Below are 72,089 nucleotides of genomic sequence, written 5' to 3'. Positions count from 1 at the left end.
TGAGTAAGGAAGACCGAGGAAGAGTCGACTCCTTTGAACTGTGGTGTTGGTGAAGAATATTGAATACACCATGGACTGCCAAAAGAATGAACAAATCTGTCTTGGAAGAAGTGCAACCAGAATTCTCCTTAGAAGCAAGGATGGCAAGACTGCGTCTTACATACTTTGGACATGTTGTCAGAGGCATCAGTCCCTGGAGAAGGACACATCATGCTTGGCAGAGTACAGGGTCAGTGGAAAAGAGGAAGACCCTCAACGAGGTGGATTGACACAGTGGCTGCAACAATGAGCCGAAGCATAACAACGATTGTAAGGATAGCGCAGGACTGGGCAGTGTTTCGTTCTGTTGTGCATAGGGTCGCTATGAGTCAGAACCGACTCGACAGCACCTAACGACAACAACAACAACAAACATGGTGTTGATGAAGAGTATTGAATGTATCATGGACTTCCAAAAGAATGCACAAATCTGTCTTGCATGACATATAGCCAGAATGCTCCTTAGAAGCAAGAACGGAGAGACTTTGTCTCACATATTTGGAGATGTTATCAGGATTGATCAGTCCCTGGTGGAGGACATCATGCTTTGTAAAGTGGAGGGACAGTGAAAAAGAGGAAGACCCTCAAATAGATGGATTGACATAGAGGCTGCAACAATGGGCTCAAGCATAACAAAGATCATGAGGATGGCACAGGACGGATGTCGTTCTCTTGTACATAGGGTTGCTATGAGTCTGAATCGACTTGTGGTCACTGAAAGAGAACAACAGCATAGAGGAAAACATGCTACCCCAAATATTGTAACATTTTTTATGCTTATTTTGTATTTTCATAGATTTTTTTCTTAAGCGTCTATTTTTTTATTTTAACATTTTTTATAATACACACAGTTATATAATCATTCATATATATGTACACACACACATATATATGTATATATACAGTTTTTTTTGATATATATAGTTTTATTAGTTGACATCTGGTCAACTCCTACTCTTGGCAACTTTATTAGTATAACAGAATGAAATGATCTTCATATTGATTAGCATGTTTGAGACCAATGTTGTGGCTATTGTGTCAATTCATCTCATTGAGTGTTCCCTTACTTTTCACTGACGCTCTACCAAACTTGATGCACTTTTCTAACGATTGGTCTTTCCTGATAACGTGTCCAGAGTAAGCAAGACAAAGGTTCCTCACCCTTGCTTCTAAGAAGCATTCTACTTGCATTTCTTCCTACACTGTTTTGTTTGAAGTCCACTGGATGTTCAATAAAATGTTCAATAGGCCTCACCAAAACCACAACTCAAACACATCAACATTTCTTCTTTCTTTCTTTTTCATTATCCAGCTTTCTCATGCACGTGAGGCAATTGAAAAGACCATGGATAGGTTCAGGCATACGTTAGTTACCAAAATAATATTTTTGCTTTTTACTACTTTAAAAAGATCTTTTGTGACTGATTTGCCCATCTCAATACATCATTGATTTCTTGACTGCTGCCGCCATGGAGCTCCTGGGTGGCACAAATTGTTAAACTTTTGACTATTTTTAAAAATAATCAAAATGCACTGAAATTTGAACATAAGGTTTATTCTGAGCTGTTGTTGTTCGATGCCATCAAGTCAGTTCCAACTCATAGACATGCTATGTCCAACAGAAGGAAACACTGCCTGGATCATTGCCATCCTCACAGTCGTTGCTATGACTGAGCCAACTGTTGCAGCTATTCTATCAATCCATCTCATGGAGGTCCTTCCTCTTTCACTGACCTTCTGCTTTACAAAGCATGATGTCCTTCTGCAGGCAGTCTTCCCTCCTGATGATATGTCCAATATATGTGAGAGGAAGTCTTGCCATCCTCTCTTCCATGAAGCACTCTAACCGTACTTCTTCCAAGACAGTCTTGTTCCTTCTTCTGGCAGTCCATTTTATATTCTTCCCAAACACCATAATTCAAAGGCATCCATTCTTCAGTCTTCCTTATTCATCGTCCAGCTTTTGCAGGCACATGTGGATGTTGAAACACCATGTCTTGGGTCAGGTGCACCTTACTCCTCAAAATGGAATCTTTGCTTTTTAACACTTTACAGAGGTCTTTTGTAGCAAATTTGCCCAATGTAATATGCTGTTTGGTTTCTCAACTGCTGCTTTGTGAGTGTTGGTTACGGATCCAAGTATAATGAAATCCTTGACAACTGTAACCTTTTTTTTTCCTTTTATCATGATGTTGCTTATTGGTCCAGTTGTGAGGATCTTTGTTTTATTTATGTTAACATGTAATCCATACTGAAGGCTATAGTCTTTAATCTTCATCAGTAGGTGCTTCAAATTATCTTCACTTTTAGCAAGTAAAGTAATGTCATCTGCATATCACAGGTTGGTAATGAGTATTCACCAATCCTGAAACCATGATTTTCTTCGTATAGTCCATTTTCTCCAATTATTTGCTCAGCATAAAGTTTGAATAGGTATGGTGAAAGAATACAACCCTGACACACACCTTTCCTGACTCTAAACCATGCAGTATCACCTTGTTTTCTTAGAACAACTGCCTCTTGGTCTATGTGTAGATTGCACATGAATACTATTAAGTGTTCTGGAATTCCCATTCTTCCAAATGCTATCCATAATTTGTTTTGATCCACACAGTTGGATGCCTTTGCATAGTCAATAAAACACAGGTAAACATCTTTCTGGTATTCTCCGTTTTCAGTCAATATCCATCTGACAACAGCATGATATTCCTAGTTTCATGTCATCTTCTGGAACCGGCTTGAGTTTCTTGCAGTTCCCTGTGGAGGTATTGCTGCAACCACTTTTGAATGATCTTCAGCAAAATTTTACTTGCATGTTGCATTAATGATAAAAAAAAAAAAAAAACTAGCATTAATGATATTACTCAATTATTTCCACATTCTACTGGATCAGTTTTCTTTGGAATGGACAGAAATACGTATCTCTTCCTTTCAGTTGTCTAGGAGCGCCTCCAGCATTTCATCTCTTTGTTGAAACATATCAATTGGTATTCTGTCAATTCCTGAAGCCTTGTTTTTCCCCATTCCCTTCAGTGCACCTTAGAATTCTTCCTTCAGTACCATGGGATCTTGATCATATGCTGCCTTCTGCAATGTTTGAACATCTATCAATTCTTTTTGGTACAGCTACTCTGTGTTCCCTCCATCTTCTTTTGATGCTTCCTGGGTCATTCAATATTTAGTCTATAGAATCCTTCAAAATTGCAACATGAGGCTTGAATTTTTTCTTCAGTTTTTTTTCAGCTTGACAAATGCTAAGCATGTTCTTCCCTTGTGTTTTTCTAAATCTAGGTCTTTGCAAATTCCATTATAATATTTTATTTTGTTTTTTTGAGTCACCCTTTGGAATCTTCTGTTCAGCTCTTTTACGTCATTATTTTTTCCATTTGCTTTAAAAAAAAAAAAAACTACTGTAAATTCAAGTGCAAGTTTCAGAGTCTTCTTTTGGCATCCATTTGGTCTTTTCTTTCTTTCCTGATTTTTTAATGACCTTTTTCTTTCTTCTTGTATAATGTCTTTGTTGCCACCTTACAAATCCCCTGGCCTTCGGTAGTTAGTGTTCAATGGGTCAAATCTATTCTTGAGATGGGTTCCAAATTCACGTGGGATGTATTCAAGGAAATATTTTGGCTCTTGTGGACTTGCTTTAATTTCCTTCAGATTCAACTTGAACTTGCATGTGAACAATCGATTGTTCCACAGTCAGCCTCTGTCCTTGTTCTGACTGATGATGTTGAGTTTCTCCATTGTCTCTTTCCAGATGTAGTCGATTTGATTCCTGTGTATTCCACCTGCAAGATCTACATGTATAAGTGCCACTTATGTTGTTCATAAAAGGTATTTGCAATAAAGAAGTTGTTTTTGCAAAATTCTATCACGAGATTTCTGGCATTATTTCTAGCATCAAGACTATATTTTCCAACAATAGAACCTTCTTCTTTGTTTCCAACTTGTGCATTCCCATCAACTGTAGTTATCGATGCATCTTGATTGCATGTTTGATCAATTTCAGACTGTAGAAGTTGGCAAAATCTTCAATTTTCTCATCTTTGACATTAGTGGTTGGTGAATAAACTTGAATAACAGTTGTATTAACTGCAATTCTTTGTAGAAGTATGGATAATATCCTATCACTGACAGCTTTATACTTCAGGATAGATCTTGAAATGTTCTTTTTGATGATGAATGCAATGCCCTTCCTCTTCAAGTTGTCATTCCCAGCATAGTAGACCCTAAGATTGTCTGATTCAAAAAAGCCAATACTCATCATTTCAATTCACTAATTCCTAAGGTATCGATATTTATGTGTGTTTCTTTTCATTTTTGATGACTTCCAAATTTCCTAGACTCATACTTCATATATTCCATGTTCTGATTATAAATGGATACTTTCAGCTGTTTCTTCTTAATTTGAGTTGTCCCACATCAGAAAACAATGTTACAAAAGCTTTACTCCATCCACTTCATTAAGGTTTACTCTACTTTGAGTAGATAGCTCTTCAAAAGTCGTATTTTGAGTGCCTTCCAACCAGAGGGGCGCATCTTCTGACACTATACCAATGTTCCACTGCTATTTATAAGGTTTTAACTCGTCAGTTTTTTCATAAATAGACCTCCAGATTCTTCTTCCTAGCCTGTCATAGCCTGGAAACTCTGCTGAAATCTGTCTCCCATGGGTAACCCTGTCTTCCACTTCTACTTAGATCAACTGATATCAGTTTAATTCTGCCTAGTTGCTAATAATTTCACTTTCTACCCACCTGCAGCCAAGAGATATATTGAGGTTTATATCAGAAGGTAACAGTTTGTTGACTATTCCTTTCTAGCAGGATAAGACAAATTTACATTGCTGTAGAGCAATTTCTGGCAGGCTTTTTTATGGTAAATATGTAGTTTCATGGATAACAAAAACCTTGAAATCAAAGTAAAATGTCTGTTATTAATTTTCCTCTTCAACACTACCAATGGAAATTTTGGCGATTGAACCCACCCAGAGACCCGTTGAAACACAAGCCTAGTGATCTGCTTCTGAAAGCTCATAGCCTTGAAAATTTTATGGACCATAATTCTATTCAGCAATCCTTCAGTTCCCCAAGAGTCAGAAACGACTTAGTAACAACAAGTTTGGCGTTTGATTTTGGCTTCCATGTACACTGATTTTTCATCCAAGGAGACTGAAATCATTGACAAGTTCAATTTCTTCCTTATTTATCACAATACTGTTTATCAATCCAGTTGTATTTTTGCTTTCTTCATATTCATGTGTTTATGTATACAGAGTCATGTTATCATTCTGGTATATTTCCTTCCAATCGTTTTCTCTATATTTAAACAATGGCTGCAATCACCCCTTTCTACAAGTATTTCCTACCCTATGCTCTCAAACTTCTATAAAACCTAAAACTAAAATTCTTTCATGAGAATCTGCTTTCTAGGGACAGTTCTGATACCAGGTATCTTAACCTGGGTTTCCTAGAAAACAGAGACTGAGAAAAACTTTATTGGCTACAAGTCATGACTGAGGTAAAATGGAAATAAGGCAGGGAAAATAAGAATATGAATTATCTAAGTGGTCACCGGCATCAAAAACTAGTATTTCTTCCATGCACTGGATTATCTTCCCAGAAAGCCGTATGAAATATTGTGTGTCAGACTTTCCAATTTGAAAGAGGGAGAGAGAATTCCCCACTGGTTCCAGTTTCCATTGGCCAGCATTGTAACCACAGCCCTAAACCCTCTCACATCTGCGTTACACATCCGAGGAACTGAACAGAGCACCTTGTGTGTGTTAACAGAGATGCAATGCACAACAGGTGAGGTGCTGGGATTTTTTTTTTAAAGTGAGATGAAATTCAATTAACAAAACTAACCATATTACCATGCAAATTAGATGTATTTAGTATATTCACCAGTGCTGTGCAACTATACGTTTATTTGTATTTCATATTTATTATATATTTATTTGTTATTTTTCCTTTCTTCTTTCCTCTTGTTTTTATTTCATGTATTTTTTTGCTGTTGTTGTTTGGTATAAATTTTACAATCTAATCTTTGTGTTACAGAGTATTCAGATCAGATCATAAACTGAACTCAACTGACATCGAAGTTGACTGGGTCTCGACATCTCCGCGAAGGCTGCTGAGACTCTGTGCCTTTCTCTAGAGCGGAGAGGACGGGGACACCTTTGTTTGCAGAAGCATCTTTTCCAGGGAAAGCAGAAAGCTGTCCCTGCTTTAGTTTCTGTTCACTTTAAGTGTATTCAATTATGTTCACGAAGGCTGAGTGATTAAGGTCTTAAGTGTTTACTAATTTACCTGTTGGACTCAACGGAAAAATCTACCCTCCTATCCTCTGCTCTGTGATGGTGGAATGGCAGTATGAAAAATATATTTTTCCTCCAGCAGGTAGCTCCTGCTTTCTGTCAATAAGGGCTTGCTAGGATGAGATTATTTTATTCTTTCTCATTCTAAGAAGAAGAGAAACTTATTCTATAAAGATTAAAGCCTTGGTGGCTCAGTGGTTAAGAGAGTGGCTGCTAACCAAAAGGTCGGCATTTGGAATCCACCAGCTGTCTTGGAAACCCTATGTGGTACTTCTACAATATCTTTTAACGTCACTGCAACAGGTACAGTACAGTAAAGTGAGATGAAAAATCAAGAGAAAGGGTGAAGGGTCTTCATTATAACATAAAATAAAATGTCAAAGATGGAGAACCTGAGGCAGGCATATGAGGAGAATAGAGTAAAAATGAGTGCAAAAAATATATCAAAATTTTCCAAACAGGAGGAGGTCTGGGAACATGCTAAAGATATTGAGCTCTGACCTATGGTTGTCTTTTGCATGCTTTTGTGTACATTCTGTATATCATTCTACATCAATTTTAAGAGTCGTTATTGACCTCTAAAGTGAAATTCAAAATGCCTTTCACATAAACTACTTTCGTTCCAAAAACAATTGATAGTACCACATCTTCTTCATGACATTCTTCATCTCCGTATTTCTCAGCATGTAGATCAGAGGGTTGAACATGGGAGCAATGATGGTATAGAAAAGGGCAAGCACTTTCTCTTCTGGAAAAGTTACAGCTGGTCTAATGTAAATGAAGAGGATAGGCACAAAGAACAGGACTACAACTGTTATGTGAGAACTGCAAGTTGAAAGAGCTTTGGTACAGCTTTCAGCAGGGTAAGCCCTGATGGTATATAATATCGGAACATAAGACACCATCAAAATCATGAAGGTCACCAAAGCAATCAGACCTGAATTGACGATTACCAGTAGACTGATTTTGTGTGTATTGGTGCAAGCCAGTTTCAGCAAAGGATACACATCACAGAAATAGTGATCTATCTCATTGGGGCCACAGAAGGGTAAGTAGACAGTGAGAAGAAACTGACTGGCAGAGTGTATAAATCCCCCAGTACAACAAGTTATGGCAATTGTGTTACACCTCTGCCTGCTCATGATGATAGTATAGTGCAGGGGCTTACAGATGGCCACATAGTGGTCATAGGCCATCGTTGTGAGAATGAAGGTCTCAATACCTGCAAAGAAATGTGTGGTAAAGAGCTGTGTCATGCAGCTGTTACAAGAAATGGTCTTCCTTTCTGTCAGCAAGTCAGTCATCAGTTCGGGTATCACTGTAGATGTGTAGCAAAGGTCGGAGAGAGAAAGGAAATTAAGAAAGAAATACATAGGTTGGTCAATTAGCTGACTGCACGTGACAGAAATCATTATGAGTAAGTTTCCTATCCAAATAGCAATGTAACAAAATTAGAATAATACAAAGCAGAAAATTGCAATGCTCTTGTTTTGGGAAAGGCCCAACAAAATAAACACGGTGACGTTATTCCTCTTTTCCATGGTCCAATGCAGTTAAAATGCATAGCAGTCACCTGAAAAGACATAATTATTAAGTGTCAGAAATATTTATGAATAATATTTATGATAATACACATATTATAAAAAGTATGTTTAATTGAACTGATTCCAGTGTTTCAGAAATTGAAAATTTGTTATTTAATAAGAATATTTTTTCTGGTTAATGTCGTGAGGATTTTCTTAAGTACTTCAGGACATTAAAAAATTATGTTATTTATATTAATAGAAATGAATGCATTCAATCAGTCAATCCAAATAAAATAAAAATGCTAGGTACTTCTCATTTCCAAATTCCAATGGAATATACAATGAAGTTTTAAAAAAGATGTAACGCTGAAGATTTGTAAAAAATGCAAGTTTTTTTTTTTTTTAATGGCATAGAAGCAAATATAAAGTTTTAACAGTGCTCCCTAGTCAACAGTTCTGTTCTTATTAGCTGCCATTGAGTCAGGTCTGACTCATGGAGACCCCACTGCACAACAGAACAAAACGCTGCCTAGTTGTGTGTCATCTCCAGGATCGGATGGGGGATCGATTCCATTGTGATCCATAAGGTTTTCATGGGTTAATTTTTGGAATTAGGTAGTCAGGCCTTTCTCCTTAGCCCATCTTAGCCTGGAAGCTCCACTGAAACCTTTTCAGCATCATAGCAACACAGACATCTCCACTGTGAGACAGTCAGTAGCTGTGTATGAGAAGCATTGGTTGGAAATCAAATCCAAGTCTCCTGTATAGAAAGCGAGGATTCTGCCACTGACCCACACCAATGCTCCACAATGGAATACATGTTCCCTTAAAATTATTTTAAAATGAGGCATAAAATAAAATGAAAGATTAATATGATGATAAATAAGTATTTAAAAAGTAGAAGATAAAAGTTCCCTGTGAGACCCCCATGTAATTGGTTAACTTTTTGATTGCTTGTTTAGTGTTTTCATGATTTGTGACAGTAAAATGCTGAGATTTTGTATCATAAGTGTATTTATTTCTACAAGTCACTGTTGTTTTTGTCAGTTGCCCTGGAGTTGATTCCTACTCATTTGACCCCATGCGTGCAGAGTAGACCTGTTCATAAGGTTTTTGATGGCTGTGACCTTTCAGAAGCAGATTGCCAGGTTTGTATTTTGAGGCACTTCTGTTATTTTGTGCTGTTAAGCTGATTCTGACGCATAGCAACCCTACAGGACAGAGTAGAATCACCCCATATGATTTTCTAGGCTGTAATCTTTATGTGAGCAGATTGTGAGATCTTTTCTCCAGCAAAGCTGCTGGTGGGTTTGATCCACTAAATTTCTGATTTGCAGCTGATCACTAAACCATTGCCCCAGAAGGGCTACAAGGCATTTCTGGGTGGGTTCAAACCATCAAACTTTAGTAGTCCAGCACTTAACCATTTACGCCTTTCAGGAACTCCTATTTCTATAGATTAAAAAAAAAAAAAAACATAGCCATTCTGTTGATTCTGACTCATTGCAGCCCTACAGGACAGAGTAGAACTGCCCCATAGAGTTTACAAGGAGAGCCCAGTGGATTTGAATTACTGACCTCTTGGTTAGCAGCCCTGGCACTTAACTATTATGCCACCAGGGTTTCTATAGGTAGTTCAATTAAAATTATGTACTTAAATGAATAACAGAATAAAGTAATAGTTTAAAGAGGGGGCAGAAGTCAGTTTTACTTTGATGTTCTTTCTCTTGACTCAGTGTATCATTTTTTCAAGTCAATTTTCCTCACATTGTTTTGAATTGGAGATTGCATTTCTGTTTCTATGTTTTTACAATTTAACTATTTTGCCATAAAACCATAAAGAATTCTAACACTGCCTAATTCAGAGAAAAATTTTATAGGAAGTTTTTGAGAAAGATTTATGGGAAGACAAATAGTTGGTACCTGGACTCTATTACTCAGTTATACCATGGTGTCTGTGATTTCATTTTACTTGTATCCACAATCAACAGCCGTGGAGGCAGCAGTCAAAAAAACAAAAGACTCATTGCATTGAGCAAATCTGCCTCAAAAGACCTCTTTAAAGCATTGAAAAGCAAAGATGTCACCTTGATGACTAAGGTGTACCTGACCCAAGCCATGGAGTTTCCAATCACCTCATATGCATGTGAAAAGGGGGCAATGAATAATGAAGACCAAAGAATTGATGCCTTTGAATTGTGGTGTTGGAGAAGAACATTGGCTATACCATGGACTGCCAAAAGAATGAACGTATCTGTCTTGGCAGAAGTACAACCAGAATGCATATTGTTAGGAGGAATCAGTCCCTGGAGAAGAACATCTTGCTTGACAAGGTGGAGGGTCATCAAAAAAGAGGAAGACCCTTAATAAGAGAGATTGACACAGTGGCTGCAACAGTGAGCTTAAGGATAGCAACGATTGTGAGGATGGCAAAGGACTGGGTAATGTTCTGTTATGCATAAAGCTGCTATGAGTCAGAACCAACAATAACAAAGACGTGGTATGGGAATTTGGATACTACTCACTTTATGTCTCTGGACTTAAGCTATCTCACCTGTAAAGTGAGGTAACCTGACCAGGTTGTGAAACTCAAACAAATCAACAAATGCCCATTGTTACATAAGCTATGGAAGAATTACTGTTTGAGTTTATTATCTAAATGTTACCGTTACTAAATTAATATTCTAAGAGTTGTCAATAGCCCAGCCCAGTAAAATTAACTATCATACAGAAAATAAAATTGCATGATCTTAAAACCATTTTGACTAGGAAGTAAACTTTGACATCTCCTAGTCAAATCCCTTCATTTTAAATAGAATCCATTTAAATCAAAATTCGCATGTAGAATAAAAAAATGCAATTTAAATCTCTTCATCAATCAGGAAATATATTAATCTAACAGGATCAAATTTATGACAATTTAGCCAACGCAGTTGTTGTTGACCAGAGCTTCTGATAATTTGGAAAAATAACATTGCTAACCATATCATCTAATTGTCTTTATATAATTTTAGGTCCCAAAGTTCATCATTAAATCTTATCCCCTTTCCTCGAAAGTTGTAATATATCTTCTGTCCTAATTTTGTAGCTATATTTTCTTATCAATTTAAATTCTCTCCTTATCCCTGCATTTTCTAAATTAACTGTTTTCCTCCAAATTAAAGAAATCTATTTGCACTGAAAATGGAACCATAAAACTGTTAAATACATATATCCTTACAAGGCTAATTTTGTAGAGTTTATCTGGTTTCAGAGAGTATCTTCGGATGGCAGCACATCTCCCAGCAAAAACTAGGAGGTACTTCCCTGAACAAAAGCAACTGGGAGTTTTTACAGAAAACAAAGGAGAGGAAACAGAAAAAAAAAAAAAAAAAAAGGAGCAGAACAAACCACTCTTCATATGTTTTGACATACCATTGGATCATGCAGAACAAAATGTAAAGACCCTGAACATTTACATTTATCAATTCAGCAAACTCTGTTTAATGTCTGAACCAAAACTTCTGAGCAAGCAGACAAATCAAAACATGTATGCCAGCAGAAATGTTTTGTGCATACCAGTGAAAACAGAGGTGATAAGATTTTAAAAAGAAGGGCTCGAGGTGGAAGCATCCAAGCCTAATGCCTTCAATTGTTACATAGCCTTTTTGATTCCAGCAAGTCTAGAGGATAAAATACAAATTTAACAAACCAAATGAATCTATTTCTATGGTGTAATTTTATGATTTAGAATTAGCTATAGGTAAGCATTGAGAAGTAAGGCTTCTTAGCATACCTCCAATTATACTATATAAATATTTCCTCATTGATTGATAAATAAAAAATCTACTTTTAATTTTTAAAATGATAATTAAAATATTGCTTTGAACAGCTATTAAAGTAATGGTTTATCCATTTGAATGAACATAAAACCATTATTTTAATCATGTGCAGAGAAATTAAAAAAAAAAAAAAAACCTGCATTTTTTTCTTCCTAGACCTCCCCTGGAAAACCTAGTGGCATAGTGGCTAAGAGCTATGGCTGCTAGCCAAAAGGTTGGCAGTTCAAATCCACTAGGCACTCCTTGGAAACTCTGTGGAGAAGCTCTACCTTGTCCTATAGGGTCACTATGAGTTGGAATTGACTTGACAGCAAGATGCATACCTTCCCTGATAATAAAACAAGAGAATTATGGCTCACGCATGACATTAAACCTCTGAAGAAACTAAGGTTGCTAGAATACTCAGACAAAGCCAATCATTCATTGTAATTATTGATAGAAATTTAATATCCCTACTAATTAAATGCATTCTAGCCAAACAATTTTGCTGAATGTGTGTATTAATCTCCAATTTTCTCCATTTCCAAAACAACAAATGAGGCTTTATTTCCCTTTTTGGCAATTCTTCCTTTTCATGTCACCTTCCCCACAGACCAATGAATAATTCACCTTTTGTAAAATTCTGCCTGTATTTCTAGGTCCTTAGTAAAAACAAAAATTTTAGAATAAGGAGCCCTGGCCACATAATGGTTAAGCACTTGACTGCTAATTGAAAGCTTGGTGGTTCAAACCAATCAGCAACTCCACAAGAGAAAAAAAACTGGTGATCTGCTCCTGTAGAGATTATAGCCAGGAAAGAAACCTTATGGATACTAGTTTGTGCTATAGGGTCGCTATGAGTCAGAATCAACTCAACTGCATACAATCACAACAACAAATTTAGACTGATTTCTAATCTTAACTCAGTCATCAATTTTAGGTGTGAACTCTACAAGTGACTCCATTTCCTTCAACAATATTTCTTCATCTATAATGGAGAGATATAATTCTCCCTTAACTAAATCAGTAAATGAATTCTGAATTTCACATTTAAAAAGAGATAAAGGCGAACATCAAAACAATAAAATGAGGTACAGGTATGCTATTATGTTCAGTTTGATGCACGTATAAGAATATAATACCTTAAGAATTCATCACCTCTTAGTTGATTCCAACTCCTGTAGATCTTATACAACAGAGTAGAACTGCCCGAAGGGTTTCCCAGGCTGTCATCTTATGGAAGCCAACTGCCACATCTTTCTTCCACAGGGCAGCTGGGGGTTCAAACCTTTCAGTTAGCAGCTGAGTGATTAACCACTACACCACAAGGGATCCTTACTAATTAATACCTTAACAACTCGTTGCCATGGAGTCAATTCTGACTCAGAGCAAGCCTACCGGACAGGGTAGAACTGTCCCATAGGGTTCCCAAGGAGCACCTGGTGGATTCGAATTGCCAACCTTTTGATTAACACTGTAGCTCTTAACCACCAAGGCTCCACTAACACCTTAGAGAGGTAAACATTTGTTGAGGCACTCCTGGGTTAAGTGTATGTAGAATACCTAAATGCACTCCCACTTTTTCATAATTACCTAATTCTTTCATGCAAAATCAGATGGCCTCCTGGATTGTTAGCATTAAACCATTTCAGCCATTCTAATTTTAATACGTAGGTGGTAACTGGATAATAAGTCAAACTCAAACTTTAAGTCTATGAAAATGATAGATTATACTCAAACTACAAACTCCTCCTGTTTCTCTCTCCTACACACGTAGCCCACCTATAAAGAGTAAGAAAGTTCCAGCTCACATATCTGAACAAAGAGTGCTGAATCTCCTCATTCTGTCAAACACGAGGGATGCAAGTGCAGCTACAAAAAAACTGGTTGCCTTAGAACTGTCTCCAACTCACAGGGACTCCGTATGTGTCAGAGTAGAACGGCGCTCCACGGGGTTTTCAGTGGCTGATTTCTTGGAAATACATAGCCAGGGCTTTCTTTCAGCAGCCTCTGGGTGGACTCAGACCTTCAAACTTTGGGTAGCAGCCAAAAGCTTTAACTATTTGCAACACCCAGGAGCTCCACAGTAATCTTATGAAGTATATATTATTAGTAAACTCATTTTGCTAAAGAGGACACTGAGCACATAGAATTTAAGTAACCAGTCCACATGCCCTAGAGCTAATAAATGGTAGAATAGTGATTTAAAGCATATAATGCATTCTCTAAGACCACATGTTACTGAAGTGTACATTAGGGATAATGATATCTATGCTCCAGCGTTCTTGTGAGACTCAAACTAGATAAAGTATATGAAAGTGTCACCCACTACATGGTAGGGGTCCGACAAGTAACTATTTCCGTTTCTTTGACCTCTGTTCTATCCCTTGTGACATGCATGCTACCATTAATTTAACCAATAATCAATAAATATTTGTTGAATGAGGAAAGAAAGTTTAAAGTTTAAAAACAGTATACATTACACTTAAGATATTAAACAAGTAAAACCATTATCACCATAATCATTACACACAGGAAACAAGGATGGGAAACAAAGTAAACAGAGATAAGGTAAACATAGATTCTAGCTTTGAGACACTTCCATTGGATTTTTAGTGCCCTACTTGGGGTTTTTGGTTGTTTTATTTGATGTTTTGTTGGGGGGCGGGGAAGTGTGATAATGGTAGTGGTTATTGCCAGAAGATTATTTGTCATTTCAGTTTGGGTTTTCCCACTTTCTTGGTAGCCTGTCAATCACTTTTTTCTTACTCAATAGTTTGTTGACTTTCTACAAAAAGGGCTAAAAATATTTTCTTCTTTTTGAAAATCACTACCCAGCTAAGAATCTTTTCCCTGTCATTGACTGAGTGCTTGTCCTTTAAAAACATCACATTACTTCCTCAATGGACAGCTCCCTGAATTTATAGCTGTCTTAATCTCAAAACAAATTAGTCTTTAAAATTCAGAGAGAGGGATGCCTATATTTAACTTTAATTGCCAATCTGTTATTTAAAATATGGAGTCAAAATTACTTTGAACAGATATCAGACATTTTGGCAGGATAAACGTAAGGGAGGAGAAATAATTCACCCCAGGTTATTCTGCTTTATTTGTTGTGGCTCTGTTCCTAAACTCTCTTTCCCTTGCTATCTCCCTTTCCTCGGTGAAATGCTGGTCATTCTACTATGGTGCAGGTTATTTTATTTAAGCTTCTTGATTTCACTTTTCCCTCAACATAGTCCTTTCAATATCCTTGGGGGGAGGAGGGGTACTTGTACCTTTATAGGGACCACTGACACATGTTATTCAACCATTGTTCCCACAAACAATGAGAAGTCATATATTCAGAGCAACACTTCAAAGGCAAGCAGAAAATCTGCACATCCAAACAAGTGAAATCACAATCTCTATTTGCATCCTAAAACTATTCCTGGAGGTACCCAGGCTCACGTGATTCACTAAATACTAGTTAAAAAAAAAAAAAAAACCTGTTGGGGTTGAGTCGATTCTGACTCACAGTGACCCCATAGGACAGAGTAGAACTGCCCCATAGGGTTTCCATGGAGTGCCTGGTGGCTTTGAACTGCTGATCTTTTACTTAGCAGCCATAGGTCTTAACCACTACGCCACCAGGGTTTCCACTACATACTAAGTAATGTGTAAATTCTAAAACTACATTTCTCCTTATTTTAGGGTATTAAGAATCCCTTGCACGCTGTTTGGATTTACCTTCCCAAGTACTCAACTCACCAGCTGGATTTTCTTTAGACCCACGTTATCAGAACCACTGCACCAGTGGAGAAGAATCTGTATCATAAAGCATATGCTGACCACAGTTCACTCAGCTGCATATAATTTAGTAGCCTCAGTCATTAGGCATTCTCCCCTGGGCCACAATGACTGAATCTTCTTGCCCTTTATGTAAAGAGTTATGATCACAACAAATTTGAGGAGCTTTTGTTTTCAGGGAGGAGCCCTGGTGGTACAATGGTTAAAGTGCTCAGTTGCTAACCAAAAGGTTGGTGGTTGGAGCCTACCAGCTGCTCTGAGGGAGAAAGATGTGGCCGTCTGCTTCCATGAAGATTACAGCCTTGGAAACTCTACGGGGGAATTCTACTCTGCCCTATAGATTCACTATGAGTCAGAATCGACTAGAAGGCAATGGATTTGGTTTGGTTGCTTTGAGGCCCTTTTGATTTCCATAATTTCTATAAATGACAGTATTGATGATACAAAAACATGTTCTTGCATTTTTTTTAGTTCCCTCAGGGAATCTTTCTCAGAAATCTACTTGTCACATTATCTGCAATTGATGTGCTTTATTCGTGTGCCATTGTGTTATTTTTTTTGTTCCACATGTAATTGTCATTTTGTTGTTTCTTTTCTTTTATATTAAAAAGAAAGAAAAATTCATTCAAAGGGAATTATGCTAAAAAAAATTCCCCCCTTGGTCCTATTCCCTGACTACTGGGATGGTTACTGAATTCATAACTCTACCTATGTATCTGGATAAGCTATACACGTAGTTTTTTTTTTCCCCCAAATGGAGAGAGACTGCTGTTCTTCCAGAAGAACTCTATTAATAAATCTATTAATTTTCTCATCCTATCATTCCACATTCTGAATGTATATGATGTAGTAAACATTATAACCAAAAAATAAACTGTCACTACGTCCTTAAAATCTTTGCTCCTGCCTATAACACATGAGAGTGTTGAGGTGGTGGCGAAGTTTTTGTACCATAGAGCATAGATATTACTACCTCTTTTTCTTCACACTTTGAGTCAAATTATACTATACAGACTTCATTACATAATTTATCTTAGAGTGTCCTCATATAGGATTTAGTTGAATATTCTACCAGCAAATAAAGCTTTTTTTTTTTAATTTTCTAAAAATCATTTAATCTCCTCTGTTTCTTCATAATACCAAAAGGTAATCAGCTTCCCAAGTTTAATGTTCAGAGAGAAATTATTATTAAAATTCAAGTTCAACCCCAGAATTGCTTATTTTATATGACATAGCCATTATTCTTTTAGTCCAGAATATTTTCAAATTTTTTTTTCTTCTTATGACCCTACCCTATCTGAGTCCCATGAATAAAATTGTCACTTTACTCGTCACTTTTCCACTCACTGTTTCTGAAATCTATAAAATAAGAAAGTGTTTATCTGACAGCTAACAGAGCTCCATGATTCCAAGTCCACTGTTATGCCTGTATAAAGTTTTTTTTCTTTTTATTGAGTATGACCAATCAATTACGTTTTTCTCCTGAAAATATCTTTTGACACCAAACCATTTTCTTGGCTTTTTTCATCTCTGTATTTCTCAGAGTATAAATTAAAGGATTGAACATAGGAGCAATGATGGTATAAAATAGAACAAATGCTTTATCCTCAGGGAAAGTGGTAGGAGGTCTAAGGTAGGCAAAGATTGAAGGCCCAAAAAACAAGACCACCTCAGAGATATGAGACCCACAGGTAGACAGGGCTTTGCGTCTTCCCTCAGCTGAGTGATTTCTTAAGGTGAATAATATAATGACATAAGACCCAAACAAGAGAACAAAGGTTACTAAGGCGACCATACCTGAATTGGCAACTACAAGTAAACCAATGATATAGGTGTCAGTGCAGGCAATTTTCAGCAAAGGGAAAATAGCACAGTAGTAGTGATCAATTTCATTGTGGCCACAGAAAGGCAACCAGATTATCACTGAAAACTGGGAAAAAGAATGGACAGCCCCACCAGCCCAAGCAGCCAAGACTAGGAAATTGCATCTTGTCCTGTTTATGATTATCACGTAGTGAAGAGGTTTGCAGATGGCAACACACCGATCAAATGCCATGACTGTAAGGATGAAGATTTCAATCATTCCAAAGAAGTGCATGAAAGGACCTGTAACATGCAGCCACCAAAGGAGATGGTTTTTGTCCCCACTAGCAGGTCATCAATGAGTTTCGGTGTCACACAGGAGGTATAGCAGATGTCTATGGAGGATAAGTGGCTGAGGAAATAGTACATTGGTTGCTGAAAAAGGGAGCTGCATCGAATGGAGACAAGGACCAGAAGGTTTCCCATTAAAAGGGCAACATAACAGAATAAGAAGAGCCCAAAGAAAAACAGTCGCATGTTCTGGTCATAAGAAAGTCCCATGAGAATGAATTCTGAGATGTTCCTCTGGTTTTCCATGTATCGAATTTGTTCCACGTTTTTATGCATGAATAGTTAGGCATCTGAAAGAAAAGAGAACAAAGGTTTGGATGTAAACATTTACAGTATGATCGCTGGTGGATTTGAACTGCCAACCTTTGGGTTAACAGCCGTAGCTCTTAACCACTGTACCACCAGGGCTCCAGTATGATAATAAAAATCACAAACTCATGGAAGCTAATTAATACATTATTAATATTTATTATATGTATTCTTTAGAATCATACTTGGTTTTTGTAATATTTTCCCAAATATTCTAACATTGATCATATTAAATATATATTTTCTTAAGATTTTAATATATAATGTTTTAAATATAACTATGTCTAAAACAGAAAATGTTCTATACTATTATGCATAACTTTTTGATAACAAAAATTAATTTAACTTTAATGCAAGAAATTCAGTTTGTGGATAATTTTCAAATATGTTCTTTGTTCATAGCACAGTTTTAATTTCATGTCACGTTCACTTCCCCTGGTATGATAGGGATCACCCCCAGGAATTGTCCGCATGGATTTGATTTGGGAAAAAAATAATTCAGTTGCAATTAAAAAACACGTGCCTAATTCTTGAGCTGCTTGATTTGCAGTGTGGGTAATGTTCCATGAAATGGGGGGCTCAAAGGGAGGACTGCATATTGAACTTGGAAAAACAAATTTACTGAATATGTTACAGGGCAAAAAATTGTTGAAATACATGCAGCAGAGAGTAGAATTTTTGTCAATTTATGAATCTCAAAAATAATTAGAAAAAATATTTTTGTCTTCTATTTGTATTTCAGTATTAAAGAATGTTTTAAGGTAAACCCTATAACCATAAAAATCAATGGTGCAAATTACTAAAATAAAAAAAGCTAATTGAATGCACGATTTATAGATTTCTACTAGAAAAATTTGTAGTCACCAAAAATTAATAAATGATGACGTTGCACAATGTGACTGTAAAACACGTATTATGGTACTTATTCATGTATTTCTGTATAATATTATTCTGTATAATGTTCTGTATAGGATAGTCATACATTATTCTGTATAATATAGTCAGAACAGGATTTACACAAAGGTAATGGAAGAATGCACTACAGAACTGTACACCTCTGAGTGTTCTTCTCCTCGCTGTTGAGGAATTAAGTAGGATTCAGGTGAGCTACCTACCTTATCCTAGATCAGGTGTGGTAGCTGTAGCTGGGGCCCACAGACACTGGTTTTTAATGATACAGTTATAATGATATAGCAGCAATATGTATAAAAATAAATAAATAAATATGTATAGATTCACAAGTTCAGCATTTTTCAAATAGCTATCTTACTGGTAATACTCGAGATTATTTTAGGTGGTAAACAGACATGGCTTTAAAATGTCTCAAACATTGAGAGGGCAATACTCTTGAAATTGAGCTTACTCTCTTTGACTACGTTAAGAAAATGAAGTCTCAACTTGGTCATGTTATGTCTCTAATATGTCTTAAGGTTTTTTAGTCTCTCTTTTTAACACAAAGACAACAAATCTCATACTCAAAATTGTCTACAAGTTAAATTACCTCCACAAAATGTAATTTTGCTAATAAAAAAATTTGTCACAATTAGAATTACAAATGACAGTTTATTTATGAAAATATTATGTTGCATTATTTTGTATAAATGTGTATAAACTGAGATTAATTTTAAAAGAATTATTAAATGGTAAGCAAGGCTACTTAGTAGAATGACTTAAGAATTAAAATACTCTTCTAATTCAATCATTTTATTTTACGGTGTTGGAAGAAACAGATACAAAAAACTGAATTTCCTTCCCAAATCAGAGATGCTCCTGATGTTTAAATGTTTGACAGCAGGTGAAATAATATGACCTGAAGTGTGGATAACTTCTTGTTTAAAATTTTGATTCTTAGGTTTTAGGTAGTAACTGTTATCAGTTAAAAAAAAAAAAAAAAACCTTTGTAGATTAGTAGATGACAATTAATCATACAGCATGACTTTAGACAATCTCTATACTTTATTCCCCATAATTGTTTCATACAGTTTAATTTCTTTTACCAGTTATGACATTATTTTAACAAGGAATAAATAGAACTATTTTGAATGGCTCCATTTACATTAATATTCTCACCTGGGCAAAACATTGACCCTCCCTAAACTTGACTTAGAACATCTATTAAACTAAGGTATGGATACATCATGGGAACAATGAGGGATACATGAAATAAGAAATTCTAAGGTAGGATAGGTGGTATATCACTCCCAAGTATGTATGTGTGTATATATATATATATATATATATATATCTTTCTTATCATCTTCTTGCTTTGAATGTAGGGATTAGAAACTAGTTAAATTGTCCTGCAAACAGACACATACATCTCCTATCAGATTTTATGATGAAATATATAAAAATAAAACTGCAACATACATTTAGGAGGGAAATCAGGAAAAACATTAATGTGGATAATACGTTGTTAACAAAATTAAATTGAGCTGTTGATATCATTGATTACGTGGGCACTTAATATTAAATCAGTAGCCTACATTTTTCAGGCTACTAAAGTTAAAAAGTTAATTAACATATTTTGTAGTATTGTTTAAAAATCCTGCTTGCCCTTTAGGATGCAAGTCAGCATTGTAAAATCTGGACTCTAAGTCAACTAGTGTAGCCACTAAATACACACAGTTTTTCTTGTTGGTATTAGCATGCAACTCACGACAAGCTTACTTTACTGGATTCTGATGAATCTAAATAATTTTAGAAGAATAGTCTTTGGAAACATGGAAAATTCTCCAAAGATTAGAGGCTGGAGGTCACTGACAATTCAAAAATTTCATTCTTTTTAAATATATTTTCCAAAAACTCAAACCCTGTTTATAATATACAAACAAAACTAAGCATTGTAAAAAAACAGCACGTATATATGTTCCCACTGTAGCTCAAGTTGTGATATGCCACATCTCAATTTAAAGCCTCAAAATAACAGAGAACATTCCAAAACAAAGGTAATAAAAGCGATTACCTGTACATCAATTCTGGATGGCCTTCAAGTTAGTTTTGAATTAAAAACCAAAAACCAAACCCAGTGCTGTCGAGTCGATTCCGACTCAGAGCGAACCTATGGGACAGGGTAGAACTGCCCCATAGGGTTTCCAAGGAGCACCTGGCGGATTCAAACTGCTGACCCTTTGGTTAGCACCCATAGCACTTAACCACTATGAATTACTCAGGAAAATATCTTGGTCACGGTCTCCCCCTGAGTTTCAGTTTACTAACGATTTAAATCTGAATTTAAATCAGAAATAATACGTAACATCATAAACCAGCGGTTTAGGCATATCTAGGTCAGTTCTTTGACGATGTCTTCCGAATTGCTTTCCTTGCATTTGTAGCAGGAAAATGCTCCTTTTTTGCAAGGAAATTGAAGATTTAGTTACACAGAAACTACCCTGGATTCACAGAGAAGGGTGTATTCATGCCAGAAGAAAGTGGTCTAGGATTTTAAATACTGATACAACTCCCTGACATCTGCTCAAACTCGAAAGTAAACAAGAGCGTTTTGACATATCTGTTACAGCTCTGGCATATATATATCCTAGGAGTCATCTCTTTTATGCCTATATATCTGAAAAAATATAAGAAATTGTCCAAATGCATTTCCTAAGGGATCCTCACCAAACAACAATAACCAGTTGCCCAAGGTTATATTCTTCAGCCTCCCGGGAATTTTCATTTTTTTACAATGTTTATTTCAGGCTGTAAATTTACTTTCCAGTTTTACATGAGCCAGACTCTGGACACTGTGTCTCTAGAGGTCAGTACTGTTACTTGGACCCAGAGAGGCTTAGGAACTTCTGCTAGCTCTGGCTAATCTCTCCTCTGAAGAGCACGAGGGAAACTTGTGTAGCCCTGTGGGAGCACTGGCTTTGCACTGGAGGAATTCTCTATTTCTGGAGAGGGGGAGGGCAAAGAAAATCAAAGATAGAGGGAAAGTGATATAGAATCCCAACTGAAGTCATGAAAAAAAGCAATATAGATGCATAAGAATCAGTTAATGATTAATTCAGTGACCTGCTATGCCACTCTCCCCTGAACCATTAACCATCCTCAACAGCAATGAACTATCATTGCTGAGATGGAGAGCTGGGTTGTAGAAAGCAAAAGAAAAGAAAGTAAAACAAATTATGATTAGCACAGATCTTCTGCTAGGTGGAACAAGACTCACACCTATTTTTCAAAAATATTGGAGAGTTAAAAGAAGTCTGGAAAAGAAAAGAGAGAGAGAAAGAGAGAGAGAGAGTTCTATTCTGACTACTCCCAGACACTTTCCCTTAAGTAGTTGCAATTCTGTAATGTGTATGGAATTAGAGTCATCAGTACTGATAAAGAGTTGGGGTCCCCTCCATAAACAGAACAAAATATCTATGCAGCACATGTAGTCACATGAGGACATGTAAGGTTTCAGAAAAGTCAATATTTTATAACAGCTCATCTAGATCAGATAATTTTTTTTTAATTGTACTTTAGAGGAAGGTGTACAGAACAAACTAGTTTCTCATTAAAAAGTTAGTACCCGTATTGTTTTATGACATTGGTTAACAATCCCAGGACATGTCAACACTCTCCCTTCTCAAATTTGGGTTTCCTATTACCAGTTTTCCTGTTCCCTCTTACCTTCTAGTCCTTGCCCCTGGGCTGGTGTGTCCCTTTAGTCTCATTTTGTTTTACGGGCCTGTCCAATCTTTGGCTGAAGGGTGAAGCTCAGGAGTGACTTCATCACTGAGCAGAAATATGTCCAAGGGCCATATTCTGAAGGTTTCTCTAGTCTCTGTTAGGCTAGGAAGTCTGGTCTTTCTTTTTGAATTAGAACTTTGTTCTACATTTTTCTCCACCTTTGTCTGGGACCCTACATTGTGATCCTTGTCAGGGCAGTCAGTGGTGGTAACTGGGCACCTTCTAGTTCTACTCAACTCAGTCTGGTGGAGGTCATGGTAGATGTGGTCCATTAGTCCTTTGGACTAATCTTTCCCTTGTATCTTTAGCGTTCTTCATTCTTCTTTGCTCCCGAAGGGGTGAGACAGGTAGAGTATCCTAGATGGTGGCTCACAGGCTTTTAAGACCCCAGAAGCTACTCACCAAAGTAGAATGTAGAACATTTTCTTTATAAATTATCTCATGGCAGTTGAGCTAAATTTTCACTGAGACCATGGTCCCCACAGTCCTCAGCCCAGCAATTTGGTCCCTTAGGGAGTTTGGATGTGTCTATGGAGCTTCCATGACCTTGCCTTGTACTACTTCTGCTGGCTTCCTCAGTATTGTGTACTGTCTTACCCTTCACCAAAGTTACCACTTATCTATTGTCTATTTAGATTCTTTCCATCCCCACCCTTTCCCTCCCTCGTAACCATCAAAGATTGTTTCTTTTTGTGTGTAAACCTTTTCATGAGTTTTTACAGTAGTGGTCTCATACAATATTTGTCCTTTTGTGATTGACTTATTTCACTCGCCATAATGCCATCGAGATTCATCCATGTTATGAGATGCTTCACAGATTCATTGTTGTTCTTTATCGTTGTATAACATCGGTTGATGGGCATCTAGGTTGTTACCATCTTTTTGCTATTATGAACAATGCTGCAATGAACATGGGTGTGCATATATTTATTTGTGTGATGACTCTTATTTCTCTAGGATATATTCCTAGGAGTGGGATTGCTGGATCATACGGTATTTCTATTTCTAGTTTTCTAAGGAAGTGCCATACCGTTTACCGAAATGGTTGTATCATTTTGCATTCCCATCAGCAATGCATAAGAGTTCCGATCTCCCCGCAGCCTCTCCAACATTTGTTATTTCCTGCTTTTTGATTTGTGGCAGTAATGCAGGGGGGAGGTGGTATCTCATTGTGGTTTTGACTTGCATTCCTCTAATAGCTAGTGATCTCGAGCCTTTTCTCATGTCTGTTGGCCGCTTGAATGGTGTCTTTGGTGAAATGTGTGTTCATTTCCTTTGCTCATTTTTTAATTTTATTATTTGTCTTTTGTTGTAGAGATGTTGGATTTTCTTGTAGATTTTAGAGATTAGACCTTTGTGTGATTTGTAATAGCCAAAACTTTTTTTTCCCATCCTGTAGGCTCTCTTTTTACTCTTCTGGTGAAGTCTTTGATGGGCTTAAGTGTTTAATTTTTAGAAGATTCCAGTTATCTAGCTTATCTTCTGGAGTTTGTGTGTTGTTGGTTATGGTTTGTATCCTGTTAATCCCATGTATTAAGGCTTCTATCATTGATCCTACTTTTTCTTCTATGAACTTCATAGTTCTGGGGTTTATATTTAGGTCTTTGATATACTTTCAATTAGTTTTTGTATATGGCGTAAGGTATGGGTCTTGTTTCATTTTTTTGCAGATGGACTTCCAGTTTTGCTAGCACCATTTGTTAAAGAGGCCGTCTTTTCCCCATCTGATGGACTTTGGGCCCTTGTCAAAGATCAGGTGACCATAAAAACAAAAAACCAAACCAAATTCAGATAAATTATCTTGAAGTAAATAATCACAATTATATTGACAAACATTTTTGGAAGATAATTATATGCTGGTCCCTATTAAACATTTTAAGTGCAGTTCTGATTTACTCCTTAAAAAAGACACTTTTATAAGAATTTTTACCTCTATTAATCAGGAAAAAAAAACTTCTTAGAATAAATAATTGGCTCAAGATCACAGACCTTGTTTTAAAATTAACAATATATTTGGTGCTTGCAGCCTATGTTAGATATAAAATGTATGACAACAATACATAAAAGCAGAATAGGAAGAAATGTAAATACGTTATTGTAAAGTTATTATATACGAAGTACAAAATTACTTGAAGGTAGATGTGGTATGTTAAATTTGCCTACTATAATCTCTAAAACAGCCACTAAAGTAAAAAAATATATAGCTAATAAAGCAAAAATATAAAATAGAATCATAAAAATACTCAATTGATCCAAGAGACAGAAGAGGAAGAAGAAAGAGGGATAAACAGGTAAGACAAAAAAAAAAAAAAAAACTTCAACATGATAGACATAAACTCAACCATATCAATAACCACATTCAATTGAAAGTGTCTAAAAACTCCAGTTAAAAAGCAGACATTACCAGTTAGGAAACAAAACACAAGCCAATTAAATGCTGCATATACAGAAAATGGACTTTATAAAAACACAAGTAGGTTAGAAGTAAAGGTACGAAAAAAATATATAAAATGCTAACATCAGGGAAAAGAAAGAGATTATATGTAATTATCAGACAAAGAAAATTTCAGAACAAAGAGTATTACTATTATGGATTGAATCATGTCCCCAAAAATATGTGCCAACTTGGGTAGTCCATGATTCCCACAACTGTGTAGTTGTTGACCATTTTGTGATCCAACGTGAATTTTCTGTGTGTTGTAAATCCTCACTTCTATGATGTTAATGAGGCAGGATTAGAGGCAGGTATGTTAATGAGGCAGGACTCAATCTACAGGATTAGGTTGTATCTTGAGGCAACCTTGGAGCCCTGGTGGCTGAGTGGTTAAGAGCTCAGCTGCTAACCAAATGTTGGCAGTTCGAATCCACCAGCTGCTCTTTGGAAACCCTGTGGGGTAGTTCTACAATTCCATTGTAAAAATGTCTATTGTATCAAAAGCCATCTATATATACCACACACTTCCGATCCAAATTCCAACAACATTTTTTAACGATATGGAGAAACAAATCACCAACTTCATATGGAAGAGAAAGAAGCCCCAGTTAAGTAAAGCATTACTGAAAAAGAAGAAGAAAGTGGGAGGCCTCTATGTTAAGGCTTCCTATCCATGAGCAAGGTAGGTTGTTCCACTTATGTAGTTCTCTTTTGGTTTCTTGCAGTAGCATTTTGTAGTTTTCTTTGTATAAGTCTTTGACATCTCTGGTAAGATTTATTTCTAAGTATTTAATCTTCTTGGGGGCTACTGTAAATGGAATTGATTTGGTGATTTCCTCCTCGATGTTCTTTTTATTGGTGTAGAGGAATCCAACTGATTTTTTGTATGTTTATCTTGTATCCTGATACTCTGCTGAACTCTTCTATTAGTTTCAGTAGTTTTCTGGAGGATTCCTTAGGGTTTCCTGTGTATAAAATAATGACATCTGCAAATAGAGATACTTTTACTTCTTCCTTGCCTATCCAGATGTCCTTTATTTCTTTATCTAGCCTAATTGCTCTGGCTAGGACCTCTAGCACAATGTGGAATAAGAGTGGTGATAAAGGGCATCCGTGTCTGGTTCCCGATCTCAAGGGGAATGCTTTAAGGCTTTCCCCATTTAGGATGATGTTGGCTATTGGCTTTTTTAAATGCCCTTTATTATGTTGAGGAATTTTCTTTCTATTCCTATTTTGCTGAGAGTTTTTATTATGAATGAGTGTTGAATTTTGTCAAATGCCTTTTTGCATCAATTGATAAAATCACGCGATTCTTGTCTTTTGTTTTATTTATATGATGGATTACATTAATTTTTTTTCTAATGTCGAACCATCCCTGAATACATGGTATAAATCCCACTTGGTCATGATGAATTATTTTTTTGATATGTTGTTGAATTCTATTGGGTAGAATTTTGTTGAGGATTTTTACATCTAAGTTCATGGGGGATATAGGTCTATAATTTTCTTTTTTTGTGGTGTCTACCTGGTTTTGGTATCAAGGATATGCTGGCTTCATAGAATGAGTTTGGTAGTATTCCGTCCTTTTCTAAGGTCTGAAATAGGTTTAGTAGTAGTCGTGTCAGCTTTTCTCTGAAAGTTTGGTAGAACTCTTTGGTGAAGCCATTCTGGCTAGGGCTTTTTTGTTGTTGTCGGGAGTTTTTTTTTATTACATTTTCAATCTCTTCTTTCTCTATGGGTCTATTTAGTTGTTCTACCACTGTGAGTTAGTTTAGGTAGGTAGTGTGTTTCTAGGAATTTATCCATTTCTTCTAGTTTTTCAAATTTGTTAGACTACAATTTTTCATAGAAATCTGATATGTTTCTTTTAATTTCAGTTGGGTCTGTTGTAATACCGCCCATCTCTTTTCTTATTCAGGTTATTTGCTTCCTTTCCTGTTTTTCTTTTGTCAGTTTGGCCAATGGTTTATCAATTTTGTTAATTTTTTCAAAGAACCAGGTTTTGGCCTTGTTAATTCTTTCAATTCTTTTCCCGTTCTCTGTTTCATTTAATTCGGCTCTAATTTTTATTATTTGCTTTCTTCTGGTGCCTGAGGGTTTCTTTTGTTGCTCTCTTTCTATTTGTTCAAGTTGTAAGGATAGTTCTTTGATTTTGGCCCTTTCTTCTCTTTGTATGTGTGCGTTAATTGATATAAATTGACTTCTGAGCACTGCCTTCACTATGTCCCGAAGGCTGTGATAGGAAGTGTTTTCATTCTCATTGGATTCTATGAATTTCTTTATTCCTTAATCCTTAATGTCTTCTATAACACAGACTTTTTTGAGCAGGGTATGGTTCAGTTTCAAAGTATTTGATTTCTCTTCCCTGCTTTTTCTGTTATTGATTTCTACTCTTACGGCCTTATAGTCAGAGAAGATGCTTTTTAATATTTCGATGTTTTGGAATCTAATATGTGGTCTATTCTAGAGAATGTTCCATGTGCACTAGAAAGGAAAGTATTCTTGGCTGCTGTTGGGTGGAGTGTTCTGTGTATGTCTATGGAGTCAGATTGGTTGATCGTGGCATTTAGATCTTCCGTGTCTTTACTGAGCTTCTTTCTGGATGTTCTGTCCTTCACTGAAAGTGGTGTGTTGAAGTCTCCTAGTATAATTGTGGTGCTGTCTATCTCACTTTTCAGTGCTATTAGAGTGTGTTTTATGTATCTTGTAGCCCTGTCATTGGGTGCATAAATATTTAATATGCTTATATCCTCCTGTTATATTGTCCCTTTAATCATTATATAGTGTCCTTCCTTATCCTTTGTGGTGGATTTAACTTTAAGGTCTATTTTGTCAGAAATTAGTATTGCCACTCCTGCTCTTTGATTTTTGTTTGCTTGACATATGTGTTTCCATCCTTTGAGTTTTAGTTTGTTTGTATCTCTAAGGTGCATCTCTTTTAGGCAGCGTATAGTTGGATTATTATTATTATTTTTATCCATTCTGCCACTCTCTGCCTCTTTATTGGTGCATTTAGTCCATTTAAATTCAGGGTAATTATGGACAGGTATGAGTTTAGTGCTGTCATTTTGATGCCTTTTTTTGTTCATTATTGACAGTTTCATTTTTCCACTTACTTTTTTGTGCTGAGAAGTTTGTCTTTGTAAAATGTGTGTTCCTCTTTATCATTGTAGTTGAATTTGTTTTTGTTGAGTCTTTATGTTTATCTTGGTTTTTATTTTGAAGTGTGGAATTGTTAGTCTTCTTTGTGGTTATCTTAATATTTACATCTGTTTCTCTTAGCATAAAGCTAACTTGTACCTCCTTATATCGCCTTGATTTCCTCTCCATATGGAAGATCTACGCTTTCTTTATTTCATCCCTCTTTATTGCCATCCTTTACATGATGACATCACTGATTCCCTGATTTGAGAATTTTTTTATCTTATGTTATTTTTTTGATTTCCCTGTCTCAGTTGATATCTGGATGCTCTGTTCTGTGTTCTAGTGTTGTGTTGAGTTCTGATATTACTGATTTTCTAATCAGAGAATTCCCTTTAGTATTTCTTGTAATTTGGGTTTGGTTTTTGGAAATTCCCTAAGCTTGTGTTTGTCTGTAAATGACTTAATTTTGCCTTCATATTTGAGAGACAGTTTTGCAGGATATATGATTCTTGGCTGGCAGTTTTTCTCCTCCAATGCTCTGCATATGTCATCCCATCGCCTTCTTGCCTGCGTGTTTTCTGCCAAGTGGTCCGAACTTATTGATTCTCCTCTGTAGGTGACTTTTTGCTTATCCCTGGGTGCTCTTAAAATTTTCACTTTATGTTTGGTTTTGGCAAGTTTGATGATAACATGTCTTGGTGACTTTCTTTTGGGATCTACCTTGAATGGGGTTTGATGAGCATCTTGGATAGATATCCTTTCATCTTTCACGATGTCAGGGAAGTTTCCTGTCAGCAAATCATCAACTATTCTCTCTTTATTTTCTGTTATCCCTCCCTGTTCTGGTTTTCCAATCACTCACAAGTTATTCTTGATAGAGTCCCACATGATGCTTAGGGTTTATTTTTTTTAATTCTTTTATCTGATTTTTCTTCAAGTATATTGGTGCCAAGTGCCTTATCCTCCATCTCCCCAATTCTGCATCCCAGTTCCTCAATTCTGCTCCTCTGACCTACTATTGAGTTGTCTAATTCTGCAATCTTCTTGTTAATCTTTTGAATTTCTGAATGCTGCCTCTTTATGGATTCTTGCAACTTCTTAAATTTTTCACTGTGTTCGTGAATAATCTTTTTGATTTCTTCAACTGCTTTATCTGTGTGTTCCTTGGCTTTTTCTGTATATTGCCTGATCTTGTTCCTGATCTTGTTCCTGATGTCTTGAAGTGTTCTGTATATTAAACTTTTGTATTCTGCATCTGGAAATTCCAGGAATATATCTTCATTTGGGAGAGTCCTTGTTTCTCTTTTTTGGGAGTTTGTTGAAGAAATCATGGTCTGCTTCTTTATGTGATTTGATATTGAGCTGTCTCTGAGCCATCTATAAGTTATTGTAATAACTTATTTTATGTTTGCTCATTGTGTCCTATCTTCTTGCTTTGTTTTGTTTCAATATACCCAGATAGACTACTAGAGTGCACTAACTTGATTATTGGAGCCTTTGAAGCACTAATGTCCTGCTACCAGATGGTTAGAGCTGTTACCAGGTATATGAGCCTGTGAGTGCATTCACTATTCTTGTATAGATTCAGGTCAGGTGTCCTGATAGTCGGTGACCTATTGTGTGATGTAGGCTGTCACCTACTATCTTAGAGGTGTAGTGGTGATGGTTATAAGCGCTTGTTTCTGGTAGTGGCAGGGGGTCACAGCCTGAGGAAGGCAGGATGCTGAGAACCTTCCCCCAAATATCAGTGGGGAAGGAGAGTTTCTGTTTCCTAGCATGCTCTGGTGGGTGGGCTCTGTAGCTGTACCTAGGGCACCCCATGCTTATACCTGTAAAGACTGGAAGGTACCACTATCCTCTGACCTCTTTCACGGGTGGCTAGGTGGTGTGGATGGAGCCTCAGCCCTCAGATCCCTTCTGTGGGTAGGTGAGGGCTCTGTTTAATAGGCAGAGCAGTATCAGACCTCCAAAACCTGTGTCTCCACTGCCCTGCTGAAACAATTACAGTCAGCCCTCTAACAGATTTGCCCTTGCATTATAATAGCCACCTAGTTCCATGTAGGGATGAAAGCTAAAGTCTGTGTATCACTTATGCCTGGACTTGAGCCGCTTCTGCCCTGATCTTTCAGTTTAGGGGAGTCAGGAAAGTATTTTTCCCTCGTTTGTTAATTTGCTTCTTTTCCAGGCCAGGATAATGGGCCAGAGAGGGCATAGCACATTCTATCTCGGGCCCAGGGAATTCAACTGCTAATGAAGCCAGCTGAAGTGAGGAGGGAGGGATCAGATAGATAGGAGAGAATACTTTCAGAAGAAAGAACTATTTGATTTGCACAGGGTAAGTTAGACAAAATCACTTGTGTTGAGAACACTGTTTCATCTCAGATTCCACAGGTGTGTATAGCCTGTGTGTGGTGGCTGTGTCCCCACTGAGATTGTCCCAGGGGGTGAGGGTTGCATCCAGCACTTGCCTTCTTTAGCTGAAGCAGCTTTTTTCTAAACCCCAGAGCCAGGCCAGCAGCCATCACACCAGGGGGTCAGGGTGCCGGCACTTTGTTTGCCTTTTTTCACTGAAACAGCTGCTTCCTGAAATCCCCAGCCAGCTACACTGTAGACACATCACAGGGTCAGGGGTGCGCCACTTTCCTTGCCTTCCTTTGCTGAATCTGCCATGTCTCAGGAAACTACCATCAGCCCCACTACATTCGCACTAAAGAATGGCACCAACGAATTGGAGCTGAGGCGTGGCGCTGCCTCGGGAACTCGTTGCTGCTTCTGTACTGTCTCTCCCTCCACTGTTGCTCAGATCTATTCCTTAGTTCTGTGTTTGATGCTCAGGGTTCATAGATTGTCATATATGTAATCAATTCACTTTTTTCTAGTCTTTGTTGTAGGAGGGTTCAGTGGAAGCTTCTGACTAGTTAGCCACCTTGGCCCCGCCTACTGAATTGATTTTTATGTATAATGTGAAGTATGGGTCCTGTCTCATTTTTTTGCAGATGGACATTCAGTTTTGCCAGCACCATTTGTTAAAAAGACTGTCTTTTCCCCAGTTGACAGGCTTTGGGCCCTTGTCAAATACCACAATAATTTTCTTTTAAAGAAAGGCTGATGTATGCAGACAGGTGTTGTCAATATCAAGGCATAAGAAGAAAGTTATACAAGTAAAAATTTATTTTAAAAAATCTATCCTTGACATATTACAGTCCACTTTAAATTGGTACTTTTACCACGAACTCAAAAATATAAGATTTTTAAAAACAATTTAACTCCATTCCCACCTTTTGAGCTAGATTCACTACACACTTAACTTATCCCTGTTATTTGGGCAAATATCTTGAGGTGGAGATCATCCCCCCTCTGGCCACACTCTGTCAACCAAGTGTTAATTCTGCCTTTCTGTCTCAGATACCCAAATACCACCTGCCCTCAACTCACAGAAAAAGTCCGTGTGGGAAATTGGATGATAGCTTGGGGTCTTTTTAAGAATATCTCCTCTTCTTCATTGTGGACTTTTTTCTAAATATTTTTCTGTTAATTCTAAATATCTCTTTTTCACTTTTTCCAAAATCCAGGAGCATGATAGAGTACATTTCTCCTTTCTACTCTATTCCCAATGTCTGTTAATGTCCCTTAACTTTTTGTATCTTCCTACATCTCTATTCTGTGTTTAGTAATTTATTAATATCTAAAATTCAGTTTGCTGATTCTTTCTGTGCATATAATCACTCTGGTATATCCATCAACTGTCTAATTAAAATAACCTATTTATTTTTTTAAGTTAACTTGTTTGTTTTTTTAACAAATTGGGCAATTGTGAGACTCTATCCTATATCATGTTTTTAAATTTTCACTGATACATAAACATATTCATACCATATTTTGTTTCTGAGAACTGTAATAAATGCAGTTTTATTCTGAAAAAACTATTTAAAGTCTAATTCTGTCCTATGGTCAGTACTTTTTTTATTGAGAGCATAATTTTTGGAAAAAAAGAAATTTTCCCTTGTTTTGTTATTGTTTTTATTAGATGCTGTCGAATAGGTTCCAACTCATAGTGACCCTGCTTAACAACAGAATGAAACACTGCCCTGTCTTACGTCATCCTCACAATCATCGCTGTGTTTGAACCCATTGTTGTAGCCATTGTGTCAATCCATCTCATCAAAAGTCTTTCAATTTTTCCCCGACCCTCTACCTTACTAAGTACGGTGTCTTTTAGGTTAATCCATATGACCATGTTTATTCTTGCAATTAGGACAGGAATAGATGCCCCGGGAAAGATCTCATTTTCTATGATGTGTGCGGTTATCTGGACCCACTGTCTTTGTTTGGAGCCCTGGAGGCACGGTGGTTAAGAGCTGAGGCTGCTAACCAAAAGTTCGGCAGTTTAAATCCATCAACTGCTCCTTGAAAACACTATAGGGTAGTTCTACTCTGTCCTATAGGGTCGTTATGAGTCAGAATCAACTCAAAGGTAACGGGTTTGGTTTGGTTTGGTTTGGTCTTTATTTGGAGGCCCTGAAGTACATATTTTTCCTTCTTAGCGCTCTGATGTAGAATTTTCCCAGTTTTACTTAATATGCCAAGCAACTCCCTATGCTACAGTAAGGATCCCACTTGATAATATTTCCCAGTGTTAATTTTCTATGTGTTAATCTTGCTAATGTAACCTGATGATCTATCCATGGGAATTTTTTCTGAGCTCCATTGTGTAAACTACCTTTGGCAGAGCTTTCCTCCGCCGCTCCTCTCTTTTCATTTCTAAGTGCTTTTCTGTTTGACAGGTTGGTTGAAATTAATTAGCATATGCCACACCTCATCACATAGACCCTAGAAATACCGGAAGTTTCACATATTTCTAAGGCTTTTTTTTTTTTTTCATTCTTCCTACGGGTAAGTCTTTTTTTTTCTTTCAAGTACTTTTATTTTTTTTTCAGTAAGATACTAGGCTACACAAGACACAATCACTGTCTTAAATTTATAAGTCTTAATTACAAATGAACCATGATGAACAAAACCGTTGAAAACATATATTCACCAGAAGACATGCTGAAAATATTCACTGCAGCACTAGTCACATATAGGAACAAGAAAAAAAATAAAATAATTGTCATATATCCACACCATGAGATACTGTACATCAATGAATATAAATAATCAGAAAATACACACAACATCATAAGTCAATATCATAAAACTTACAACAAGAAGTCAGACACCAAAGAATATAATCTGCATCATTCCTTTGCCGAAAAGTACAAAAACAGATAAAGCTAATCTATGATCCTAGAGATAAAGAAAGTGATTACTTTGGGAGGTAGTACTTATAAAGGGACATGAGAAGGCCTTCTAACTTGTAATTTTTGACTCTTGATCTGGGTGCTGATTATATGATAGTACTCGGCTTGTAAAAATGAATCAGCTGAATATGGATGATATGTGCTGTTTTCTATGTTTGTAGTTCAGTAAAATGTTTTAAAAATTTGAAGTAGTTTTATTCATAACATTTTAAGGCATGAAAAAATTACATAATAATTTATCTCTTTCACTACAAGGTCAATAAGTGATATAATACTCTATCTTTAAGAAACTGGTTATTTCATATCATATGAGCAAAATCTTAAAGATTAAGTCAGATAGCAAAAATAAATAAATAAATAAAATAAACCAAACCTGTTGCCTTCAAGTTGATTCTGACTCATAGGAACCCTACAGGACAGAGTAGAACTGCCCCATAGAGCTTCCAAGCAGGAGATGATGGATTCAAACTGCCAACCTTTTGGTTAGCAGCCAAGCTTCTAACTACCCTGCCACGAGGAGAGAGTATAAATAATAATAATGCTCAACTTATTGATCGTGTGTCATGCAGAAGCACGAAAAAAAAAAAAAAAAAGAGGATGTGTCTTCTGTTTTCTGATTTCTCTCTCCAAACAGTAAGTTAGGACAGACGATGGGAATTGATCTTCTTCAGAGCTGTGGTTCCAGGGGACCAAAGACTGAGAAGCAGCAATGGTTCTGAAAAGTTACTTTCCTTCCAAGAGGATTTGATGGCACCAAACTTTCCTCATGACATTCTTCATCTCCATGTTTCTCAGGGTGTAGATCAGAGGGTTGAACATGGGAGCAAAGATGGTATAGAAAAGAGCAAACACTTTATCTTCTGGAAAAGTTATGGCTGGTCTAATATAAATGAATAATGCAGGGGCAAAATATAGAACCACCACTGTTATGTGAGAACTGCAAGTGGAAAGAGCTTTACTGCGGCTCTCTGCAGAATATGCTCTGAGCCTGTGTAATATAAAAAAATAAGACAACATCAAGACAACAAAAGTCACCAAAGCAATTAGGCCTGAATTAGCAATGACTAAGAGGCCTATGGTGTGCGTATTAATGCAGGCCAGTTTCAGCAAAGGATACACATCACAGAAGTAGTGATCTATCTCATTGGGGCCACAGAAGGGTAAGAAGATAGTGAGAAATAACTGACCGGCAGAGTGTACGAATCCTCCGAAACAACAAGCTGTGACGATTGTGTGACACCTCTGCCTGCTCATGATGACAGTGTAGTGCAGGGGCTACAGATGGCCACGTAGCGGTCATAGGCCGTCCCTGTGAGGATGGAGATCTCGATGCCTCCAAAGAAATGTGAGGTAAAGAGCTGTGTCATGCAGTTATTATAGGAAATGGTCTTCCTTTCTGCCAGTAAGTCGGTCATTAGTTTGGGTGTCACTGTGGATGTGTAACAGAGGTCAGAGAGAGAGAGGTAATTAAGGAAAAAATACATGGGTTGGTCAATTAGATGACTGCAAGTGATAGAAATCATTATGAGCAAATTTCCCATCCAAATAGCAATATAGCAAAATAAAATTATGCAAAGCAGAAGATTTCAATATTTTTGCTTTTAGAAAGTCCCAAGAGAATAAATACAGTGACGTTATTGCTGTTCTCCATGGTCTAGTGTACATAGAATACATTAAAAAAAATAGAATACATAAGTCCCTTGAAATGACATAATTCATAAGCCCATATTTAGAAGTGTTTCTTGAGAAGAGTGATGACCATATTCTGTTCAACGAACAATAAACTGACATGGTGCAGTAGTCTTCTTTCAAGTGTCTTAGAGAATGGAAAACAAATGTTCAGTTAAAATGTCTCTCTAGTAACACTCTGTGTGAGCGTATGCTAGATGATTTCCTTTAAATCTTCCAGAAATTGTGATCCATTCAAACCTGAGTAGACATGAATGTCCTTAATCAATCAGCAATACTAAACATTTATTTTTAGGTAATGTCTGTTTCCAAAGTCTAATGTAATATATAATACTACTTGGAAAGAATATAACTCTTACCTTCTCGGACTAAAAAAAATAAGGAAATAAGTATAAATTACATAGCTATATTTTTTTTTAATTGTGTACAAAAGAATGTGATGTTTAAGTTTTCTAACTAATGGATTATATATTACCTTAAATCCATTTTCAAGTAAGGAAGCATAAAAAATAAAACCTATGTAAATCTATAGACAAATATTTAAAACTGAAAAACTCTCCAAAAGGAGAGAACTTATGTCAAAGTTCTTTAGGAACTATTTTGATGTTATTTGCTTTCCTGTTTATGTGTTTCATTAGTGCTTTAGTGAGAGGTGTGTGCTGATATATTAAAATACGAGAATGTTCAGTCCTACAGTTAAATCAATGAAAACTGCAAACTTGAATGGACCACCAAATAAAACCAGGAGTAAATGTCCTTAAAGGACTACACAGAAGAGTGTTATATTAAAATTTTACCCTCAATACAGTTTATTATATTCGACAAGTCAAATTACTCTTAGCCTTCTAACAACGATGTACGTCCTTTTCCCCATATTTGTCCAATACAATTATTTTGTCTGAACTCATGAACTGCCCAGATAACGGCTACTTGATTCAGAAAATGTGATTTCTAAGGAGATAACAAGTTGGGACCTGTGCTCTATTCTTTGCATTATGCCATAATATGCTTTTACCTTGGGTGCCCATCATTTTACCCGGTTGAATATGAATGAAATGGAAAAACTTGCCTTGTCTTTAAAATATTATCTTTGTGACATTCAATAATAGAATATAAACCTGCCTTATAAATTCTAGAAATATTAGTGGTAAATACTATTATCTAAATATTAGTGTAAACATTTCAGTAAGCTTGATTCCTAGCCACTAACATATCACTGAGAATTTGGAAATTATTTTAAGTCCAAAATTTCTCAATCCATTAATCAAATCTCTTCCTTCCACCAATGATAGATTTTAATTGCAAGTTGAGAAAAATAATATATGAATGGTGTGACTCATCAGTTTTCCCATTCATCTGTCGGTTTGTCATACTGTGGGGGCTTGTGTGGTGCTGTGATGCTAGAAGCTATGCCACCAGCATCCAAATACCAGCAGGTTCACCTATGGCAGACAGGTTTCAGCTGAGCTTTCAGACTAAGACAGACGAGGAAGAAAGGCCTGGTGGTTTACTTCTGAAAAGAATTAGCCAGTGCAAACCATCAATTAACAAAAATGATATCAAACCAATAGGACCTGGTTACAGAAACTAGAGCCATTGGAGTAGGGTGTGACCAAACCTGGTGTGAACTTAGGTTGTTAGAACTGTGGATATTGATGAAAAAATGACACTAGCTATATGTTTCTTCAAATTCTCTCATAATTTTAAGCCAAAATTCCTACAATTAGTCTTTACCATTAGTTCTCAAATTGTCTTACTTTTATGTTATACTTTTTCAGCCCTAGTCTCATTCCTGGCTTCTCAATCAAATCCTACTTAAATTTTCTCCTCAACTCACCCTGTTACTGATTAAGTTAACATTGCCACTCATACAATACATAATCACATTATAATTGTATTGAAACTATAAGACTAAGACCTTAATTTCCTTAGTGGAATTGGAAGAACTAGAATTAGGTTAAGGAAAAATTTCTGAGAAATAGGTTTTAGCCATTTCCAAAATCAGACTACAGTAATATTTTGCCTATAAGTAAGATAGGCTATTTCTTTTATGATATTCAATAGTGTTATTTCATGAATAAAATAACACTACTGGATACAATCCTGATTGGAATTATTCTTAAAATAGTTTATTATATTTAGAATTTTCAGAAAGAAATAACATAGATCGGCTTTAAAATCCACCTGAAATATGCACATTAACCCCCCGCCCCAAGCACATTAAGGGCCTTAAATGAAATTAAGCCTCTCAGGAAAGTAAGACTGGGGTGTTCTCAGGCAAGCCAGTTAATCAATCTGTCTGCATTTATCGATGAAAAAAAAATTTTAATAATTAGGCACATTTATGCTTTTGAAACTACATAGGTTTGTTAAAAATATTTCTTGAAGCTCTAGTTGTCTTGGTTCAGAAGGCTACATTCAGCTGATGCTCAATTTCCCTACTTGGCAATCCTTCTTGATTCAAATTCCTCCCAGATGTAGGAATACCTATTAACTGCTGTATGTTACCAGTAAAAATCTAACAATTCTTTATAGTGTAGGGGGGACCCTGGCTGTATTTCTTAATCAAACCACTAATTTGAAACGTTATCTTTGCAAGTCATTTAATTTCTTTTGAAAAGGGTTTTTCTTTATCTGAAATCTAGGAAATTATACCCCTGCTAAAAAAAAAAAAAATTTTTCTATATAATTCAGAGACTGGATCAGAGGCTCCACTTTGATAACAGATAAGAAATTGCTTTTAAATGATAAAATAGTGCACAGATGACAATGGCCTTGTGTTAAGGTTAATGCACACCAACACGAATAAATTAAAATTGTGTTAGTAGAGGTTAATGAACTTGTACATAGTAACACGACTAGTATATAACAAACTGCGGTTTAAAATCTGAGTTTTCTGACTCCAAAGCCTGACTTTACAACCATTTCACTAAATTGTCCCTGGTGGCACTGTGGTTAAGAGCTTGGCTACTAACCAAAAGGCTGGCAGTTTGAAACCATCAGCCCCTCCTTGGAAACCCTATGAGGCAGTTCTATTCTGTCCTATAAAGTCACTGTGACTCAGAATCAAGCCGATGATAATGGGTTTGTTTGTTTGGTTCCTCAAAAGTGAAAAACTGAAAACAACAAGATGACTTTAACATTAAACCTGGCTCCCTAATCCCAAAGTTTGCACATTACCAAATTTATTGGGCACAGTCAGGGAACCTCCTAAATTTTGAGTGTTGCCCCATTTTAGCCACTCACATTTAAATGTGTAAATGGAAACAGAAGTATAAGTTAGGTGAAAGTCTCCATGAAAAACCTCAAACCAAATACTTCAGGATTCTTACATATATAAGCAGCTCTAGAAAGTAAGAAACGTACAGTTCACACATTTCTGTAGGAAGAAACATGTTTCTTAGCCTGTTTAGCATGAGTGGTGACATGGCACTTCCAGCTAGTTGCCGTATAAGAAAAATGGGAAGGAGAAAAGAGATCTGGACTCACGCCCAGGCCTGGCTTCTGTTCTGTGCTGTGACTGACTTGTTTATTTTTGTTTCATACATTTCTTATCTGAAAATAAAAGAACTAATTTCAATGATCCCTTAGATTTCTCCCTTCCATGATGTCCTTTTTAGAACTCAAAACACTTTATCCTTGATCAGATTTTACTGCTATTCTTCATAGAGTTAAAATAGAGTATTACTTATTTTATTTATAATATGTAGTCCTCCAATAAATTAGGGCAAAAACCTTTTTTTTTTTAATTCTGTTACTTTCACCTTAATTTTCTGCAGTATGTCATCACCTCATCTCCAAAAGGCAAGCAAATCCTCCCTGAAATTACCACTCTCTCAATCCAAAGACATCTTAGTTTATAGAATTTACAGAAAAGTCTGTTTTAAAATTAGCTGCTAATCAAAATGTTTTCTTAAGACAGAAGTAAAAACATTTTCAACAAATAACACATATTGATGCAGGATAATCAGAGAGAAAAAAATAGTTTACTCACTTATGTTCTTCTGTGCTTATTTTGAATCTGTTGTTTTCCTTCATAGTCTTTTCTGTTCCCTCGTTGTTGAAATTCCAGCCATTCTTCAACCAGCACTTTAACTGGTTCAGCTGGGTTCGGTCATGGTCATTGAAGCAACACTGAAATAGAGCTGAATTTTTAAAAGGTGGGTGCAGCGGAACACTAACCGAAACTGGAAAAATTATAGGTCGAAGCCCTTCTAGAAACTTAATTGTCCTCTTAGAAAACAAGGGCAGCACACCTATTGCATTTCAACCAAATCTCTTCTCCAGCTGAGTAGAAAACCATGAGCCCGGTTCTAAAACCGCGGTGCACTGTGCCGCTTTGAATGTGTGGCTCTGTCCACAGCCCTGGCAATAATCCCATGTCACGCATCAGGCTCTGAAAGAGCTCACTATGCCTTTCACAGGTCTTCCATTTCAGAGCTGCAACCCATAATTTTTCCCATCTGGTTAGCCTTCCAGACCACTCAAATTTTAAAAATTCGAGTCTGTTCTGGTGTCGCTTCATTGGCCATGACCGAACCAGTTCAAATCAGTTCAAAGCCCTGTCTTCAACTATTTAAATGATTTCCTTTCAACACCCTGACTTGACGTTTTCCTCAGCAAATCCACTAGCGTTGCTGATGAGTGTCACTTTCTATTTCCCACCAATCTATGCAGACAAAAATACAAATTTTGTACCATCGTAGGAACTATTGTCACTTGTGACACCACCAGCTTAAAGAAATGATGTCACCCACAGAGAAAACTTTGAAAGCAGTAGCAATATTTTCTTTCCAATATTAGTCAAATCATCGTCCATATAGACTCTGGATTATATTACCAAATTATTCCTGAAGATTTCTAATTGAAATGCTGAGTAGGTAAATTAATTATTCTAAAGGTGCATTTACCTCCTTTCACAGGATTGCTTACTTTATGAAAGTTAATTATTTATATATCTTCAAATAATCAACTTCCCAGTTAGAATCCCTTTAGATTCAAGTTACCAGTGTGACTTCACAACTAGATTATAAATACTTGGCAAACAAAAATTAACTCCACAGCATGTTGTTTGAAGCCCATTCGTTACCCAATCCCCTGAGCCTTGATGACTGAAATCAGTGTATATCAATTTGAGTTTCTTTTCCCTTTTCTGTTATCTGAGGAGTAAACTGCATCTGGTCCTTGTGTTGGGAAACGAGCTCCATCCATCCCCATGTAGTGTCTTTATTGTGTTCTCTGGGGAAACGTGATGTGTGTGTGTTTTATGCATTTCCCTTTAACGTAAATTTTCTGGAATATTACAGAGATGAAGAAATATGTATATATATATATATTTTAATTTGGGGGTTACAAAATTTTCATTGGGATAATTTGTTAATAATGCTGTTGAGCATTCTGTAATTTCTTCCACTCTTTTTATCATTATCAGTAAGTCTTTTTTTTTGCAACTATATTCAAATTAGTCCTTGCTTCTGCTTTGCTCTGTGAACTCAATGGATGATAGTAAATATTTAGTAAACATGTACTCCATTCAAGCATGAACGTATTGATGGGCTTTAACTCATTTACCTTTGCAATAATCTTTTAGGATATGTACTATTAGCAATCCCATTTCAGAGATGAAGAAACTGAGGCATAGAGAAGTTACAGGGTAAGAACATGATTCTCATAAGACGGAGGTTACATTTAAGGGAAGAAAGAGGCTGTGGCTTTGAAAGAACATGAGGATGCTATTTCTTATCCCAAGTGGGGTTATAAGGTACTTACTTTATAATTATTCATTATTCTGTACAATAATATTCTCTGGGTGCCTTATTAAACAATTAGGAGTTTAACATAATAAAATTATAAAACTAACTTTTATAGATTGAATTTGTTACTGCTGTTGTTAGGTGCCGCTGAGTCAGTTCCGACTCATAGCGACCGTATGCACAACAGAACGAAACACTGCCAGGTCCTGAGCCATCCTTACAATCATTGTTATGCTTGAGCTCATTGTTTCAGCCACACATCAGTCCATCTCACTGAGGGTCTTCCTCTTTTCCACTGGCTCAGTACTCTGCCAAGCATGATGTCCTTCTCCAGGGACTGATCCCTCCTAACAACATGTCCAAAGGATGTAAGATGCAGTCTCTTCATCCTTGCCTCTAAGGAGCATTCTGGCTGTACTTCTTCCAAGAGAGATTTGTTCATTCTTTTGGCAGTCCATGGTATATTCAATATTCTTCACCAACACCATAATGCAAAGGCATCAATTCCTCTTCGGTCTTCCTTATTCATTGTCCGGCTTTCACATGCATATGATGCGATTGAAAATACCATGGCTTGGGTCGGGCGCACCTTAGTCTTCAAGGTGACATCTTTGCTCTTCAACACTTTAAAGAGGTCCTTTGCAGCAGATTTACCCAATGCAATGCATCTTTTGATTTCTTGACTGCTGCTTCCATGGCTGTTGATTGTGGTTCCAAGTAAAATGAAATCCTCCACAACTTCAACCTTTTCTCCGTTTATCATGATGTTGCTCATTGGTTCAGTTGTGAGGATATTTGTTTTCTTTATGTTGAGGTGCAATCCATACTGAAGGCTGTGGTCTTTGATCTTCATTTGTAAGTGCTTCAAGTCCTCTTCACTTTCAGCAAGCAAGGTTGTGTCATCTGCATAACACAGGTTGTTAACAAGTCTTCCTCCAATCCTGATGCCCCGCTCTTCACATAGCCCAACTTCTTGGATTATTTGCTCAGCATACAGATTGAATACGTATGGGGAAAGAATACAACCCTGGCACACACCTTTCCTGACTTTAAACCAATCAGTATCCCCTTGTTCTATCCGAACAACTGCCTCTTGATCTATGTAAACGTTCCTCATGAGCACAATTAAGTATTCTGGAATTCAATAGATTCAATTCTACCCCCAAAAATGATATGTTGAAAATCCTAACCCCTGTACCAGTGAATGTGATCTTGTTTGGAAAGAGGGTTTTCTTTGAAGGTGTTATCAGTTAAGGAGGTTAAGCTGGAGTAGGGTGGGTCCTAATCCCTTCTGAGTGTTGTTTTATAAAAGGGAAGGACAGACATGGAAACAGTCACACAGGGGGAAGACAGACATTATATGTAGATACATCTAAAAGCCAAGGAACGATATGAATCCCCCCCACACCGGGCTACCAGAAGGTAGAATAGACGTGGAAGATTTTCTAGAGTAGATAGGCAGAGCATGGCCCTTCTGAAGCCTTGACTTCACGTTCCGAGCCCCCAGAACTGTGAGACAATAAAACCTCTGTTCTTTAAAGCCAACCAGTTTGTGGTACTTTGTTATGATAACCCTCAGAAACTGAGACACTAACTTAAGGCCATAACCCAAGGTACTGAAAATTAACACAGGCTGTAAATTTGCTATGCCTTCAAAGGACAAATTACCAAAGGATTCTGGAAGATCTACTCATAATCAGTTTTTTCCTACAATCCAATTAAACTTTTAATTTTTCAACATTTTTCTCTTTTCATATCAGATGCTTCCCCAAATCTTGATTTAGGCATCTCCTCCAAGTCTTAGAATTTTCTCCATGGCATCCCATGTGTTCCCCTTCTCTTTACTCACAGACTTTTGTGACTGCTATCCCATTCTTTCTGCCTATAGATATTTATTCAAAAAGCTCATCTACCCCAAGGAATCTTTTCCCCTTTCACATGAAATATCTAAATTTATCATTTTCCTAAAACCTTTAAAAACTACTTTAAGTTTACAGTACACTTTCAGTTATTTATTTATTTATGTTTTGTGTAAGTTGTTTGTGTCATCTAGATACATGATTTGTTTATTTACTTTTGCATTAGGGTAATCAATTTTTCTAAAATCATTTTTTGAAAAGACTATGCTTCCTCGATTAAATTACCTTTGTGTCTTTGTTATAAATCAGCTGACTATATGTGCACAGTTTTCTTTCTGGGCTCTCTATTCTGTCTTGATTACTATAAATTTATAGTAAGTTTTTAAATTGTATACTGCAAATCCTCCAATTTTTTTTTTCTTTCTATAGTTGTTTGGCTACTCTAATTCCTTTGCCTTTTCATGTGAATTTTAGAACAAGCTTGTTGATATCTTTGAAAAAGCTTGCTGGAATCTTGATTAGATTGCACTGAATTAATAGATCAAATTGAGAAGACTGATGCTTAAACAATATTGAGTCTTACCATTCATGAACACAGTATATCTCTCCATTTACTTAGATTTACTTCTCCAGTGTTTTATAGTTTCGTACATATAGATTAAGAACGTAATCTGTTAGATTTATATCTAAACAGGAAGTTCTTCTTGAGTCAGAGGTAATTCGATGGCAAATAACAATAGCAAAAGGTGCTATTGCAAATTATATATATATATATATTTAATTTTAGATTCCAATATTCCATTGTTGGTATGTAGGAATACATGTATGTATGTGGACTGTGTATCCTGCAAACTTGCTAAACTCCCTTATTAGTTAAAAGTTTTTTTTTTTTTTTTTGTATATTCTTTAGTATCTTAACATAGTATGTCTGGAAATAAGTACAGTTTCTCTTCCTTACAAATATGTCTAACTTTTATTTATTTTTTTGCCTATTATACTAGCAGGGACTTTCAGTACAATGTTGAATAAAGAGTGGTGAAAAAGGAGTCCATGCCTTGTTCTAGAATTTAAGGGGAAATAATTTACTTCTCACCAGTAAGTACTATGTTAGCTAACAGTTTTTCATAGGTACTCTTTATTAGGTTAAGAAAGTTCATGATTGTGCCTAGTTTTCTGAGAGTTTTTATCATGAGTATATATTGAATTTTGTTGAAAGTTTTTTCTGCATCTATTGATATGATCATCTGGCCTATCTTGTTAGTACTGTGAATTACATTACTCCTGTTGCATTAAGCATTCAATTAAAGATAAGAAAAAAAAGAGAGATGGTGGATTATATGAGCCAGGTTTCTCATTGTCACAGTGGGAAGTTACAGGTAAACAAGAACGAAAGGCTGAGATGGATCCTATGTACTGGATTAGAGACAAAGATTTTAGTATGAACTCACGTTCAGCTTCATATAGAGAAAGTGAGAGAGATACATACACAGAGATGGATACAGAAATAATTATAGATATTTGTATATAGATGTGTTAGTATACATACATACATTACCTAACTCTGTGTGCTGAGAGTCCTAGAAGTAATGGCACCCCAGGAGCAATAAATACTCCGAATACTCAGATCTTTGTTTCTAAATACTGTTCTACAATAAAAAGAAAACAGATCTTTCTGGAGAAATGACTAATTCTAGGACTGAGGCAGGGAAAGTAGAAAATGAGATTTAAGTTTTTTTTTTTTTTTTTTTAGTACTATTATATAAAGAAGTGCTGAAAAAGACAAAAAGGATGGGGGCATGTCAAAGGGACATAGAAAACTACCTGAAAATATTTCCAATTTTCAAAGATGGAATATTTTGAGCCACAAAATGAATGAAGTAGAATTGGATTAAAACTTAAAATATAAAAGAAATATGCACAAATCTATACTGAAATAAATAAAGGACTAAATAAGTATATAAATAGGATTGTGGAGACACAGATTTCTTATTATACCCCCATCCAAAGAAAAGATTAACCCATTGCCGTGGAGTCTATTCTGACTCATAGTGACCCTACAAGACAGAGTACAACTGCACCATAATGTTTCCAAGGAGTAGCTGGTGAATTTGAACTGACATCTTTTGGTTAGAAGCCAAACGTGTAACCACTGCAACACCAGGGAAATAAAGTAACTTTATAGTGGAGGAAACAGGACAAAAACAAGTGATAATAGTTAAAGTCACCAGGGATGTTAAGTGGATTCTTCTAGGACTCGTATTGGAGCATCCTGTAGGATACCTGATCAGTAATCCTCAAGACTATCAAGGTCATTAAAAAAAAGGAAAGACTAAGAAACTGTTACAGATCAGGACTAGTAGGGAAAAATGTAAGTAAATGCGGTGTGGTATTCTGGATTGGATTCTGGAATAGAAAGAGGAGATTAATGAAAAAAATGGTAGAATCTGAATAAATTCTAAAGTTTAGGTAACACTAACGCACCAATGTTGATTTCCAAGTATTGACATTACCATGGTAATGTAAGATGATAACAGTGGGGAACTCTGGATGAAGGGTATAAAGAAACTACTATCTTTGCAAGTTCTCTATAAATACCAAATTGTTCAAAAATGAAAAAGTATTTGATAATGCTTGTAATCCACCAAGCTAAAGATAAACAAGTTTAATGTTTAATAAATATTTCTTGTATATACATGCTGGAACATAAAGAGCATTTAGGTTCACACCAAAAATACATTTTTAAACTACTCTTTAAATTAACATTAGAATGCTGAAAAATGCAGGGAAACAAAGAGGAAGCCAATGATCACTAACATACCATAAGCATAGATACTCAGAGTCAACTTTTCCGTGTATTTTTCTGTCTCCACCCTTTGCATTTTTACATATTTGAGATCATAGCAGTTTTGTAACTTTATATTCTGCATTTCATATTCAGTATTGCCCATCAACATTTTCCCGTCTTTAGAATTCTTGTTGTTGTTATTAGGTGCCATTGAGTAAGCTCCAACTCATAGCAACCTGTATACAACAGAATGAAATATCGCCCAGTCCTGCACCATCCTCACAATTGTTGTTATGTTTAAGCTCATTGTTGCAGCCACCATGTCAGTCCATCTCACTGAGGGTCTACCTCTTTTTCGCTGACCCTCTACTTTACCAAGCATGTTGTCCTTCTTCAGTGACTGAACGCCATTTTTTCAAAGAAAATTACAGTTCACAAACTCACAATGAAAAGGGTTTTTCCAAATAATATACCCAAAACACAAATATGATTGTATATCATATATATATATATAATTTCAGTTATTTTTTTTAAAGTTAGGCAAAAACTAGGAATAGTTTTATTTCATTCAAAAAGGTTACATATCTGTAAGCAAATTTGAATAGCCCCTGGTAAGTTAGATGGGGTATAACTAAGAAATGAGGGAGAGATTAGATAATTTAGACCATGAGAAGAGTACTGTACAAGACGCTAAAGCGAGGTGAGCATGATTACTGAAAATATTTTAGTAGGGATTCAGGGGAGACTAAACCTGCCAACTTCTTTGGTAACCATTTGTAGACAACAGAAACAAGTGCAGTTTAATTAAAAGTACTCCTTCTTAGTTAGGATGCTTGTGTAATGTAGTTCAATTAAAAAAAAAATAGTTTGGGAGGCAAAACAAGTAATAATGGCATTTTCTTGTTTAAGAATGTAGAGGAAATCAAAGCATGAGTGCAGGGCCATGCTTACAAATACCCACAGAAATCATTGGGCTTCTTTTCATGTAATAGTTGAATTCCCTAGATAAATAATTCCATGTATTTTAAGTGCTGAACGGTTGCATTAATTCTATGTATCTTAAGCACTGAACAGTTGCATTTCATAGGCATTATTATTTTATTTTTTCAAGTTCATGTGTAATAAGTATTATAACATTCAAAGTTTTAGTAATAGACAAAAAAAATTTTAAAAACACCAGAAGTTATTTAATTTGGTCAATTTCAGACAGTAGAAAAGTAGTAGAGCTCGGAGAACAACTAGTTGTATACTCTTTAAGATACATCATTCACTTCCTCCAGTCCAGATGCTTTCTGGGGACAAAGACAGAAACTATCAATCCCTTTTAACCTCAACTGCTTCCATCTCAGTTCTTTACTTTGATTCACCCCTTGCCTTATTAGGAAAAGGTTTTTTTTTTTTTTTTTTTCTTCAAGAAAGACAGGTATTGTTTATACCATGAATTCATTTAAATGGGGAACTTTTATTTTCTCTCCCTAAACAAGGAAATACAAATTGACCGGTACGAAACTTTGTGATTTTCAAAATCTTCCCCTCAAATTTTTGACTTTGTCTTACTGAGATGGTTTTTCAGAATAAAATTTTAAATCTGACCATATTTTTGTTTCCTCATTAAAACTTGACAATATAGTGATTTGTCCAATTCCTCTTGGCTATAAGAGGTCTACTTAATTCTGTCCTCTTCATTATTTGTTCTGCTCTTTATCTTTGTTTGTATAATGGCTCTGAAATAACTAATGCTTGCATTATATTTACATATTCTAGAACTCTTCGAGGTAGTTACAAGAGGATTTATTTTGCCCATTGTGCCACAGTGGTTTTTGATTGCTGCTTTTTGTTTGTTTTGTTTCTTTGTTTGCTGGTTGTTATGTTCCTTGGCTGGTTGGATCGACACAATGGCTGCAACAATGGGCTAAAGCATAACGATGATTCTGAGGATGGCAAAGGACCGGGCAGTGTTTTGTTTTGTTGTACGTAAGGTGAGGAGTCGGAACCCTCTCCACTGCACCTAGCAACAGCAACAGCTCTGTATCTCTATTTTCATTATCTCTAGTTACCCAGCCACCTCGTCATTTTGATATCTGCTCTGTTTCTTAAGACACATTTTTTTTTTTTAGTTCCAATGAAGATACCCCCCCCCAAAAAATGACATTTGATCAATTTTTCTTCTGGTTTCCCTAGGAAATTTTTCTCAGAAATGTCCTCTTCAAGATAGTTATAAGATGGTTTATTTTGCCCATTGTGCCATAGTGTTTTTTGATTGCTGTTTTTTGTTTGTTTGCTTGTTTATTTGTTTGTTGGTTGATATGGTCCTTGTCTGATTGAATGACTGGTTTTTAGAGTTTCTAATTTCTTCATGCTTTTTTTAGCAGGAAAGGTCTTCAGTTCTGAATCCAATAACAAGATATTTCTTACCAATATTAGGCAGGTAAGGGTGAGTCAACACTTCAATTTTATAATTAAGAATATCAGAAAATTTATAGAAATGTTTAAACATTTTAACCAATGGGTGGAATAGCATTGAGCATGTTTTCAACATTCTGAATAACTGATTTCACTCTGCCTCTACTAGTTATCATTTTCGTACTTGAAACTCAGGAAACTGACACTTACACTATTTCAAAAAAGATTCTACCATTAGAGTATGTGTAGGTCAATATACTAGCAGCAACAAAAAATTAGCATATAATTTAGAGATTTTAACTTCTTCATTACCAAAGAACGCATATCAACATATGCGTTCACTGATTCAGCCATTAGAGTATGTGTAGGTCAATATACTAGCAGCAACAAAAGATTAGCATATAATTTAGAGATTTTAACTTCTTCATTACCAAAGAACGCATATCAACATATGGTCTTGCACCCAATTCTAAAGTTTTAAATGAAATAATGGCATTGGGGTTGTTTAATCATTAAAAATTGTTTGCATTAAAATTCGCTGCTCAGTATATCGTCATTTTAATTGGTATAGTCCAGAAGACATTTCATGCAGCTAACTCTTCCTATGAGTCGGAACCGACTAGATGGCACCTAACAACAACAACTCTTCCTATACCACCTTAATATTCCACCCCCTCAATTAACTAAATTAACTATAGGGTCGCTATGAGTCGGAATTGACTCGATGGCACTGGGTTTGTTTGTTTTTCTCAACTAACTAGGTTTTCTATTAATTTTTACATGGTAGATTAGTATTTGATTAGTATATTGTTTTAACTTGTAAATCTTAGTTCCTTCATTTAATCCCCTCATGATATAATGGAAACATAAACTATGAGATAGTTTCTAACATTTCTGTTTCACAATTAGCAACTTCATTTTGTAAAGTTGTTTAGCTTCTTCACATTAACAGTTAGCCCCCTTTGAAAATAAGCTTGACACCAAACTTTTCTCATGACATTTTTCATCTCTGTATTTCTCAGGGTATAGATTAAGGGATTGAACATAGGAGCAATGATGGTATAAAATAGAGTAAATACTTTATCCTCTGGGAATGTGGTAGGAGGTCTAAGGTAGGCAAAGATTGAAGGCCCAAAAAACAAGACTACCACAGTAATATGAGACCCACAGGTAGACAGGGCTTTGCGTCTTCCCTCAGCTGAGTGATTTCTTAAGGTGAATAATATAATGACCTAAGAAACAAATAAGACAACAAAGGTTACTAAGGCGACCATGCCTGAATTGGCAACTACAAGAACACCAGTGATATAGGTATCAGTACAGGCAACTTTTAGCAAAGGGAAGATATCACAAAAATAGTGATCAATTTCATTAGCTCCACAAAAGGGCAACCTGATTGTCATAGATAATTGAGGAAAGGAATGGACTGCTCTACCAGCCCAGGCAGCTAAGACAATAAGATTACATCTTGTTCTGTTCATGATAATCAGGTAGTGGAGAGGTTTGCAGATGGTAACATAGCGATCAAAGGCCATAGCGGTAAGAATGAAGACCTCGATATTGCCAAAGAAGTGCATGGTGAAGACCTGTAGCATGCAATTACCATAAGAGATGGATTTTGTCTCTACCAGTAGGTCACCAATCAGTTTGGGTGTGACACTAGAGGTATAGCAGATATCCATAGAAGACAAGTGGCTAAGGAAATAGTACATTGGTTGGTGAAAAAGGGAGCTACATTGAATGGAAACTAGAATCAGAAGGTTTCCTACCAAGAGGACAACATAGCAGAATAAGAATAGTGCAAAGCAAAATAGTTGTATATTTGGATCATAAGAAAGTCCCAAAAGAATGAATTCTGAGATGTTTCTCTGATTTTCCATATCTATCAGTTTAGTGTATGTCATAAACAATTGAGTATCTGAAAATAAAGAAAACATAAATGCTAATCAAAATTAGTAGTATAATAACAATAATATAAAATATACCAAAAATGGATTAGTATGAATTAAAGTTAATAATAATTATTCTGTGTTTACAGAATTAGGCTTCTTCTTTTATATTGTCTTATTTTACAAATCTACTGTGAAGTGATTTTATACTGGAATAATTTTGTATTTTATTTAATTTACCACTAGGTTTTAAAAATATTTTTATTACCCTGATCAAGAAGGAAACACTTTTTACTGTTAATTATATGATGTTGATAACAAATACTTAATCTACTTAATAACATTTTTTAAAATTGCCTATTTTTAAATGAGCGTGTGCCTTGTTCAACTTTCCATCTCACAGCACGATCTGGTTCACCACCCCTGAATTATCTGGGAGTGTGTGCTCAGGAAATTTAAGTATGTTTACAACACTCCAACTTAAATTGCCGAACTTTAGTATACGTAGCATGTACTTTTGGTTGCCGTGTAAGCAAACATTGCCAATGGGTTTAAGCAATGTAGATTTAGTTATATTTAAAAGTGTCCAGAAAAGAATTTCAATTAATGACTGGAGCTGTAAAAAATAATCAGCAAATTAATTCATTTCTCCTATTTACATTTCACATGTTAAAAACTACTTTTGGTAACATATTGTTATTCAAGTTTGTGAAGGCAAAAGGAAAGATAAAACAATAGAATTGCTCAAGTTTTGAAAAGTGCGTATTTTATGGGCTCTGCTAGCAATTTCTTGCTTTTATATGCATTCCAGGCAACAGACGTCAATAAAAGAAGATTGTAACAAATATAACTAAGACAAACTTAGTTGTCAGTTATGAATGAATAATAACAAACTCACAAATCACATATACCTTTTGCTTAATCTTGAGACATTTGGGCATCGGACACAAAATAGAAAGAATGTACTTCCAATGGCTATTTTATCCAGTTACGAGAAATTGTAAGGCACCCAGGGGAGCTACCTCCTGCCTTAGTCAGGATCTAACGTAACAGTTAGTTGGCTGACCAGATATTTCTTAAAACACAGAATGCTTTCATAAGAATGCTTTCGTACTGTGAGAAAACCAATTCTATTTTTAACTGATATTCAAAAATTTCACTTCATCAAGGAGAAAGTCTCAGCTTGTTCCTACTATGACTTCACTACAGCTACAAGGGGCTCATTCCTTCATTTTTTAACAAACTAAAAATAATTATCAGGCTCATAATGTTCAGCTCTTAAAAATAAGTAAATACATTTTAATATTTTTTGGTTCATTAGCCTGTTTTTTCTTCTAACAACTAACACTGCTTTCTTGTTTATTAGAAGATATAATGTTTATTTTTCAAATATATTTATTTACCTGAAACAAATTGATTTAAAGATAATTATAACATGAATAAGCCGGTGAACAATTTATAAGTAGGCATTGCTTGATTAATCCAAATCCCTGTTTTTCAAGAAAACAGACAAAAATCAAGAGAATCTAAGTAAATTTTCAAGGTTAGAAAGTAACATTCTGTGGATACTAGAAGCTACATATCTCAATTCTCACTCTGTCTGGTTTTGCTTAAGAGCAGAGTGTGATGGGATGAGGGGCATGGATGACAGGAAACATGCATGTTGACAAGTTATCCAAACATGCTCAGACAATTCTCCAATTGTAACTCAATTTAAAATAATTTTCTTTTAGTTTTACCAAAATGTAAATTTAGTCAGTCAAGATGTTTACTTGTTTTCTAAATCATCACAGGTGTTTAATCTAATAGTTCTTAAAATCTCATCCTCTCTGGGAGCATGCTATTATGATGACTGCTGTTAGCAAAGGTATACCGGAATAAAAATACAGATAGGTGAGAAAGAACTACTGATACAAAAACAAATAATATTTCTTGTCCTTGTAGATAGTAAGGAAAACTCCTAGGAGAGAAGTGAAATCATAATTGATGAAAAGAAAGAAAGGTTAGTCAACTACCTTTTAAGCGGCACCCAGAGAGAGGTAGAACTATCGAGGTCTTTAAATAAACTGACCAGTTATGAATCTTGGGGGTAATTTTCTTTAAGCCTCATTTTCCTCATCTATGCAACCGATCATTCAGGAATATAATGATAAATATAGGAGGTGATATAAATACTCCAGTATCATACACAGTTCATGGCACACAGATTATTTTACTTTTATTTCCCCTCTTCTTTGCGTGAGAAGTTAGTTTACCAACTACTGAAGCTACCTTGCAGATATATATAATCAAGTTCAAGAAGGATATAAACAACCCGTCCTCCCCCCAAAAAAAGCATATATTTAAAGAAGATGATCAGGTAACTGCAATTTAAACAGTCCTTTAGTTAAAAAAATAATAAGTTACTCTGATGACAGATTGGCTGTTTTGGAGTATTTCTTAACATTAACCACTAAAATGAATTTTTTTTTCTTGTACTAAAAAGAATCTAGTCAAACGATTAACTTATTTCTTTGGTAGTATTAAATAAATTCTGCATACCCTTTTTGATGTTCTCTCAGCATGATGAGAACAGATGCTTTTTTAGTTAAAGTACAATTTCCACCACCAGTTACATTTTCTAGTAGAGGATTCATGCCATGCTACAAACTTACCTTAGTTGACACAGATGAATCTAATCTTTAGGATGGGATGTCTATTGGAATATGAGAAATTCTTCAATATTATAAATATTCAAGCATAAATAAGGTTATTCTTTGATATGAATGTCAAGGAAGATATATTAGCACTAGAGCGGGACTCAGTGAAGCTCACTGCCAACTTGAAGATTTCATTAACTTTAACTCTACTGCTCTCAACTGCTATTCTGTTTGAGTACATTTAAAACTAAAGTATGCTCTAACTTTTTTATACTAATCAAATTAACATGTAATTCAGAGAAGTTATAGCTTTAAGAAAGAAAATAGGTGGAATAAAGACTAATAGTATGTACTCTGTGTAAACATGGTTGATGGGCTTTCCCCAAACCAAGGCAGCATGGGTAATTCACTGACCTTCAAGTCTGATTTGGGTAGCTTTAGGCTGTATCAGAAAAAAATTTCTCCCTGGTAATTTTTCTGCAGCATCTAAATCAAATAAAGTGTAGAGAATTACAAACCAATAATTCAAGCACACTTAGGTTAATTCTCTAAAAATATTTATAAAATCAAAAAACCCTTCAGAACATGTTACAGATTTACAAGGGTTAGTGGACTTGACATATCCACTAAACCATCAGGGGTGCAAAGAAAAGTGGGTCTATATTCCATAGAAAAGCAAGGTGGGACTTTTCAATGCAGGTTTAATATCTTAACACTACCTAAGACTAAAAAATAAACAAAAGGAGCTTTGAAATTCCCCCAAAATCTAACACACATATTTAATTCCTAGGAGTCATCTGTTTGATGCGTATGCCAGAAGGAAATTTCGGGAGAAGAGCAGAATATAAACTTATGTGACAATGGCGAATTCATAAGTCTTTGAAAGCTCTATGTAATCATATTCCCAAAAGCATTTCTAAGCATGTCATTGCCAAATGGCATTAATTGGCTGTACACCATAATGGTCCTGGTACCTCTGGGCATTTTCTGGTCCTAACTTTACTTTCTATAGAGACCTCAACATGTTATAGTTAGACAAAGAACAGTTCAGAAAACCCTTCTGACTCTGTGCTCATCTAGCTTTCTGAAGAATAGGAGGAAAAATACTGTAGCCTGGAATAATATTAGGTCAGCCATCAGGAAATCTGAGATGAGGTAGGATAGAGAGAACCAAAGACAGGCATTTACAGTCCAATATGGATTACTATAAAAAGTAACCTAGGTGTTTAGAAGTAGATAGACCAATAAAGTCAGTGACCTGTAAGATCATGGCTACCAATTAATAAATATATAAAACCCGTTGCCATCAGGTAAATTCCAACCCATAGAGACCCAATAGGTCAGAGTAGAACTCGCCTCATAGAGTTTCCAAGGAGTGACTGGTGGGTTCGAATTTCTGAGCTTTTATGAGTTAGCAGCCGTAGCTCTTAACCACTGTGCCACCAGGACTCCAGATCTTGACTGGGACCACGTTATTTGTAGTCAGGGAATAGACGGTTGGGGAATCAGACAAAAAAAAAAAAAAAAGCATAGATGTGACATCTTTGCCCCACACATATGGTAAGAGGAAAAGGTACTTTATTCAGTATAAAAACACGGAAAAATGAGAGGAAATCAACAAAAAAGTGCAGGAAAGCTGTTATTCTCTTTACCACTCAGTTCTTTTTCCTGTTTCACTGAATATTTACAAGTGGTTTAGGCTCATCACAACCTGCACACTCTGAAATTCAGTTAGCCCCTTTCCCTCTTTCCAACATATAAAAACCCATACTTTAAAAGTTTTTTCATATATGTAAAACTTCAAGAACTCAATTTTTACAGTACCTTAACTAGTTCAGATCAATCTACTTAGCAACAATAACAGCCTGACTATATTAAGCAATTATGCAGTGCTTTATTACATCATCTAGTACCCACAACAATGCATATTTTGACATAAGAACTGCTCTATTATGCAGAGAAGAGTACCAAAGCTTCTAAAGACTAAAAAACTGGCTCAAACATTTAGTATGTACGAGAAGCAGAGTATTTCTAAGTTCAGTATTTCTTCCATATTTTCAAAGTTAAACAACTGTGAGTAGATGAAAGATTCTAGCTATTCAGAATTAAGGATATCGGAACCTTCTGACCACTTCAAAAAAATTCCAGTGTTGATCATGATTTGCTCAAGCAAGGCTGTATCAATCCACAGGAGACAGCTTGTCATATCTCTAGTCAGTCTCAGTCAGTTCTCTGCCTCCCAACACACACAAACACACACACCAGGATTCTCCATAGAGACCCATGCAAATACATCAATTACAGAATAACTGATCTCTGGTCATCCCCAATTGTTCTGAAATAAAGTTTTAATGTTATACAGTCCAATTATTAGTTCTTTATGGATCATGTGGTTAGAGTCATACTTTAAAGTTATATACTTGATCCAAAGTCATAAAAATATTCTCCTGAGCATATTCAAAGTACTCAATACTTTTACATATTCCTGTAGGTCTATGATCTACTTTGAAATAATTTTGTGTGAGGTGTGTGGTATACATTAAAGTTCATTTTATTATCGGTAATTAAGGATGTCCAGTTGACCCATCACCATTTGTTGGAAAGACAATCATTTTTCCAATGAATTGATGACAGACATTTGGTAAAAATTAGCTGATTATACACATACATATATATAGCATTGACACACAGTGGCTGCAACAATGGGTTCAGACATAGCAATGATTGTAAGGATGGCACAGGACCAGTCAGTGCTCCATTCTGTTGTATATAGGGTTGCTACGAGTTGAAACTGACTTAATGGCACCTAATGGCAACAACAACATAGATATATAGTTATGCAGATATATAGATATTGCTCTAAGATTGATTACTTGTGTGTGGCCTTTTTAGCCATGGTCATGTAACTCCCAAAGCTATTGGGTGGGGCTGTGTGGTAGGGTAATTGTGACAAAAGGGATTGGTCAGTTTTTTCATTCCGCTGCCTTGAGGTGAGCCATCCCAGAGTTGGAAAAGAGAAGATCCCACCACCATCAAGGAAGGACAGACCCACAGGAGATAGCACAGGGGGTTTCCGGACCCACACAGTGGGCTCCCTGACCCATGGAGGGATAGAGCTAAGTGTCTTCAGGCAGAGACAGGGCCAGGGAGAGGTGTGCCTGTAAGCATACTGGAAAGAAGCTATCCTGATGAAAGAAGTGTATACTTGAGTGTTCCTGAGCCTGAATTGTAAACTGTTACTTCCCTAATAAGCCTCACAATTGTAAGTATGGTCTGAGAGCTATGTGTGGCCATTGAAATGAATCATTAAATCCAGCAGAGAAGTAAAGGGTGCAGTGGAAGGGAAAGTTGGTGTCAGAACTGATAAAGATGGAAGAGACAGAAAGCATTTCTGACCTCCACCTCATGGGAATCAGCCTTGGGCTGTTGGTCTTGATTTTACTTTTCCCTTATCAACAGATACTCCCCAGGCACTGTTTTACAGATATATGGATATATAGGCCAACTCTTGGATTCTCTCTTCTGATCCACTATCTACTTGTTTTTCTTTATGAAAATATCACACGATTTAAAATCAGGTACTGGAAGACTTCTAACTACACAGAGTTTCAGAGTTGTGGGCACTTATCTATATTCTTCATATTTTCATACGTATTAGAATGAGTTCGTAAATTTCAAAAAAAGGACATGCTTGTTCAGATTTTGGTATGAGATTGCTTTGTCCTAGAGATGTTTTTGGAAGAACTGACAACTTCAAAATGTTGCATTGTCCAGTTGATGAACAAAATATATCTTTTTTATGTATTGAGCTCTTTATATTTTCTCAGTAAAGTTCTATAGTTTTCAATACATATGCTGCCCATGTTTGTTCAGAAATAATCTTATTTATATTTTAATGCTATAAAATGTATGTTTGTAAATTAAATTTCTGATTATTTGTTACTAGCACTAAAATATAAATTTTATGTTGGTTTTATACCCAGCAAAAATGCTAAGCTCACTTAAAAAAAAAAGTAGCCACCATGATGGAATAGGAATAAGTTAACTGTCTATATTCACATGTAATACTATGATTATCTATGTAGAAAATCCTAACAAAGTTAAAAATCAAAAAAAAAAAAAAAACCTGTTGCCGTCAAGTTGATTCTGACTCATAGCAACACTATAGCACAGAGTAGAACTGCTCCATATGGTTTCCAAGGAACAGCTGGTGGATCCAAACTGCCAACATTTTGGTTAGCAGCTGAATGCTTAACCACTGCACCACCAGGGCTCCAAGGTAGAACATAAGCTCCTATAATTTATAAGTATCAGAGAAACAGCGGTCTAATAGATGAGTTCAGATGTATTATCTTCTGCTCTATTTTCTGGAAGAGTTTGTGTAGAATTGACATTATTTCTTCTTTAGTGTTTTTTAGAATTCAGCACTGAAGATACCTGGACAGGAGGTTTCCTTTTGGGAAGAGTTGAAACAAGCATTTAATTTCTTTAAGAAAAAAGTGCTGCTGAGATTACCTATAATTTATTTTTTTGATGAACTTTGGTTGCTTATATCATTCAAATGATTTGTCAATTCTACCTAAACTGTTGAATTTATTGGCTTTAATATGTTCATAATCTCTGTTTACCCTTTGAAAACATGTAGAATGTGTATTAATACCATTTCTGTCATTAAGAAACAAGAAAGTTTCATAATCAGTGACCTAAGTATATCCTCATTATCAAAATCTAAGAACATAACAAGAATAAGAAATGAAATTATTGACACAACTAACAGTACTAAAAAGAATGTTAATTAAAGTTGAGTTAAAGCCAAAGTTTGATTCTTCAAGTAGACTAATTAAGGTCAGAAATGTCTATGATGATTAAAAAAAAAGAGAAAATAGGGAGGAAAAAAAAGCAAATTACTAATATGAAGGATGTATTAGTTGCATACTAGTTGGTTAAGAGCTTGGCTGCTCACCAAAAGGCCAGCAGTTCAAATCTATCAGTCCTTGGAAACCCTATGGGACAATTGTACTCCGTCCTATAGGGTTGCTATGAGTCAGAATTGACTAGATGGTAATTTTCTTTTTGACTCACCTATTGTTGCTAGTAGTGTAAAATTACCGAAAACTATGAAATACTGTTAGTATCTACTAAAGCTACTATAAATCATAATCTAACAATTCTACCCCAGGTATTGATTTAAAATATAATAAAATTGCATGATTTTCACCAAAGTATCATCAATTACAAGTGCATATTTAGAACCGTATCTAGACTTACCAGGAACAATAAGTTACATGAGCACATGGCTTACACTTCTGCCATGACTGATCTTGCTTACAATTTCAAACAGCAGATGAGGAAACTGAACTCCAAAGGAAGAAAAATTATCCTTGGATTTAGAGTGAGGTTATTTTTTTATATCAGGGTGAGGTACAAAAAAAAATCTAAAAGCCAGTGAATTTACCAATATGTACACAATTGGATGAGGCACATGGGACAAGAACCTGAGAAGGGTGAACAAGTTGGTAATTCTAGACAGTCTAACATTCCAGAAGTCTATTTGCAATGATCCCAAATATTTATTGATACAAAACTCTCAAACTGGATCCAGAAATGAATTCAATTAAAGTATGATAGTTTGGAGAAATATGAGGGATAACCTAAGGGGACATATTTATAGAGGTGAAGGGGCAGCTTGGAAGAAGCCAAGAAGGATTCTTCAAGATAGTTTTAATAGAATGTCTTAATTATTTAGTGCTGCTATATCAGAAATACCATAAGAGGATGGCTTTAACCAACAGAAACATGTTTTTTCATAGTCTAGGAGACTAGAAGTCCAAATTCAGGGTGCCAGCTCCAGGGGAAGGCTTTCTGTCTCTGTTAGTTCTGGGAGAAGGTCCTTGTTATCGAACATGCTGGCAATTTTGTGGATGATGCAGGACTAGGCAATATTTTGTTCTGTTGTATATAAGGTCTACACGAGTGCAGTGGATTCAACAGTAGTTATCTATGTATCTCTACTGTCTTCTGTCAGGTTGGCTGCTTATGAGTGATGGGATACATGAAAATCCCTACATAGTCTGAGATCACAAGAACAGACTCACTTGTCTGTTGTTCACAAATAAGTGTTATGTCCTAGGCAATGTTTATGGGATACCATGTCAATGGATGACTTAGTCTATAAGCCTCAATCACAGTTGGAGACACTGTGGACACAAAAGGCACAATCTATATCTGAAGTATTTATCATCTCAATCTATATCTGAAGAAATAATAACTTCCATCAAGTATTTGTAATTACACAATCAACAGCCACGGAAGCAGCAGTCAAGAAATCAAAAGACACATTGCATTGGGCAAATCTGCTGCAAAGGACCTCTTTAAAGTGCTGAAGAGCGAAGATGTCACCCTGAAGACTAAGGTGCGCCTGACCCAAGCCATGGTATTTTTGATCAGATCATATGCATGTGAAAGTTGGACAATGAATAAGGAAGACTGAAGAAGAGTTGATGCCTTTGAATTGTGGTGTTGGTGAAGAGTATTGAATATACCATGGACTGCCAAAAGAATGAACAAATCTCTCTTGGAAGAAGTGCAGCCAGAATGCTCCTTTCAGGCAAGGATGGCGAGACTGCGTCTTACATACTTTGACATGTTGTCAGGAGGGATCAGTCCCTGGAGAAGAACATCATGCTTGGCAGAGTACAGGGTCAGCGGAAAAGAGGAAGACCCTCAACGAGGTGGATTGACACAGTGGCTGCAACAATGAGCTCAAGCCAAACAACAAGTGTAAGGATGGCTCAGGACTGGGCAGTGTTTCATTCTGTTGTGCTTAGGGTCGCTATGAGTCGGAACTGACTCAACGGCATCTAACAACAACAGCAACATTTGTAATTAAGGTTACAGGCAAAGTTAAGGTGGTTAATCATCTAACTTTAAATAGGGAGATTACCCTGTGTTATCCAGGTAAACTGAATGTAATCACAAGTATCCTTAAAGGTAGAAGAGAGAGGCAGAAGAAAAAGAGGGGAATACATTAATGGAAGAATTGTAAAATACATGCAGTGTGGCTGAATTTGAAGATTTAGGAAAGGGATCATGGGCCTAGGAATATGCGTGGCCTCTACAATCTGGAAAAGCCTATAACCTCCAAAAGAAACACAGCCATACTGACACCTTGATTTTAGCTCACTGAGACCTGTGTTAGACTTACAACCTAGAGGACTTAAGACAATAAATTTGCATTGTTATATGCCACTACATTTGTGGCAATATGTTACAGCAGAGGTAGCTAACTAATACAAGACCTTAAAACATATTTAAAGAGCCTGGTCCAGATGTCTTTGACAGAACACCAAATCTCAAATTATTGGTGAATGCCCTCGTGTCAAAAAATTTTCAATTTCCACCCTTATACTCTGTCCCCCTATGCTAACACTTTCAAGATGAACTTCCATAGTAAAGTATCGTCTCATTTCCCACCATGTATGTTAGTTAGGTACTGCAATTCCCTCATGCATATCATTTCTAAAAGAGCAAGGATTGTACTTTACTGCTTTGGCTTTCCTGAGACTTGCCCTGGTTACTATGTGGAAGTAATGAGATCTAGGAGTAAGCTCTGGGGGAGAAAAAATATCATTGTATGACGACTGCTGCAGATGAGGTAATTTCATGGGATCAAGGCAAGGGAAGACTAGTCTCTCACACGGGGAAGCAAAACAAAGAGATGCCGCCTAATTTTTCGGTTCATGGTTGTTACTTTCCCCCACAAAATTTTAGCTTTCAGAATCCTCTTCTTTCTTTGTCAGGACACTGGTTTCCACAAAGGAAGTCTGTTGAGGTGATACATTCAGTCTTCTTTGCAGTTCTGCCATGTTTATTATAAAATTCTGACTCTGATCTAGAGCACAGGTTTTGCCTGCAAGAGACTTGGTAGCAGTGGTAGCAGGGGTTCTACATAAAAAGCATGTCCAGGAGACATAATAGATGGAGTGTTTCTGAGGAGACACGTACATTGGATTAAATGCACATTCCCTTTTCATCTTTTCCTTATCTTGAAGTAGAAGAAGACCGCAGCTAAAACTCAGCCAACTGGAAACTACTACTATGTGAATCCTTCAACAGCAGAATTCTCATATAAACAAAAATTTCTGTATGGATATAAATACAAATAAGAAATTAACTTGAAATTAGATTCTTAATGATCATGTAATTAGAGACTGTGGTGTCAGCGGATAGTGACAAAAGTAGGTATTCATCCCCACTGCAGAAACATAGGTTTCCTATACATGTTTCCGTCCCCTCTACTCTAGTTATTCTCTTCTCTGGATTGTATTGAAAACTCCCTAAAATTTTCTATCTATGACACAACATGTTTCTGTTTCAAAGCCCAAATTCCTCCTCTGGATTATCACATTCAGTTTTGAAAGGAGAAAATAGACCAGAATAGGAATTTCAGCATATAGAGGACTAACTGTACTCATAAAAACAACAAACAAACAAACAAAAAATCTCTTGACATCAAGTTGAAACCCACTCATGGCAACCTCATGCATTACTGAGGAGAATTTTTCCGTAGGGTTTTTTGGGTGTAATCTTTACAGAAGTGAATCGCCAGGCCCTTCATCTGTAGTGCTGCTGAGTGTAGATTCAAACTGTAAACCTTTAGGTTTATCGTGGGGCGACACCAGAAATCAACACGAGGAAGGACAGAAAAACATCAGAAAAACAAGCGGTTCTAGTTACGCAAGAGAGTTAGAGAGACAGTAGTAAAAATCTAAAGCAATTGGCCTTACAGACTTGATTGTACCTGATTGTCTCTTCCTCTGCATGAAACTGACTCAACACTAACCAGTGTATGTGTTCATATTACCCAGTTTCCTGAAGAAAGTAGCACTTATTCTCCAAGATAAGATTCCCTGAAATCCACATTAAGAAGAAAATATGCTTTGTTGAATTATGTTAGGTAAATGGAAACTATAAAGAAGGATTTGAAATTTCTATTAATCTTTGGTTTTCTGAGATCAGTTTCTTGCTGCATAGATTCCTCATGGCATTTTTCACCTCAGCATTTGCCAGGATATAACTCGGAGGGTTAGGAAAATGTGTTCAAATTCTATAAAACACAGTTATCATCTTATCCATGGGGAAGGTAGTTGTGGGGCATGTGTATATAAATATACAGGGAACAAAGAACAAGATGACTACAATGATACGGGAGATGCAAGTGGAAAGGGCTTTTTTCCTCCCTTCAGCATTGTGGTTTCTCAGGGAATGCAGGATAATTACATAGGAGAACGTTTGCATGATAAAAATCATTATGCAAAGGGCCCCACTATTGGACAGCAATAGCAGGTTGGTCGCATAGGTGTCTGTACAGGCCAAGTTTCAACAAAGGCCGAAAGTCACATAAATAGTGATCAATCACATTGGGACCACAGAAAGGTAAACTCAAAGTCAGAAAAATTTGAACTGAAGAATGCACACAGGCCCCTACCCAGGCTATAGCTACCAACACACTGCAGACCCACTGGGTCATGATCCTCATGTAATGCAAGGATCAAGATCTCCTGGCAGCCAAAGAAATGAGGTGAAAAGATTTGGGTCATGCACTCATTAAAAGAGATGGTGTTATTCTTCAGAAGGGCGTCCGCAATTATTCTAGGGGCTATGGAAGTGGAGAAGCAGGTATCAGATAAGGATAAGTAGAAAAAGAAGAAGTACATTGGACTCCCAAGTGCCCAACTGGTCCTGATGGTAATAATAATCAACGAGTTACCCAATAATGTCCCTAAATAGAAAAGCAAGAAAAAGACAAACACTATTTTATTTTTAACAGGATCTCGTGTCAACCCAAGCAAAATGAACTCAGTCATATTATTACTCAGCTGCATGATTTCATGAATGAGAAGATGGTACAAGTATGAAATAGTTTATACGAAAAACAAATTTAAAAAATACAGTAATTTATGATGGTATGCAACAGTTTGAAATATTTTAAGCGAATTAATTTCTGGTGCTATGCAATGTTATGGGATATCATGAGCAAAAAATAAATATTCCACATCGGGGACATTCTAGCTATTTATCCTAATGAGTCACTTCACCTCTTTGTTCCTCAATTTTGCAATGACCTCTTCAGAGAGTGGTTTTAAATTTCAAATAAGCTTATGAAGGATACTTTCCTAAATCGCTTTTAAAATGCAATTCCTTGTTAACTTTAACATGTTTCTGCTGTTAGTAATTTGATTTATTTGATAAATAAAAAATCAGGGTACATGATGCCAGTGTATTATTTAATAGTTTTCACATTCAATAGACCGTTGGGCCCACGTTTTGCATGGTTGGTTTATCAGGCAGCATTTAGGATATATTTGTCTTCTTTTTGAATTTAATGTTATAAAGTCACACACTGTTGCGGCCCACATAAATAATGTCTTATTTCTTCGTATATTTATGTATTACATCTTAGTGATACATACCTATATAAATGTGTATTACTCATGAATATATAATAAACAAACAAAAACATTGCCACGAAGTGGATTCTACTCACGGAGGCCACGTGTGTTACAGAGTGGAACTGCTCCATAGTTGTTTTTTTTTTTTTGAGATAATTTTTATAGAAACAGATCACCAGGACTTTCTTTCTTGGTTGTGGTGAGTGGGTTTGAATTCTGAATCTTCATGTTACTAATTGAGTAAAAACCATTTACACCACCCAGGGACCAACAAATATATGACCCAGTAATTACTGAACACTCATTTCCAGATATTTCAGCTTGAAAAAGGAAGATATTGTCATCAAAGAAGATACTTTGCATTATTTCAATGTTTTGGATTTTGTTGAGGGTTGCTCTGTAGCCTAACATGTGGTCTGTTCTGGAGAACCTTCCATGTGCATTGGAAAAGAAAGTGTACTTTGCAGCTCTTGGGTAGAGAATTCTATATACATCTGTTAGGTCAAGTTGGCCGATTGTGCACTTTAGCTCTCCTGTATCTTTGTTGAGTGTCTTTCTACATGTTCTGTCCTTTACCAAGAGCGGTGTGATGAAATCTACCTTTATTGTGGAACAGTCAATTTCTCTTTTCAGGGCTGTTAGAGTTTGTTGTAGGTGTTTTGGAGCCTTGTCATTGGGTACACGAATGTTTATTATGGTTAAATTCATGATGGATCATTTCTTTAATCATTATATAGTTATAGTGCCCTTCTTTGTTTTTTATGGTGGGTTTTGTTTTAACGTCTATTTTACCTGAGATTAGTATTGCCACTCCTGCTCTCTTTTGGTAGTTATTTGTTTGATATATATTTTCCCTCCTTTGATTTTTAATAAATTTACATCTTTCCTTCTAAGGTGTGTCTCTTGTAGACAAGTACTGATGGATCCTGGTTTTTAATCCATTCTGTCATCCTCTGTCTCTTTATGTGTGCATTTATGCCATTTACATTCAGTGTAATTATTGAGAGGTGTAAGTTTACTGCTGTCACTTTGTAGTTTCTTTTTTTGTGTGTGTGGGTGGTGGTGACATTTTCTTTGTTCCTCTTACTCTCCTGAGTTCCTTTTGTTTGTGGATTTCTTTTTCATTCCTTTTTGTAGATTTTGTTTTTATTGAGATTTTATGTTTTTCCTCTTTATTTTGATGAGTATATTTGTTAATGTTCTTTGTTGTTACCTTATATTGACTCTTATCTTCCTAGGTTTGAACCAGTTTATTATTACTTGGTATCACCTTGCCTTCCTCTCCATTAGACAATTCTACACCTACACCGTTTATTCCCTCTTTTATCATCCTGACATTGTTGTCATTTATGCATTAGCCTCTCTGGCTCCCTGTTGCAATTCGTTTGGTTTGGGGTAGTCCTTAAGAGTTCATTCCCTAGGTTGTTATCCAGCTGGTACAATCTTGTATCCTGGATACTTTCTGTGGTCTGATGTTGTTTGTTCTCAGACTCCCTTCAGTAATTCTTTTCTTTGGTTTTTACACATTCCTTTAATTTCTGTTTATCTGGAAATGTCCTCATTTCACCATCACATGTGAACGAGAGTTTTGTGGTACATATTATTCTTGGTTGGCATTTTTTTTTTTTCCTTTCAAGGCTTTAGATATGTCATCCCATTACCCTCTTGCCTTCATGATTTCTGCCAAATAGAGCTTTGTCTCATTGTTTCTTCTCTGTATGTGACTTTTTGTTTTTCTTGAGCTGCTTTCAGTATATTTTCTTTGTCTTTGGTTTTAACGAGTGTGATTTGCCTTGGTGATTTCCTTCTGGGCTCTATCCTGTATGGGGTTTGTTGAGCTTCTTGGACAGTCAGCTTTTCATCTTCCATTTTTTGTTTGTATTTTCCATGAATTTGTCTGCCTTTTCCAAAAAATTGTGTATTTTTTCCTCATTTTTTTCTGCTTCTTGCTTCAACTCTTAAATAGCTCTGAATATTAGAGATTTGAATTCCCTGTCAGGTAATTCTAGTGCCTTTTCATCTACTGAAAAGTCATCTTGTGTTTTATTTTGGATGCCTACTGGTACCATTCTGTCCTATTTTTTTGTATGTCTTGATGCTGTCTGCTGTCTTCAGGACATTCAATAGTTATTTTCTTCATTTATCTATTGTAGATCTATTTGTTTCACCCTGCTTTTTTGTTTTATTAGGTTATGTCTGAGAAGTTGGGCTGTGCATTCTTTGTTGTTTCCTTGTCTGTGTTCATGATACTTTTCACCTCCTTTTCCAATCACCGGGGCCAATCACTCAGCTATGGTGCAGCAGGGCAGGTCCAGCTGAAGGGCAGGTGCTGGGATGCGTTGTTTGTGGCATGTATAAGGGCTGACAATGTGGGCTGGAAATCATGGCTGGGTAGGTTCTGGTAGGCCATGTCTGTTCTGGTTGGGGGTGTAATTTTTAGCTCATGATACAGGTAGGCAGGAAGGCATGGGGAGGTTGTGATGTGAGCTAATATAGGCATGGGAAAGAAGAGAAGGAGGAGAAAGAAACAGGAGCCAATAACCAAAAATTTAAAAAAAAGTGATAAGGGGGCTTGCTGGTAGAGTAGAGAGATGAGAAACTGAAAAGTGGAAAAAAAGAAAAAGAGAAAGGGAAAAAGAAAGAAAATAATAATTAACTAAAATATCTGGAACAAAATAAAGAAAAGCACTCAGGGATCCCACTAGTGCAGCTGCAAAGACTGAGGAAGTGGTTCTCAGGCTGCACAGTATAGCCTGGCTAGGATGGGGTATAGTTGTCACACAGTGCTAGGTATTCAGGAGACAGGAAAATAAGGTATGTATAGAGAGACCAGAACTGAGAAATGAAGACAGACAGAGAGGAAAAAAGAAAGACGAAAGAAATACCCTCAGGGGCTGAACAGACTGGGGCTGAACACACAGTGCAGCACAGTTAGAAGGGACTCCCAAGCCATGAAAAGAAAAAGAAAACAAACAATAAAACAAAGCAAAAAAGAAAAAGAAAAAAAGCCCCAGGAATCCCACCAGTGTGGTGTCATGGGCCAGGGGAGTGGTTCCCCATTTGGGCTACACTTCACAGCCTTTCAAGAAGCAAAGCTGGCACATGGAGCCAGGTGTTCAAGAGAAAGGAGGGGGTGGTGGTGGGAGGCACAGAAGAGACCAAAATAAATGGGAAAAAGCAATATCAACAACAGACTACTGGCACTCAGGGAGCTGGCCAGTGTGGGCGGGGTGAATCCAAACCCAGGACTGAAGCAGATGCCTCCCTGCGAAGAGACTGCAGCTGGTGGGAAGCAGAGGAGCCCAAAGATGGAGGGAGGAGGAGAAGGGTGAGGATTAGGAAAGCATATTTTGCTGGTTACCAGGTGCTCTGTCTCCTGCTGGGAACTTCATGAAGCTGCTTTCCCATACTCCTCATCTGCTGATATCTGATGTGGGTGGGGAGATCCAAGCAGCACGTATTCTGCATTTCCTGGCCATCTGAGCCACAGCAGCCAGCAAGGAAACATGAAGGTAGAGCAGCGGGAAGAGGATGGGAAGGTTAGAAAGAATATATCGCTGGTTACCGGGTGCTCTGTCTCTTGCTGGGAGCTCTGTGAAGCTGTTTTCCCATGCTCCCTGTCCGCCAATCTGTGACAGGAGTACAAGATGATGGATCTGTGCTGCATTAGCTGATAGGGAGCCTCTGCATGTTTGTCTCCTCCCTGTCTGTTCTCTGTCAGTTTCTTTTTCCATTTGGTGTTTGGCTGAGTTCTTTATCTCTTTGTTTGACACTTCAGGTTGCGGGAATGACATTTGTCTCTGTTTTACTTATTTTTGCTGTGGAGGGACAGTGTGTTGCTTCTATCTATGGCATCACGTTGTCCAGAAGTCTGAAAAGTTCTTTTTAACGATGAATGGAATGCTATTCTTCTTCAATTTATCATTCTGGCATAATAGACCACAGAATTATCTAAGTCAAAATGGCCAATGGCAGTCCATTTCAGCTCACTAATGGCTAAGACCAATGTTTATGTGTACCGTTTTATTTTTGATGATTTCTAATTTTCCTAGGTTTATAATCCATGCATTCCATATTCCTATCATTAACAGAAGATTGCAGCTGTTTCTTTTTGAGTTGTGCCACATCTGCAAATGAAGGTCTTGAAACCTTGAGTCGATTCAAGTCATTAAGGTCTACTCTACCTTGAGGTAGCAGATCTTGCCCAATTGTATTTTGAGTGGCTTCAAGCCTGAGGGCTCATTTTCTGGCACTATATTAGACAATGCTTTGCTGCTCTTCATAAGGTTTTAATTGGCTGTTTTATTATTTTTTTTTTCTTTCAGAAGTAGACTGCCAGGTCCTTCTAAACCTGACTTAATCTGGAAGCTCAAATGAAACCTGTCCACCAAGGGTGAAATTACTGGTATTTGAATACCTGTGGCATAGCTTCCAACCTCACAGCAATGCGAAAACAGCCACATTAGCACAAACTGACAGACAAGTGGGGAATTTTTTTTTTTATTAACTGATGAAATATTTTCAGAATGTTTAGCTGTTAAGAGTTAATGCTAAACAAACATTCTGGCTTGTGACATTTTGGATTCCATTACCCTTTTCTTCTCCCTTCTCATCACAGTATTTTATACCAGGGATGGATTCTGACCTAGGGCAGATACTCCATAACATGGCCAATCACCTAAATTTAGTCTACTCTACTCAATTATAAGAGCAAGCTTATTCAAATTTCCTCTCTGGAATTCTGACTAGGTAACCTGACAGGTTAGAGGGAAGAGAGAAAAGCTTGTAGAATGCATAGAAGGAGATCCTTTGTCTTGAAAACCAAAGGCACATGCAAACAGACATTTTGAGAAAACAGAGAACATAGTAGAGAGAAAAAAATGTAAGAAAAAAAAAATGGAAATCATGCACAAAGTCACAGAACACAAGAGATGATACACTAGCACTCCCAATATCCTGAGGGACTTCCTAGTTTCCCCCAAGTCCATGAGAGTTCCCATGATTGACATGATTTTACAAAATAAAATGATCAGCATACTTTTTTTAATCTCTAAATAGATCTGACTGAAACCCAGTACCTGATTCATTATCTCCAAAATACCAATTGTAATTTTATTATGACACGCAAGAAGTAAAACAACTAATTGCTCCCACAATTCTTTCATGATGAGGAGCACATAGGAGATGAACTTTTACTAGAAAATGAGTAGAAAACTATATAATAAGTTAGCGTTGCTGTTGGTTGTTGCCCTCAAGTCAGTTCAGACTCATAGTGACCCTGTGTACAACAGGATGAAACACTGCCCTGTCCTGCGCCATCATCACAATTGAGGTATGCTTGAGCCCATTTTGGGCAGCCACTGTGTCAGTCCACCTCGTTGATGGTCTTTCTCTCTTTTGTTGACCCTCTATTTTACCAAGCATAATGTCCTTTTCCAGGAACTGGTCATTCCTGTTAACATGTCCAAAGTATGTGAGACGAAGTCTCCATCTTTGCTACTAAGGAGCATTCTGGCTGTACTTCTTACAAGACACAATTGTCTGTTCTTTTGGTAGTGCATGGCATATTCAATATTCTTCACCAACACCGCACTTCAAAGACATCAATTCTTCTTCCTCCTTATTCATCATCCAACTTTCACATGCATATGAGGCAATTGAAAACACCATGGATTGGGTCAGGCTCATCTTTCCCCTTGAAGTGACATCTTTGCTTTTTAACACTTTAAAGAGTTCTTTTGCAGCAGACTTCTCCAATGCCATACATCTTTTGATTTTTTTTTAGTTTTTATTGTGCTTTAAGTGAAAGTTAAAAATCAAGTCAGTCTCTCATACAAAAATATATATACACCTTGGTATATACTCCAAATTCCCTCCCCCTGATAAGGCAGCCCACTCCTTCCCTCCACTCTCTCTTTTCATATCCATTCCATCAGCTTCTGAACCCCTCTGCCCTCTCATCTCTCTTCCAGAAAGGAGATGACAACATAGTCTCAGGTGTCTACTTAATCCAAAAAGCTCATTCTTAACCAGCATCTTTTTCTATCAATCCCTGTCTGAAGTGCTGGCTTTGGGAATGGTTCCTGTCTTGGGCTAGGAGAAGGTCTGGGGACCATGACCACTGGGATCCTTCTAGCCTCAGTCAGACCATTAAGTGTGGTCTTTTTATGAGAATTTGGGGTCTTCATTCTACTGCTCTCCTGCTCCCTCAGGGGTTCTCTGTTGTGCTGGGCACTGTCTAGTTCTTCCGGTCTCAGGCTGATGTAGCATCTGGTTTATGTGGCCCTTTCTGTCTCTTGGGATCATAATTACCTTGTGTGCTTGGTGTTCTTCATTCTCCTTTGGTCCAGGTGGGTTGAGACCAATTCATGCATCTTAGATGGCCACTTACTAGCGTTTTAGACCCCAGAAGCCATTCTCCAAAGTGGGATGCAGAATGTTTTCTTAATAGATTTTATTATGCCAATTGACTTAGATGTCCCCTGAAACCATGGTCCCCAAACCCACACCCTTGCTACGTTGACCTTCGAAGCATTCATTTTATTCAAGAAACTTCTTTGCTTTTGGTTTAGGTCAGTTGTGTTGACCTCTCCTGTATTGTGTGTTGTCCTTCCCTTCCTGTAAGGTAGTTCTTATCTACCGTCAAAGCAGTGAATACACCTCTCCCTCCCTTCCCCCTCTCATAACCATCAAATTATATTTTCTTCTCTGTTTAAACTATTTATTGAGTTCTTAGAATAGTGGTCTTATATAGTGTTTGTCCTTTTGCAAGTGACTAATTTCACTCAGCACAATGCCTTCCAGGTTCCTCCATATTATGAAATGTTTCACAGATTCATCACTGTTCTTTATTGTTGCATTGTATTCCATTGTGTGAATATACCATAATTTATTTATCCATTCATCCGTTGATGGGCACCTTGGTTGCCTCCACCTTTTTGCTCTTGTGAACAGTACTGCAACGAACATGGGTGTGCATATATCTGTTTGTGTAAAGGGTCTTATTCCTCTAGGATATATTCCAAGGAGTGAGATTGCTGGATAGTATGGTAGTTGTACTTCCAGCTTTTCAAAAAAGTGCCAAATCGATTTCCAAAGTGTTCGTACCATTTTACATCCCCACCAGCAGTGTATAAGTGTTCCAGCCTCTGCACAATCCCTCCAGTGTTTATTATTTTGGGTGTTTTGGATTAATGCCACCCTTGTCGAAGTGAGAAGGAATCTCATTGTAGTTTTGATTTACATTTCTCTAATGGATAATGATCGTGAGCATTTCCTCATATATCTATTAGCTACTTGAATGTCTTCTTTAGTGAAGTGTCTGTTGATATGTTTCGCCCTTTTTTTAATTGGGTTGTTTTTTGTACTAGTGTTTTAGCAGTATCATGTAGATTTTAGAGATCAGGCACTGATCGAAATGTCATAGCTAAAAACTTTTTCCCAGCCTGTAGGTAGTCTTTTTACTCTTTTGGTGAAGACTTTGGATGAGCAAAGCTGTTTGATTTTTAGGAGCTCCCAGTTATGTAGTTTTTCTTCTGCATTCTTAATAATGTTTTGTATACTGTTTATGCCATATATTAGGGCTTCGAATATTGTCCCTATTTTTTCTTCCATGATCTTTATGGTTTTACATTTTACATTTAGGGCTTTGATCCATTTGGAGTTAGTTTTTGTGTATGGTGTGAGGTATGGGTCCTGTTTCATTTTTTTGCAGGTGGATATCCAGTTATGCCAGCACCATTTGTGAAAAAGACTATTGTTTCCCCAATTAACTGACGCTGGGCCTTTGTCAAATATCAGCTGCTCATATGTGAATGGATTTGTATCTAGGTTCTCAATTCTGTTCCATTGGCCTTGTGTCTGTTGTTGTACCACTACCAGGCTGTTTTGACTACTGTGGCAGTATAATATGTTCTAAAATCAGGTAGAGTGAGGCCTCCCACTTTGTTCTTCTTTTTCAGTAATGCTTTACTTCTCCGGGGCTTCTTTCCCTTCCATATGAAGTTGGTGATTTGTTTCTCCATCTCATTAAAAAGGTCATTGGAATTTGCATCAGAATTGCATTAAATCTATAGATTGCTTTTGGTAGGATAGATATTTTTACAATGTTAAGTCTTCCTATCTGTGAGCAAGGTATGTTTTTCCACTTATGTAGGTCTCTTTTGGTTTCTTGGCCAAGTGTTTTGTAATTTTCTTTGTATAAGTCTTTTACATCTCTGGTAAGATTTATTCCTAAGTATTTTATCTTCTTGGGGGCTACTGTAAATGGTATTGATTTGATGATTTCCTCTTCGATGTTCTTTTTCTTACTGTAGAGGAATTCAACTGATTTTTGCATGTTTATCTTGTATCATGATACTCCACTGATCTCTTCTATTAGTTTCAGTAGTTTTCTTGAGGATTCCTTAGAGTTTTCTTTGTATAAGATCATGTCACCTGCAAATAGAGATAATTTTACTTCTTCCTTGCCAATCCAGAGGTCCTTTATTTCTTTATCTAGCCTAATTGCTCTGGATAGGACCCCCCGTACAATGTTAAATAAGAGTGGTGATAAAGGGCATCCTTGTCTGATTCCTGATATCAAGGGTAATGCTTTCAGAATCTCTCCATTTAGGATCATGTTGGCTATTGGCTTTGTACAAATGCCCTTTGTTATGCTGAGGAATTTTCCTTCTATTCCTATTTTCCTGAGAGTTTTTATCATGAATGGGTGTTGAACCTTGTCAAATGCCTTTTCTGCATCAATTGATAAAATCATGTGATCCTTGTCTTTTGTTTTAATTATATGGTGGATTACATTAATTGTTTTTTCTCATGTTGAACCATTCCTGCATACCTGGTATGGATCCCACTTGGTCATGTTGAATTATTTTTTTGATATGTTGTTGGATTCTATTGGGTAGAATTTTGTTGAGGATTTTTACATCTAATATCATGAGTGATATAGGTCTGTCATGGGTGGCTGGGTGATCTGAGTGGAGCCACCAGTCTTTAGGCCCCTGATGTGGGTAGGTGAGGACTGTGTTTAATAGGGAAAGTGGTGTCAAACTTCAAACACCCACCTTTCCACTGCACAGCTGAAACAGTTATAGTCTCCCAACAAGGGCCTATTCTTTTGAAATGGGCC

General features: G+C 36.5%; 4 pseudogenes; all 4 read right to left on the bottom strand.

Moving 5' to 3' along the window:
- Positions 1-6,972: 6,972 nt before the first annotated feature.
- On the bottom strand, positions 6,973-7,902 carry LOC126064210 (olfactory receptor 4P4-like; annotated as a pseudogene).
- A 9,039-nt stretch (positions 7,903-16,941) lies between these two features.
- On the bottom strand, positions 16,942-17,876 carry LOC126064305 (olfactory receptor 4P4-like; annotated as a pseudogene).
- A 16,341-nt stretch (positions 17,877-34,217) lies between these two features.
- Positions 34,218-35,145, bottom strand: LOC126063699 (olfactory receptor 4P4-like; annotated as a pseudogene).
- A 13,752-nt stretch (positions 35,146-48,897) lies between these two features.
- LOC126063698 (olfactory receptor 4P4-like) lies at positions 48,898-49,863 on the bottom strand (annotated as a pseudogene).
- Positions 49,864-72,089: the final 22,226 nt, after the last annotated feature.

Source organism: Elephas maximus, chromosome 20 (assembly GCF_024166365.1).
Source record: "Elephas maximus indicus isolate mEleMax1 chromosome 20, mEleMax1 primary haplotype, whole genome shotgun sequence".
Taxonomy (NCBI): domain Eukaryota; kingdom Metazoa; phylum Chordata; class Mammalia; order Proboscidea; family Elephantidae; genus Elephas; species Elephas maximus.
The sequence above is the reverse complement of the archived record's forward strand: the minus strand, read 5'-3'. Positions and strand labels throughout refer to the sequence as shown.